This window comes from Lissotriton helveticus, chromosome 8 (assembly GCF_964261635.1).
Source record: "Lissotriton helveticus chromosome 8, aLisHel1.1, whole genome shotgun sequence".
Lineage (NCBI taxonomy): Eukaryota > Metazoa > Chordata > Amphibia > Caudata > Salamandridae > Lissotriton > Lissotriton helveticus.
Window position 1 is genome coordinate 1,354,630,027 of NC_136069.1, and position 72,089 is coordinate 1,354,702,115.

The following is a 72,089-nucleotide window of genomic DNA, read 5'->3' on the forward strand; positions in this document are numbered from 1 at the left end:
GTCCAGCATACCTCCACATATGGAACGTCAAAGCCAACTTTCCTACAAACAGGTGACTCAACATGTGCCTGTCTGTACCATCCGCACATAGCCCTGCACAACAACAACAAACACAACAGACAATCTACAAGTCGTACATACACACCTTCAAGTGAAGTAGCGGTTGATGAGCTGTTGACGCATGTCAACTCCTTCCTCCTCTCCACTGTCCTCATCACTGGACTCATGGTCATGAACAGGTGGGGGTCTTTGTTCCTCATCATCATCCAGGAGCAGGGCATCCCTTGTGAATAGCCAGGTTGTGCAGCATCCAACATGCCACAACGATCTTGCAGACCTTCCCAGGCGAGTATGCCAGTGCTCCTTCTGTCCTGTCAAGGCAGCGGAATCTTGATTTGAGTAGGCCAAAAGTCTGCTCAATGGCACGTCGGATCCTGCCATGTGCCTCATTGTCCCAGATGTCAGCCGGTGTCCTGGGATTCCGTAGTGGGCTTAGCAGCCATGGCCGACTGGGATATGCAGAGTCACCTAGGATAGACAAACACAGATTGCAATGTTGCACAGGCAGAGGGCAGCAGGTCACACACACCGCACACCATACCCCTAGGCATACTCACCCACAATCCAAGCACGCTCGGGTACCAGATTTGCCATCATCCGGGGCACAATGCTGTTCCTCAGGATGTAAGAATCATGGGCAGAGCCGGGGAATCTTGCACACACATCTGATATGGTCATGTCCGCAAGACACACCACCTGCACATTGAGCGAATGATAATGTTTCTGATTTCGGAAAATGTGCTCACTCTCCTGTGGTGGCACCAGACCTACATGGGTGCAATCGATGGCACCAACATGTGGGATGTGCCAAAGGAGATAGAAGTCACCCTTTACACCAGCCAATTCTGCTCCCCTGGGGAAATGTATGTATCCATCCTTAAATAACATCATGGCTGCAAGTACATCCCTCAGCACCATGCTGAACATGGGTTGCGACATCCCTGCAGCGCTGGCCACAGTCTCCTGGAAGGAACCAGTTGCAAAAAAGTGGAGGGCTGCCATCACTTTGTATGTGGGTGTGAATGCTGTTGGGTAGTGGCGACGAGGCTGCAGGTGAGGCTCCAACAGATCACAAAGGGTCTTCAGTGTCGGTCTGTCGAGGTGAAACTTGCGAATGATCGCTATATCCTCCATGTCCTCCAGCACTGTCAGGTGACGTATGAGATTAGGCCTCCTCCTAGTTGAGATGTAAATGGACACATGTCACTGACAACCATCCTGAGATGGACACTGCACATACATGTAAAGGATGTGACGGTAAAGCAAAGACTGCCATGAGATATGTGTGGCACACCATGTCACATGGGTGGACATATAAGACACACCGAGGGCACACCTATCCATTAGCAATACACAAGTGCCACAAACAACACATTGGTCAATATGAATACACACATACACAAACACACATTACACATTAGTACGCCTTGTACCGTAACATCCAACAACGTGTGTAAGATGATCATGACTGTCTCATTCACATCTGCTGTACCTGTCACACATCACTACATGTATGTAACTTAGCACACATCCAAAACACAATGATCACAGTAGCTGTAAAAATGTCCCTAGTGTGCATGAGCTTAAAATGAAAGCACAAGTAAGTGACAACACCTTACAGTGAGACAAGCATTGCTAAGGCCAGCACTGACACATAACACATTGATTCGTAAGACATTATTCACACCAGCATAACACTGTGTAGCATCAGCCACCATCAAATGCCCAAGTGACATGGGAGGGACCACAGACCAATGTGCCTCACACATAACGTGCGTCCACCTGTGTATCATATGTGATAATGCCATTGTGTGCCCTATCATGTGCCCTTAACCAGGTTGCTGCTGTCTACTGATGCAATGTTCACAATGGACATTGCCATAGCATGTGCCCAAATCGCGGTAGTACTGCCTTGCCCCGGTGGTGCGACACCAGCATCTCCCCTTTCACAAGTGCGGTAGCCATTGGCATATTGACATGTGTAGATGGCGGTGGGCATGCTCGGCCGCCCAAATCACGGTAGCTACCGCCTGGCTCAAGCAGTGCGACACCAGCACCACCCCTTTCACAAGTGCGGTAGCCATTGGCATATGGACATGTGTAGATGGCGGGGAGCATGCTCCGCCGCCCAAATCACGGTAGCTACGGCCTGGCCCCAGCGGTGCGACACAAGCACTACCCCTTTCACAAGTGCGGTAGCCATTGGCATATGGACATGTGTAGATGGCGGTGGGCATGCTCCGCCGCCCAAATCGCGGTAGCTACCGCCTGGCCCCGGAGGTGCAACACCAGCACCACTCCTTTCACAAGTGCGGTAGCCATTGGCATATGGACATGTCTATATGGCGGTGGGCATGCTCCGTTGCCCAAATCGCGGTAGCTACCGCCTGGCCCCGGCGGTGCGACACCAGCACCACCCCTTTCACAAGTGCGGTAGCCATTGGCATATGGACATGTGTATAGGGCGGTGGGCATGCTCCGTTGCCCAAATCGCAGTAGCTACCACCTGGCCCCAGCGGTGCGACACCGCCATGGAGCATTGCCTACAGCCAATGGGAGCGACAATCGCGGTGGCATGATGCATTTTTGAAAATCACGGTATGCGTGCTCTGTCACCGCGGAGGCGGTCATTGGATGAATTTGAACGATGCACCATCGCGGTAGCGCACCCCAAGACCCTGCGGTGCATCACCGCCATGGAGCAATGCCTACAGCCAATAGGAGCGACGATCACGGTGGCATGATGCAGTTTTGAAAATCGCGGTATGTGTGCTCCACCACCGCAGAGGCAGTCATTGGATGATTTTGAATGAAGCAGAAATACACAACAAATTGTTGCAGGTTTGCACCTTAGAAACTAGCCCAGGGGGCTATAAATCTGTGGGAGTGAGCCTCACATTTCCACTGCTCACAGACCCTGCTGCCTAGGACCCTCTCCTGCTGCTGCCTGCGACCCTCTCCTGCTGCTGCCTGAAGTGCCTGCTGCCTGGGACCCTCTCCTGCTGCTGCCTGAAGTGCCTGCTGCCTGGGACCCTCTCCTGCTGCTGCCTGGGACCCTCTCCTGCTGTTGCCTGAAGTGCCTGCTGCCTGGGACCCTCACCTGCTGCTGCGTTGGACCCCTCACCACTCACTTCCACCACAGGTGTTCCATGGCCACAGGGATGGCAAGGACAGAGAAGATCCGTGCCAGTCCATTCACAAGCGAGGAGCTGGAGGTCCTGGTGGACGAGGTGCTGGCACAGTACCCAAGGCTGTATGGTGGCCCCAATGTAGTGGTAAGTCGTTGTCGAGGTAGCTGTAGGGCAGGTGGGGTGTCAGACATGTACTTGTGCTGCAGCATGATATGCCTGAGGGTGTGGGGTTGTGTCATACACTGACAAACAAGCTGTCTCCAGGGCGAGGGAGTGTGTGTGTCCCAATGTCACTGTTTTACCTGCCTGCAGTTCTATGTGTGAGTGGTGTGTGTTATATTATCAGTCATCAAGGGCCACAGGATGTTGGACATGTAGGTGCCAGGACAGGAATTGCTTGGGAGGTTGTTTCTCTGTGCCACTGTTGGCTGAATCACTGTGAACACAGAGAGTAGGCCCAGTGCCTGCACACAGTGCTTCAAAACACACACAGGTATAAATGTGATGTATGTAGTGTGCAGACATGCATGGGACTGGTGATGTCTGCAAGCCAACAAGGGTGTTCAGTGCAGTCATCCTGCATGTGTGTGTGATTATCTGTGACCCTATACGCCCTCATGAATGCATGCAATCACAAGGTTTTGGCCCATGCAGAGTGCCCTTGTGAGGTGTCCCCCAGTATGAGATGTTGGGAGTTTCCAAATGGTCATGAGTAGGTGTCTTGCTACTGTTTTGATAGATGTTGGTACATGACACTGTGTGACTGATCATTTCCCCTTCTTCTCTCCCATACCTGCAGCTCAAGGTACACCAGCGTAAGGCCGTATAGGGGCCATTGCAGCAAAGGTGCGAGCCCTGGGTGTCTCCAACAGACGACGCACACACTGCCACAAGAGGTGGGATGACATCAGTCGGCTTGCAAAAACCGTGGCTGAGATGACATTGGGCATGATATCGCACATTGGGCATTTAGCATGGCTCAACATGACTCCACTGATGGGCCGCATATTGGCAGTGACTCATCCTGAGCTGGATGCACATCTGAAGGAGCATCGGTAAGAAGGCAGGGGTGAGTATTTGGTGAGGGTGACTGTGGCTGGGATTGATGCATGTGTACAGGGCCTGTTGCAGCAGGAGACCATGTGATGTTCGTGTGGTGGAGCTGTGCTGTGTCATGTGAGTGTCTGCTGGGATGTGTGCCAGTGTCATGCATTGTGACAAAATGCCCTTGCAAAGGTGACCCTCCCTGATGTTCTTCCTCATTGCCAGATGTGTAAAGATACATATAGTACTTCAGCATTGGTATAGTGTGAGGAATCTATAAAGGTGGGAACAGCAGGGTCTACTATCTGAGTGTGAGTTCATGTATGCATACTTTGCATGCACCATGACCATTGAGGCCCACACATCTGACAACAAGGTGGCCCAGAGTACCAAATGATGCTTGGTATGGCCCATTTGGCATTGTGTCCAGTCATGTCCTAAAGGGGGGGGGTTCCCTCCTGTTCACTGAAGGTATTTCTGTAGTAATGAGTGTTGTACACACATCAGGCCCCTAGGTGTGGCTGGGCCAGTTGTATGTCTAGTACACTTAGGGCCATATGTATCAAGCTAATTAGCATTCGCAAAGGCCGAAATTCTGCGAAATTCAGCCTTTGCGAATGCTAATTAGATAAATGGTATGTATCAAACATGTTTGATGCAAAATAAGGAATTGCAAAATTTGCTATTCCTTATTTTGCGATTGCACTTAAGGAATCGCACATTTTGCGAGTCCTTAAATGCAATGTATCAAACAAAAAATATTCAAAAATTGCCATTAAGGATTCGCAAATTACCACCAACTTCTAGTTGGTGGTAAGTTGCGAATTCTTTTCAAAAAGCTTTTTTAGAAAAAACCAAAGGTGCCATATGATGCCCATACATGCCCTTAGGGCATGTATGTGCGCCATATGCCCCCAAATGTCTTTTTCAAGGGTGCTGCAGGGTGTTCTTGAGACACCCCTGCACCCTTGAAAAAATTCCTAATTTGCGATTAGCAAATTGCTAATCGCAAATTGCACTTTCATTCCTATGGGCCTCCTGGCCCATAGAAATGAATGGGTAATTTGCGATTAGCAATTTGCTAATCGCAAATTAGGAATGGTAAGGAATCGCTATTTAAAAGCGATTTTGTACATACATACCGTTTTGCGAATTCCAAATAGCGATTCCTTAAAATTCGCTATTTGAAATTCGCTAAACGGAAGTATGATACATATGGCCCTAAATCCACAGACAGTTGTGGTGTGTGTCCTCAACATGGCAGAGATTCAGTGTTACAGGCACTGTAGTGGTCTATGTAGTGTGGTGCTGCTATGTGATTGCAGGGTGTGTTGGTCAGCATGTCGATTTGGGCAGCTCCTGTACTGCAGTGATTGGATTGGTTTGTCCTGATAATGACATTAACACAACCCTGTCTCTCGCTCTCATGCAGAATCAACTGTGGACACCGAGGACCGGGACCTGGAAACAAGTGGCGGCGAAAGTAGCACCACAGCTGCACTGGAGGTCAGTGAAACAGAGCTCACCACCGCATCTGAGGGGGACCGTAGTATGCAGGGGGAATCCGTGCCTGAGAGACATAGTACTACATCATCTGATGCCAGCGGTGATGCATCCATGTTGTTAGACACAGGGGATGGTGAGTCAGTGTCATCATCTACCACACACAGGCCAGTGGCCAGCCTCCCATCCACTTCCTCTGGTGCTGCCCATATCCGTGTCCGTAAGAGGGGACGAGTGACAGTCATACATGGCACCACTGAGCCTGCACCTGTTCCCCCTGCTGCCCTCACTGCAGAGTCAGTAGAGCTCCTGCGCCAGCTTTGTGTGGGCCAGACTGCCCTAATCAATGCCTTCAGTGAGCATGACAAGAAATTAGGCGAGGTGGTTGCATACATGGAGGGTATACACTGTGACTTGGGTGGGCTACACCGTACAGTCCAGGCTTTGTCTTCCGCAGTGACATCTTCCCTTCACCAGGCACATGCTCCGATTCCTGCTCAGGTGCCTTTGTCCACCCCCCAGTCAGTGTTCACATCAGATGCAAGTGACCACGGTGCACATGCGTCACAAACACGATACAGCACAAGGAGCACACAGCAAACACAACCCAAACGGTCCCGCCCACAGACACCATCCCCTAGGAAGAGCAGAGCCACCCCAGAATGCATAGACAAGAACCCGACAGGGAAGACCAAGGCCGATAAAGCAATGAGGGTGGCATCAGGCTCCCATGCCTCAGAGGCATCACCAGCAAAGGACTCTACTGTCCCTAAGACCTCATGCATAAGTAGGCATGCTCTGTCTATGCCCACTGAGGAGGTGTTGATTGGCAAGGGTATACCTAGGAAGGGCACAGGGCAACATACCCCCACCACGTCAACTCCTAATCCAAGCCCAGTAAAGCATATGGAAGTGGGCACTGTAGGTGGGATACCTGGCAAGGAGGCAAAGGAGGGCACTGTAGGTGCTACACCTGGCAAACACACAAAGGAGGGCACTGTAGGTGCGACACCTGGCAAACACACAAAGGAGGGCACTGTAGGTGCTACACCTGGCAAACACACAAAGGAGGGCAAAGTAGGTGCTACACCTGGCAAACAAGCAAAGGAGAGCACTGTAGGTGGGACACTGGGCAAACAGGGAAAGGTGGTCCAGAGGCATAGCCAGGCAAAGCATTCCGCAGGATCGAGCACATCACCAGAGGGAGTGCCAGTGTCTACACCTGATGGGAAACTATTGGTGTGTGTGCCTGTTGTGTCTTCATCAGTTCCCATTAACCCCAAAACAGGGAGGCCATGTCATATTCCCAAAAAGTGGAATGGCACCCCTCCAACCTCTCCCACCCACACTGTGTCACAGGTCTTTATGACTCCACCTCCACGTGCCACTATACCACCTGGTCCAAACAGCCCTCCAGCTTGCCAAACCACTGATAGGCCTACATCATCTGTGCCTCGACAACACATCCAGCTCCAAGCCCGCATGACACACAGATGTGAATTGCAGTCCCCCTCATACAAGTTTCTCTCATACAGGTTGGCCATTGTTTGCCACCTGGGGAGGTTGCTGGCCACGGAAGGCTACAGTCACACATACACACTGTGCAGCTTCTCATGTCCTGACTCTTCACTTCTCCCTGGCCACTGGCCTTGTCACTCACTGCTGCTCTTCCCTTGCCTGTGCAGCTTCTCATGTCCTGACTCTGCACTTCTCCCTGGCCACTGGCCTTGTCACTCACTGCTGCTCTGCCCTTGCCTGTGCAGCTTCTCATGTCCTGACTCTGCACTTCTCCCTGGCCACTGGCCTTGTCACTCACTGCTGTTCTGCCCTTGCCTGTGCAGCTTCTCATGTCCTGACTCTGCACTTCTCCCTGGCCACTGGCCTTGTCACTCACTGCTGCTCTGCCCTTGCCTGTGCAGCTTTTCATGTCCTGACTCTGCCCTTCTCCCTGGCCCCTGGGCTTGTCACTCATTGCTGCTATGCCCTTGCCTGTGCAGCTTCTCATGTACTTGTTGTGCGCCCTGTAGTTGACACAGGCCCTGCTGCTCTGCTGTGTTGGGCTCTCACCTGTGCAATGGACACTGGCCCTGTTGCTCTGCTGTGTTGGACACTAACCTGTGCCATGGATACTGGCCCTGCTGCTCTGCTGTGTTGGGCTCCCCCTGTGCCATGGACACTGGCCCTGTTGCTCTGCTGTGTTGGACTCCCCCCTGTGACATGGACACTGGCCCTGTTGCTCTGCTGTGTTGGGCTCTCACCTGTGCAATGGACACTGGCCCTGCTGTGTTGGACTCCCCCTGTGCCATGGACACTGGCCCTGTTGCTCTGCTGTGTTGGACTGTGCCCTGTGCCATGGACACTGGCCCTGTTGCTCCGCTGTGTTGGGCTCTCACCTGTACAATGGACACTGGCCCTGTTGCTCCACTGTGTTGGACACCCCCCAGTGCCATGGACACTGGCCCTGTTGCTCTGTTGTGTTGGGCTCTCACCTGTACAATGGACACTGGACCTGTTGCTCTGCTATGTTGGGCTCTCACCTGTGCCATGGACACTGGCCTTCCTGTTTGTAGTTTGCCTGAGCAGATAGTATTGCATTTGAACAGCATTTTGTGCTTGCTCTGGTCTACTGTTGTTCTCCTGTCACATCTGTGCAATATGTCAACAAAGACAGTTACTGCTGTTGTCTGTTTTGTCAGTGTCCTTGCTGACTAAAGTTATTTTGGGCTGTGCATTTTGTTGCCTGTGCCCCATGCTCTATATGTGACTTCAACTTTACCAAGCTGTTTGCCCACATCACATTTTTAGACAGGGGTAACAGGGTCTTCCGTCCATTCAGTCACTGATACTTGTGTTAACTGTGTTGCATCTTTTGCCTGTCATGCAATTCTCTTTGTAGTGGTTTGCTATTGTTGGCTACGTTGTTGCCATGTTAGCTTGGGGTACAGTGCCCCAAGCTGACATGGGTGTGACGGTGTGCTCATGTTTGCATGCAGGCCGGGTAAGCTCATGATGTATGTGTGTTATTCCTGTATCTGTGCCCAGCTGTGTATGTGTATGGTCATTTTGTGTTGGCCCTCAGTTATGGTCCCCTGGACTACATGTGATGTGTGCTCGTGGGTGGTGATGAGGTGTGCAGTGTGAAGGTTGTGACTTTGTGGTGGATGTGTGTGTTCCCCTGGATTGTGTTGGCCATTCATGTCTCACCCAAGAGGTGTTTTCCTTTTGTTTGTATTGTCCTGCCTTGTGTACATGATTTTATGCAGTTGTGTGAGTTGTCTAGAGTGCACTGTGCAGTGTGTTGGTGTGTCCATGCAGTTCTATGTGACTCTTCCTTGTTGTTTTTTTTCAATTATGTGTGTGAAATGTGTGTGACTTGCACTTCAGTTTTGGGTTTGTTTGATGATCAAGTGTCTTGAGTGTGTTTGTGTAGACTGTGTGGCCCTGCTGCTCCTCACTGGCAGTGTGTTTGTGTTTGTCATGCATTGCAGGCACATGGTGCCTTTTATCCTCCTGCATGGCATGGTGTGTGTGGTGCACTGCCATCACCTATGTGTGCCACTTGTTACCTGGCCATTGTAGGTCTGCACTTCCTCTATTTGTGTAGGGTACAACACTTACATGTCTACTACTGACATCCTAGTCAGCTGACTTGAATGTCAGATATCCCCATGGTTTACATGTGTATGTGCCACCACTTCACTTGTTTGAGGGTCTGTGCCATGTGGTACAATTCTTGGGCCTGGAGTGTTGTTCCACATTGGACTTTGCCCAAATGGTTTCTGTGTGATGTTTTTGTGCTATTTGTCTAGTGAGGATTGTTCATGTGCACTACAGCTGTGTGTGCTGCCCAGAGATCTGGTGAAGATAGTTGTGCTCTTGTGTCCCAGAGTGATGCATCCTGTTGTTGTTGTGTTGGATGTATGTGTGTAGGATGTTGTATTGTTTGACTTCCTGTGTGTGCTGTTGTATTTGTGCTGTACTGATTTGTGCTGTGTGTGTTGAGGTTATATCATTCATGTGTGTGGCTGTTGTGCTTGTTCTGCACTGGCTGCTTGGTGTACATACAGTGGTGTGTGTATGTGGCCTTGGCATTGACTGATGTGCATCCCCTGATGTCCTGGGGTGTTTGTAGTTTTTTGCTTTGCTTTTGTGTGCATGTGTAGTTGGTTTGATGTGGCAGTGTGGGTCTGTGCAGGTGCCCTTCTTGTGTGATTTGTGTTATGTTGTGTGTGGTTTGTTCTTGAGTGATGATGTTGTGCACTCATGTTGTGTTTGTGCTCCCATTGCCCTTCCACAGTTTGGCTATCAGGGTATGTCTGTTTCTGATGTGATTCTGTGTGTGTTCCTGTGGTGTTTGTGTGTTGTCTTTATGCAGGCATCAGTTCAGGCGTCCCTGTTTGTGTGTTCTGTTTGTACCTACTCCCAGGGTGTGTGTTTGTTTGTGTGTGTTTGTGCTGGGATGTGTTGGCAGCCTTTAGTGTGATTGGCACTGGTGTTGTGTTTGCCTTGTCAGTCACTCCTGCAGTGGCTGTCTCCCTGGTTGTTTGTTGTGTGGTGCAGGGTGTGTATTGTGCTTGCTTGTTGCTGTGCTTGTTGCTTGTTGGTGTGCATGGGTGTGCACAGGAGGGGCACCTGGCCTGTGACCTGATGGGGTGTGTTGCTCTGTGGTTGCGGGTGGTGTGTCCCTGTGGTCTTTGCGCCCTGCCCATGCCTTGGAGTGGCCCTGTCTTCTGCTTTGTGTGCATGTGTTGACCGTGGCGTTGACGTGAGCTGGAACGGAAGGTTGCTGCTAGTTGGCGGTCGATGTGTGTCCCAGATGCTGAGGGGTGACTTTGTGCCAGGTGGGTAATGTAAGGGTGCCCTTGTGGATGTGTTGTGACCCCCAGCAGGGTGTTTGTAGTGAATGTGTACCCTGTGTCGGCCTGTGTGTTGTGTGTTGTGTTTGTGTAGTTGTGTACCTGTCCTTCATGGAACGAAGAGCAGGGCGAAAGGAGAGGAACTCCTTATGGTGAGCGGCGGTGGCACGAGCCACGTCCTGAGAAAGAAAAACTCTTTGGCCAAACCATAACATCTGCTTTTTCTGTTTTGCTGCAGACAAAACCATTAACAGAGCAGTATTTCCCAAAAAAGGACAATTATCCCTCTGGAGCAACTGACGGACGATGTGGAGGAGGACCCCCCAAGTTTAGGTCAAATACGGTGCGCACGTTGTAAGTTGAGAGTAGTCCCTTCCTTAAGGCCAACTATTTTAGAAATATGAATTTTAAGAAAGGAAAGCATGTCAGGCCCATCCTTCCCCTCAGGAATACCATAGATTCTAAGATTGTTGCGTCTGTTATGGTTTTCCAAGTCCTCCGTTTGCTGTTTGAGAAGAGCCATTTTTTTAGGCATAGCTTCCACTTAGGGATCACATCCTGAGCGTTACTGATCTTCTGCTCCACTACCAATACCCTTGACTCTAAATTAGACCATTTCTCCTCTAGTCTCAGAAAAGTAGCATTGGTGTCAATAACAAAGGGTTTCATAAGCTTTATCTCCTCCATGAGGTCATCCGTGTTATGGTTAGTGGAGATCTTGTGAAGGCAGCCATTCACCACAGCGTCCCGTGGCAGACAAAATGGCGACCGAAACAGGCACCCTAAGAGGAACACTCCCTCGTCTGTGCTATTAAATGCTCCACTCCATAGTATCCAGAGACAGGTGCTACCACCCCGTGAAAGAAAAGGTCTTGGTTGAAGCTTGGAGCATCAAGGAGTCACGGCCATCTTGTGCCGGCTCAAGCCTACAGTTTTGGTTCTGAATTTGTAAAGTCTGTATTCTTGGGAACTTGATAGGCAGGACCAAGGTGATAGAAAGTCCAAGGTAGGGATTTGGCTGAATAACAGAGAAGTGATTCATGTTTTTGTTTAAGGGGTCATTTGAATGAGAGTACACAAGATTTGTTTCCCAATGACCATGAGCCTGTAGTGCTTCTAGTGCAGAGTTTCAATAAGTAAGCTGAAACTTGTTTTTTTGTGTGTGCCCTGGTCTGAGGACATTTCAAACCATATATACATTGTTTGAGCAGGATATTCAGCTCCCTTTAATTTAAAGCAGTACTTCAAGAATGCCGCTTTAAAAGCTGCTTGGTGGTCTGTGAGGCCAAATTCCAAACGGATTTTGATTTGAGAAGAGTTCTTGGAAAGATTAGATAGTTGCTTATGGATGTTGCATTGCAGGGTGTTGGAGTGTTGGCTGAGCTTTTTTCTTGAAAATTTCGGAGAGTATGTCAATGTTTCAATTAATTTGGTCTTGATGACCGTAATCGGATGAGGGAAGGATTTTGTAAAGTTTTTAACAAAGAGTTGAAAGCAAAACATCAACCCTAGAAGTAGAAACACAAACTAATCCTCAAGACATATTTCAAATTAAAACTTAGAAAATTATTTATATTTATCAATTCAAATTAGTGCTTAACAGACATGGCATACATTTAACATGTTCACAAACATTTGAAATGTTAAACTAATTATAAAATATCTTCCAAAGATCTGTTGTTTCTAAAATACAAAAGCAACAGTAACACTTGCTTTTTAAAGCATGGTTTAGGTACTGAGCATCTGCAAAAGTGGGCAGATGTGCTCATTATATTTCTCGTTCCACTTTGCTGCATCCACTGCTCACTACCCAAATTAAAGTTTACATGAAAAAGTAATATGGGCTTCTGAACATTGATCAAAGCAGGTACACCCCCACTGCAAACTTTGATTTGATATACTCCAAGGCCGCCTCAAAATGTTTCTGATTTCATAATTTCATTCTATAATGTCTTTACCATTGAACAATTAACCCTTCATTGTTTGTCTGGGAGATTTAAGATATTGGCAGAGTTTTCGAAAAATCTAGAGGAACAGATACAAGATTGAACAATATCCTAATTAAATAGAATTTAATAACTTGTCTATTACATACCGTAAAGTGTGGCCCTTACTTTTGAGCTAGCCATAAGCTTTCCATTTCGTGCTCCTTCAGCCGAGCTCTCATTTCAAACTGTGTGAGAATGCAAGCTGACATATATAAGGCAGGTTCTAAAAAAACTTATTGTAACTTCTCACAGTCATCACACAAGGGTCATAGAAAACACTACACCATATGCAGTAAAATGAAAGCCTTTTACTTTTATAGAAATGTTTCAAAGAAGAGGCTTCCATTTCAACCATGCACATGAAAAATGGCTGGAGGCTGCCAGACACTATTTATAGCTTACAAAACTGTCTCCTTATGCCATGAACACTATGGGTTATCGGTAAAAATGTAAAGATATATTTTTTCACCACATTGTTTCTAATATTATATAGGACTGTTAGACCTGCCAGCTTTTGAGTGGTCTTCCCCCAAACCTTTTGCCTTAATCCTCCACTTTTTGTTAATCTGTTTTTTGTTGGCCTTAGGACATTGTGCAAATTAACACTGCTAACCAGTGCGAAAGTGCTTGTGATCTTTCCACTAAGCACAGGAAAATTGCCTGACACCCAATTGCTATATTTAATTTACTAGTAAGCCCCTAGTAAAGTGGTACTAAATGTACCCAGGGTCTGTTAATTATATGCACTAGTGGGACTGCAGCACTTATTGTGCCACCTACTTAAGTAGTCTCAGGCTTACCATTACAGTCCGTGTGTGCAGCTTTAAACTGCCATTTCAAACTGGAAAAATAAATCTTTTGCAAAGAAGAAACCTTTTTTTCAATACATATGTCATCCATAGGGTAGACCCTAAATAGCCCATAGATAAAGCAGCAGTGTATTTAAAAGGTTGGACATGTATTTTTAACTTTTACATGTCCTGGTAGTAAAAAACTCCTCAATTTGTTTTTCAGTATTGCAAGGCCCACCTTTACAATAGGGTAATTTTGTGTTACCTTATTACATGTAATAAGCGATAACTTTCAATTGAGAGCAGATAGGAATGTTGAGTTTGGATTCTAAGGGATTGGAATTTAAGACCCTCTTCAAGGGTAAAGATGGATGATTTTTTTTTCTGCAAGGTCTAGACATTTCTTTTTATTGTTGAAAGACTGCAAGTCCTTATAAAGGACATACGAGGCAATTTTATAGAAAAGGTTCAAAAACTGTAACTCCCAGAATGCAGTGCAGATAGCCCATCAGACATTTATCGGAGGGCTATTTGAGAAGAGTTTGCATGGCAATCGGCGTGTGTAATTACTGAACTTTGCCCTTGATGTTTTAGCATGAGGTTGGGATGCTGATTGTGTGGTCGTGGTCTCCCCTGTAACTAGCAGGAACAAACATGGTTGCAGTACGGGCATAAGAAAAAAAGCCATGTTTTTTAAAGGTTAGGAGGCACCAAGGTGTCTCCAGTTTGTGGATATTGGGATCTCGTCTGTAAGATCCTTTGTGCTGTTTCGAGGAATTCTCATTCTGGATGAGGGGCACTTTCAGTTTCCAGCACACTCAGAGCTATGTAATTGAGTGGCTTGCCTGGATCTGTCTGTATGTTGCTGTTGAAGGTTAAAAGAATTTACTGGTATCCAGGAGATTTTGCAGAAGATTCTACAAGTCAGATAAGTGAGGAACAACTCATTATTTCATGGTATATTTCCCCAGTGAGTCCTTTAAACTGAGTGTTTCATTTGTCTGTGGTGAACTTTCTTTTTTTTTTTGTGGGAATTCTTTTTATGAAAAAGATGCTCAGCAACACATCATAAGAGCACAGAAACATCAAGTTGTGTTCAGCAAAGTTGACAGGTTCATCACTTATGGTTAAATCGGTCTTTCTAAAACATCACAGTTAAAAGGATCCTGAGCCTAATGGCATAATATTACAGTTAAGAGATTATTCCTATCCTCCCTTCCCACAACACTGCTCACTGTTATGATGCTTCAAATCCCTCTATGCTCTTCCCACTTACTCCACACTTTGTCCGACTTTCTTGGGCACCGAGGGCATGGTAAATCACTTTTTCTGCTACACAACACCAGTCCAGGTCTGCCTCTGATTCTGTGACCCTTGGAGAATGTGCCACTACCCATCCCCTTGCGATGTTCCGTTTAACTACGGTAGTGGCTAAAATTAACCATATCTTGGTGATTTCGGCCATGGGGTGTCCCCTATCATGCATTATATATGTAATTGAGCATCTAGTGTGACCTCCTGACCCAACACAGCAGACACCACCCATGCTACCTCACTCCAATATTGCTGAAGCCAGGGGCAGTCCCACAGTATGTGAAAAAAGGTACCCAACCCACCACTCATGCAACTATCAGTATCGCTCCGGCCCATATGGTAGAGCATCTTTCTGGTGGTGTAATATCTGTGTAAGATTTTGGAGTTGTATGAGGTGAAACCGTGCTCTCGAGGTAATGTCCCAGAGGCTCTCTATGTCCTCCATTCAGTTGTCATCTTCCAGTATACCGTCTCTGTCTCCCAAGCCTCCGTAGGGCCCCTAGAGGGTCAGGGGTGTTATTCATTATCTTTTTGTATATGAGGGAGGTGGCCTTTTCTGGAATCGGGTCTAACAGCATCCTGCCCTCGAGAGGCACAAACTCTGGTAGCTGATCTCTAAATGCAATGTGAGTCTTTGATGCGTGTTTTAGTTGCAAGTATTGAAACCATTTCGATTCCGGCATTTGGTATTCCTTCCGTAGACCTGTGAATTCAACCATTTCTTGTCCTCTCTAGGCATCTCCTAAGTGATCGATACCCGATAGCGCCCACGGGAGGAAACTCTGCAGTCCGCCCACCTCACATAGGAGGTTGCTGTCCCACAGGGGTGTCCACTCAGTCAGTCCGCCCTCCCTGCCCAAGAACTTGGTTGCCTCCCTCCATACTTGTACTGTCATTTTTATATGCATTGGCAGTCTGCTCTCCGTCTTTCTATGGTATAGTGCCTTAGGGTACCCCCTCTAGCCCATTGAATAGTGGTCAAACCGATATACAGGCTCATCCATCCCAACAAACACCCAGTCATTAAGTGAAACCAATTGCGCTGCCCAGTAGTTTTTCCCAAAATTGGGAATTGCCAGTCATCCCTCGAACACGCCCCGCTGGAGCTTATGGAGGGCCATACTGGAGCTTCCCCGTCACATAAGAGCTGCCTTAGTTCTGAGTGGATCTTACAAAAAAATTCCAATGGTTTCTTACATTAGGTGTTCTGAAGGAAGCAGAGGAGGCACTGAAGTGCAATAATTTTAAAAAGAGCCGCTCTCCCCATCAGCAAGAGTGGTAACGTCCTCCAATGCAAAACAATCCTACGTAACTTATATAGATGGTAGAGTAAATTGTCTTCCAAAAAATCAGCATCGGACCGAGAGACCATGATGCCCATATATTTAAACTTGTGTTTGATTGAGACAGCTCTACCAGACGCTGGTAGGCTTGGAGTGTCTCCGTTCAATACAAACACAAGAGACGTATCCCAATTTATCTGATAGCCAGAATAACTGCATATAATAGTATGTCATCAGCCTACAATGATATTGTCTCCTCCCAGTCCCCCGCACAGAGATTCCTCTTATCAGTGGGTCTACCCTTACCTACAATTCCAGGGGTTCTAATTTAATGGCAAAGAGCATGGGGTAGAGCAGGCATCCCTGTCTCATGCCCTTGTGGAGCATCACCCAATTCACCCGCACCCTGGCCAGCGGGTTTGTGTAGAGGAGCCAAATCCAAGCACATAACCTAAGACCAAAATGTTCCAGCACCGCAAACAGGTATGGCCATTCCATGCTATTGAATGCCAAACCGGCGTCTAATGACATGCGAACTGCATCATCGTCTGGTCTACTCTTGATAATGTACAATACCCCATACAGGCATTGCAAACTACTCTGTGGAGTCTGGCCGCTAATACCTTGGCCAGCACCTTTGCTTCGGTGTTCAGTAGTGTACTTGGCCTATAGAAAGTACATTTCACCAGGGGTTTGCTCTGCTTTGGAATGGCCACAACCGTAGCTAGTTCCTGGTTCACCAATAGACTTCACCACTCCAACACCTCCTGGAACATACCTAGCATATGTGGAGCCACCAATATTGCTTTTCCCTTATATAGTTCAGCCAACAGACTGTGAGGCCTGCTGCCATGCCTGACTGTAAAGATCTTATCACACTGCTTCTTTCCTCTATGGTGACATCCTTGTCCATCTCCTCCTGATCCTCCAGTGCTAATGTGGGAATGCTAACATCATGTTGGAGTTCTGCGCAATCCACCCGACCTATTCTATTTTGATGTATATAGTTGCTCATAGTGGCTCAAAAACGATGGGGCTATCTCTGTGCGGGGTACTGATCTCTAACATCCAATTCCTCTCTCTGTCTCTTTTTCTCAAGCCATGCCATTAGTTTAGTAGCCTTGTCACCCACTTCATAGATTCTCCTCTGAGTTGCCCTGGCATGCGCCCTGGCTTTCCCTTCTGCAATATCATGCATCTCCTGTTGTTTAAGGCGGATTAGTTGAGTGATCTGTGTGTCTGACACCCTGGGTTGTTTGGCTGGAGTTTCTAACCGGGTGATTTCCCTCTCAAGTACTTTGTATTGAAGCCTCTGCTCTTTCCTTTTCCCTTCTGTCAGGGCCTGAGCATACCCTCTTATTACCGTTTTATAGACCTCCTAAAGCATGCAAGCCAAGGTCACTATTCCCACATTTTATCAGAAGTACGGCTCCATTTGGTCTCTTAACTGGTCCCTAACCTGTTTGTCTTTGAAGAGCCATGGGCCTAAATGACGTGGCAGTGTATATGTTCTAGTGGGCCTCTGCAGCCGCACCTCAACAGGGGAGTGATCAGATATACCTCTAGCTCTTTGGTCACTGACCGAAAGTAGCCCACATCAGTAAAGTGTGTCAGTATGTAATCCAATCGAGAGTACCCCCGATGAGGTGCCAAATGGAAAGTATATTGTTTCGTCGTGGGATTATGCTCTTGCCAAAGAGCAACTAGCCCAAGGGCCACAGTAAACGTTTTCAGGGAGTCTGACTCTACTTCACTCCCCGAGCTCAATTCCATGTCCCACCCAGCACCAGAACACCAAATGGGAGCTCCAGGAGTAATGCACTAAGCGCAAGTAAGGTGTTGGCATGCAACCTGGGTGGCACATACACTGAACACAAATTTAGGTCTTGGCCCTCCCATGCACCTGTAAGTGCCACATATTTGCCCATACAATCATGCCATACCTTATGGGGAACAAGTGAAAGGGCTCTTCTGCCAATATATCCACTCTCCGTGACATTGTTATAAACCCCGCATGTGCCAGTAGTTTGTTCAATGCTTTACAGGTGTTACCTTTCAAATGTGTCTCCTGTAACAGGGCTATGTACAGTGCATGTATTCGGTGATACTATAGCACCATTGTATGTTTGATTTTATTGCAGAGTCTGTTTACGTTCAAGTAATTATTCTCAAATCTCGGTCCCCAGAAGTGGGCATGGGGGACAGCCTCAGAGGGGGCACATCAGAGGTGTTGTTTAGTTCCTATAAATCTATATAGGTCTGTATGTTTAGATAAGATAAACTAAGGATTTTGGTGTCCAGACTGATTCCAGACACCCTCAAAGGGTATGTTAGTCTGTAGACCAGCTATTTCACAGTGCCACTAAATGCCCCACAACCTTACCAAGGAGCGAATAGTTTCTTGCAACTATCGAACATGGCCACCCTGACCCCGTAGGGATCATGGAAACAGCACAGTACTTTTTGTTTAGTCACTCGTGCTCACTTGGTCTCAGAGAGATACACAGAATAAATAGTGGGGACGTTTTTCAATAAGCATTTATTGAATCAGCCTCATTCTAGTACAAAATATGTGTGCTGCAACAACCATTAGACAGAAACAGATTACAAGCACTAACAGAGTAAATAAAAGTTAGAATGCCACCATGGTGCTAAAACAGTGAATATATGCAGGCATAAAGATACATGGCAGCAATCATGATCACTGCTACTATGCAAACCCTAACTAGGTGTACCTAGGTGTAGCTAGCATGTGTGTAGGTGTGAAGCGAAGAATCCCCCTAGGAAAAAACCAGCCCCTTTACCTGATGGTAAAGAGCAAAGGATGACGTCTTGGTCTCAAGTTGGACACCCAGCGAAGGATGGAGCTTCTGCATGCAGGGACTTCAGCGTCTAGTGTCAGCATGGAAGTTTTCTTCTGTGGTTTGCCCAGCAAAGATGTGGTGTTTATATACCCAAAAGGTACCTTCAGGAGTTCTACCTAGATGTTTGATTATACTGTGGGTATGTCGTTCAAGGATGATGATATCAGTGACTTTTGAACAGAGTTATTATACAGAAGATGGTAATCCTGCTGTCCTACTAAGAATCCTCATGCATAATGAATGAGGCTAGTTTTTCGAAGAAAACAACATGTATTTGGCACATAACTAGGCAAAAGGTCAGTGCCAGATTCGTTATGTAGAGCAAGGTAGGACAAATGAAGGTAAAAGGTTGTGCAGCTACCTAGGCCTGTATTGAGGTACAGTGGGGCTCATAACACAGGTAGACGCAGTCATAGGGATCATCTATGGAAAGACCCACTCGGAGCTTGGCTACCCTTGCAGCAATGTATGGAGGTACTCCCTTGTCCCTCCCTGCCTACCCTGCATGGTGGGCAAAAACTCTCCCACCCCAGCATTTGCAGAGCACCTGGCACCCCATAACAGAACTACCAAAAATCAGGTGGGTTTAGGTCAAAAATTAGGAGGATTGATTTGCCAACAACATTATCTTGATAAAAGGCAATCCCACATTCATTTAGGAAGTTAAATGTGTTAAAAGGAAAATGGCATTCTTAGCTGCGTGTCCAGTCTCAGTCTGAGGCTCCACCACTTTGGGCAGTGCCCTCACACTTGGCCCACAGGTCTGTGTGGGTTGCCCGCTGGTGCAATCATATCTGATGTTTCTCCAGGTTACAACTCATTTTCTTTGGGATGTAGGAAAGTCAGCCTGGCTAGGAGGCCTCTCACCATTTTTTATTATTGTGTCCATCACAGACATTCCTGCCATACCGTTGCCTTTGTGTGTGTGTTGCCGTTGTCCCACCATCCTCCAGCCATCCAGCCAGTCCCACTCCTCCTCTGGGGTAGAGAACCTCCACACCTTGCCATTTGCCTTTACTTTGAGTATGGTGGGGAAAAGCATGGAGTACTTGATGTTCTTTACCTGGAGGACCTTCTTCACCTTGAGGAAGGTTCATCGTGCCTGTTGCACCTTTATGGTGAAGTCTGAGGAAAAGGTTATAACAGCATTTTCAAATTTGAGTGGGGGGGCAATCCAGGCGACTTGAAGAAGCACACCCTGGTCGCGAAAATTGAATATTCGAGCTATGATGGGGCACAGCAGAGCCCTCGCCACGGTCATGTGCCCGGGAGCCCTTGGTCCTGCTCCAGATAGAAGAATTTCAACAGTCTCCTGAGATGGAACGATTGCAGTATGTGAAATTTAATGAATAGATCTACTGCTGGCCCCTCCACTCTCTCTGGGACTCCGCTGATGCGAACATTATTGCATCAGGAGTGGCCTTCCTGGTCTTCCAGCTTGGCCTCCAGCACCCTGGTTGTGACAGTGAGGTCTTAAACTTGTTTCTGGAGAGCCTTTGTGTCCATCGCCAAGCCAGCCATGACCCGACCACTTCTTTCACCCGGGCTCCCATGTTACGCAAGTCACCCTTTGCAGCGAGACCTCTGTTGTCACCAAATCAATCCTCTCTGCCAGCTTAGAGTATACTCCCTGTAAAGCTGCCATTATGTCCTGCAGCATATGCTCAGGGACAACAGGGGAAGATGAAGCCCCCTTGTCCGGCCCAGCTTCCAGCATCGCAGGTTTCTGGCCGACTCCTTAAGCAGGGTGTATTTATCTAGTTTTGTTTGCTGAACACTTTGTGGCACTTTGCTGACCGTCATTATGGAGCTTTGCACATTTCCCAGGGCATAACTCCACCATTCAGGAAGGAACGGAAAGCCCTGCAGTGCAGTACTCAATGCCGCCTGCCCAGGTAGGTATCCCTCTCCTCTTGGGTTTCTCACCACCAGAAGTCATGGTCTCCTCAGAAACCATCAGTCCTGGAGGCACTGCAATCAAACTCTGCGACTCTTCAGACAACCTATTACTTTTCCACTGCAGCAACCTTCAATCCGCCCTGGTGTGTGGTAGTATCTCTGCCCTCCGCTTTATCCAATGCGATCTTGGGCGGGGCCGCTCCTCCCCTAGCGTGATCCACCAAAGCCTCCCGTGTTCCATTAAGCCCAAAGTTCTGCCACTTGAGTACAGGGCTTATTGGCCTATGCAGGCCTCGCTGGGTCTTGCACGATTTGCAGGTCCGTATTGTCCCACCAAGGTGTCGTCGGCCGCGCACTCCACTCGGCTCCTCTACTGTGCTGCCTGGCACTGCAACAGATGGTATACTGGATTTATGGTGGTCAGCGAGAATGGCCCGGCAAGCCACACCCCAAAGTCAGATTTTAAGTCACAATTCTGAAAATGCTACTGTTTGCAAGGTAGCATTTTCTTGTCCCATCCATTTGGTGCCTGGAGCTTATATCCTAGGTCACATGACTAGATGTAGCTTGCATTTGGTCTTCTTGACTTGCTCCCAGACAGTAAGAGAAATGGTGAAAATGTTTCTTCAGGATGGGCCTTATCCAACTTGATGAGGGGGAGGAGATATCACCTACCACACTTTCACATCACAAAGGATCTGGCTGAGCACAAAGGGATTGACACTAATTTATTGTGCCTCCAGACAAGCTGGAGCAAGGGCAGGGAGGAAGGATATTCCAAATTTTATTATTCAAAACCTTGTGCCTCAAGTGTAGGCTCAAAGGGTATACAGATTTTGGAGAAATGTGTTCTCTGTAGACACATGCTACTCTAAAATGTGCTTGCAGAGCACAGTAAGACAGTCATTCAACTCAGATCCCACCTGTACCCTCCCACAGAAGAAGGCGACACTTACCTGTGGAAGCGAGTACCCAGGTGTGAAACCCAATGATGATGCCACCCATTCAAAAAACATATTGATGATTACATACACCACCAATGGCACTTATAGGTTGAGGGTTTCGGGCCAACACTTGAGGCACTCCTTTTGATAAATAACAATACATCTATGGGAGCTCTGCATTGCCACATTGCCACATTGCCACACGCTGGGTACTCCATCCCCCATCAGGCAATTATCTTTGAACTCCCAAAAATGATGGAGTCCACTCAGGTGGTATTTACATGCCTGAGTGTGGGCTGCACACCAATGATTGAGCATGTCAAGATTAATACTGGGTAAGGTGCCTGCAACATGTGTCCCATATAGATATCTTAGCACTTAGCTGTATGTACCTATCCACAGAGTCAAACGCTGTTTGGAAATCGACAGAGAAACAACATCATTTTTTATTTAGCCCCACCAATTTCTGAACAAAAGGCAATAGTTTGAATCAGTACTTTCACTGAAGCTTGCGTGTTGGATTAGTAACAAATTATTATTGTCTATCCATTCTTTTAGATGAATAGGAGGATGTTCACAAATACCTTAAATATGGCATCAATCATGCTGATTAAAATACATAATTACTTGGCATGCTACTATCTTCCTCTTTGCAGAATGGCTTGACCATATGTCCTCCCTACACTGTCGTTAATCGTCCTGAATAAACTATCAATTGGAATAAATATGCTCAGATTGCTACTCACTAATCACTCTTAGTTTTAATTGTCACAGATGAAAGGTTGTCAGCACCTATGGCCAAACTCAATTTAAGACAAAAACTAATGTCCATTCTTTTTTCTATTGAGTTGCATCATATAACTACTTTAACTGCCACGTATACTAGATTTTGGAGAAAACATAAAGCAAAATAAAATGGTTGGCCCAATCTTCCTTCATGAGCATACGTAAGAGGGAGGTGGGATTTTAATTACCTGTGCTATTTACTAATTTACAAAAATGTCTGAATTGTATCTGTCATTTTATCTTACTGACTTGTTTAGAAGTTTTTCTATCCATTATCATCCTCTTGTATGCTTTTGTTTGGCCTTTTATTTGATCAGAGTTGATATTTATGGACTCGTTTTTGGATGCATTTTGCCTTGTACGTAAGTAGCTTGGTCCATTTTGATAGTAGGAATAAAGCCAGTTAAATTCCAAGGGTCATAGGGTGTTGTTTTTGGTGCACAGTCCTCGGTTGGAGGCTGAGGGGGGTACCTATGCCCCCCTCTTGATACCTGCACTTTGAGGTGCCTGCCACGAGGTACAGGGATCAACTACACCTTCCAATTTACAATGAGAGCATGCATTACGGCTGGTTTATGGCCGTAATGCATGCTCCCATAGTGAAATGTAGGAATGCGACCGAACAGTGTTCACTCGCTTCCTAATGAGGCAGTCGAGACCGCTGATCGGGTGTCGGTTGGTTCCAGGACCTAGTTGGTGTCGAGTGGTAGGAATTCTGCCCGGCATCGAAATCAGGCCTTTGTCTTTGGACGGAGCCAGTATCAACATTTCTTTTTTCACCCAGAGATCACCTATTTCTGCAAGATCTCTTTGACTGGTCACACTTGGAAGTAAATTATATGTACTTTTGCAAAAAATAAGCAGTAGGTACTTGTCAGAATTTGATTTGAGGTGACATTCCCACAGGATCAAGCCAATATGCTAATCGACTAGCTGTTCCAACCAAAGTACAGGATAATAATACAATGTTTAGGAACCCTGGTAAAAATGACGGAAGGACATAGGGCCATATGTATCAACATACAGTTTTGCGATTCCTAAATAGCGATTTTTAAGGAATCGCTATTTAAAAATCGCAAAATGGTATGTATGTAGGAAATCGCTTCTTTTTAGCGATTCCTTAACATTCCTAAATTGCGATTAACAAATTGCTAATCGCAATTTTCCCATTAATTTCTATGGGCCAGGAGGCCCATAGGAATGAAGGGGAAATTTGCGATTAGCAATTTGCTAATAGCAAATTGCGAATATTTTCAAGGGTGCAGGGGTGTCACAAGAACACCCTGCTGCACCCCTGAAAATGACATGTTTGGGCGTATGGCGCACATACATGCCCTAAGGGCATGTATGAGCGTCATATGGCAGCTTTGGATTTTTAAAAAATTGCTTTTTGAAAAGAATTCGCAACTTACCACCAACTAGAAGTTGGTGGTAATTTGCGAATCCTTATGGGCATTTTTGCATTGATTTTTCTTTGATACATTGCATTTAAGGAATCGCAAAATTTGCGATTCCTTAAGTGCAATCGCAAAATAAGGAATGGCAAATTTTGCGATTCCTTATTTTGATGCAAAAATGTTTCATACATACCATTTATCAAATTAGCATTCGCAAAGGCCGAAATTCTGAGAATTTCGGCCTTTGAGAATGCTAATTTGCTTGATACATATAGCACTAAGACACCATCAAAACGCATGCACCTACCAACAGAAGGAAATATGGTAAAAAAATATATATTTCACATACCTAGACGGATCAGTAAATAATACAAATGAAAGTTCACTTGAGCGAAATCACTTTTTTGAGGGGGAGAGACGGCAGCAATTTATTGCATGGCCTTTCAAAAAAATTAAAATATAAAAAAAGGAACTCAAGTGTGAAGGAGCAACAGAGAAGAAGGTGGAGAAGAGGGTTGAATAAGAAATGGGGAGCAGATGAGGGTTACAAATAAAAAAAGCCGGATGGGGCCATAAAATATCTTTCACACTCCTATAGCTTGCACTGTCTGGTAGGTTAGGCCAGTGCACAAACATCATGTGTACTGATCTTTCACTGCAAGTTCTCAAGTAAAATTACTCTCCACTAGTGATGTGTTATTCAATCTGAGAAAACTGCAAGTATCACATAATTCGTGCTACCTTTGCCTTTTAGCGAGACAAAAGAACATGTACCCATTTACTCATGTTATGCTTAGATTCATAGTATCTGATTAAACCCTGTTTAGTAAAATTGGTGCTATCGAATATGACTATGCAGCATGTTGTGGTTCTATGCAGAAACCAATTAGGAGCAATTAATAACACTTAAAAAGAAACATTGTCTACTGCTGTCATCATGCGGCATCAGTACAATATCTAATTGTTCTTAATTAATCCAAGTGAAGAAATGGAGTCAAAAGTGCTGTCACATCCTGATGTCTAGAGTAAGTCTGATACAAAGAAAGGCAGCAATTAAAACCAGTAATCACATTAAACAAAAAACATTATGTCAACTTCCACCCCACATCGTTCATGCTATGTGACACTGTTTTTAAAATGTTAGATATCTGTAGCTCTGTGCTTGTCATATTAAATAAAGATAGACAAATAAATTACTTTGTAGTTGTTAAATTTGCAGCTTTTAGCTCACAGTGTATTCAAATATTGCTGGCAGTAATTGTTTTGTTTGAAATCATACAATATAATATAATACCGGTCAGCTTTGTGTGTAATATAATGTGACCATTCAGTATGCAGAGTATTTTTTGTTCTGGTGGATCACCAACACCAAAATATTTGTCCACCACAGTAACTGTGAAATTCAATTTATACTCTAGCAATTGTATGACTATATAACCGATGGGTGCATTGCGTGTAACCATACCCTCAGTACAGTAGGCCTGAGTTGGTTATGGCGACAAGCCAATGACAACAGCTATAGATTTGATTGCTTTGCAGAGATATGTTATGCCCAATGCCATAGGTCTGTCACAATTATTATGAAAATATATTATAAAGGCAGTAGGCCTAGCTTGTTTATTGCGAACAACATATGGTTAAGCCAATAGACAAATAACAGTGGACTTGTATCTCTTTATCTTACAGCTGTAGAATAGTGTCTATGGGCAATTTTTGATTATATGTAATCTCATAGATAACCATTATAAGCAAGAGTTTTAGTGTCAGTTGTCCACTCTGACACCCCTGGGAGAAGAATTACACTGAGATAATTCTTATTAGGCAAAATTTAGAGGGCAATTTTGTACCTGTTTGTCATTTTATAAACGTATGCCTTATGCTTGGCAGTTTATGCGCATGCTCCAGAAGGCAACAGATGTATAAAGTGTCAAGCCATTGAAAAAGGCAAGAGGCCATATAAATTCACTGGGATAGTTGTGTCAAATTCCTTAGGTGGGATCTGTTTAAAATGAAAAGTTATGACAAAGCAATTAGGCCTTACTTACTTATTGCTGAGAGCATGTGTTAAAAGTAATAAGCTATCAAGGGTGAATTGTATATCAAGTCAAGTCAAATAACACTTTATTCGATTAATTAAAATCATAAAAGCATATACAATATGCTTCCGTCTGTAGGAAGGTATTGTTACATGTAATCTTGCAGAGTACTGTATTATGAAATGGTTTTGGCTTTTGTCACCCACCTGAACAAACCTTTGGATAGACAATTTGCACTGTGGTAATTCTTACTAGGCCCCATTAGTAAAGACTTAATATTGTTTTGGCATCTGTACTTTGTACAAATATTATATTTTATCACAGTATAGCTGATGGTTGCCTTGTAAATATTATGAACCAATATAGTAGGTCTGAGTGGATTACAGTGATAAGCCAATGATATAGGTTATAGACCTGCTTGCTTATAATGAAAGGTTACAGTAAAGGCAGAAGGTCTTACGCTTTGACTGTTAAAGCATGTGATGAAGTCAGTAGGCTTAGGAGGCATTTTACTTTGACAACTGCAATTTTCTATACTGATGTAATTTAATGACTGTGCGTCTGATGGTTGCCATGTGGAAAAGCTTACACTCATTACAGGAGGCATCCTTTTGTTATGGTGATAAGCCATTGATAATAGCTACAGGCCTGATTGTTTCACCAAGAAAACATATCTCTGTTTCCACAGGTCTGATCTATTTATTAGGAGAAGTAATGCTAAACTCATTAGGCCTGACTATTTGATTGTGAAAAGCATATGCTAAAATCAGTAGGTATTTAAGGGTGGATTGTTACTTCTCTGTATTAAAGCATACAGATAGGTATTTTGTCATATGAAATGTAGATTTCCTTTGCAGGGAATGCTTTTGGTGTTGCTTACTCCTTCTGAAAAAAAACCCTAGGAGGGAGAACATTTGCACTCTAATAGTTCTTGCTAGGATCTCTTCTTAGCTGTCTGCCTAGATCTTGTAAGAATTAAATGTTACATACAGTCATATATGCACATATAACTATATACCCATATCGATACAGACATGGTCTTTTGGTCAGTTCTCTTCAGTCATTAGTCAAACTGGATGTCTTTTACACTATGCTTCCATTCACAACAGCAAATTCCATTGATTAATAGTTCAATTCACATCAGTCATTGGCTCTCCTGCCCTGTGAATGATGGTGTTTTCGGATCATGTGTGTACATCCACCTGAAAATGATCATGCTTTAGTGTCAGGCTGGTTAGCCCATTCTTTAGTATTCAACCTACTCCTTTTATAGTTCCCCTTTCAATTCTTGGGTTCTTCTCTTTTTATTTTAATATTTCTTAATAGGATCCTATAGCCCTCAAGGCAGAGCAAACTGGTCTTTTGCTTGCCGCTCATTTCAGCTGCAGTGCACCACATCCTACACAGTCACTTTCTCATAACAAGGAGAGCATTATGGTACACTGTTCTGCACAGTGTGGCATTGTTTTACAATTACAAGATGGCCAACATGTTGGTCTATATGCTATATGTAGCGGCCATCACAGAACTTCAAAACAACAATTGACTATGCACTATACCTACGCAAGATTAACACCTACTGCTATATTTATGTTTGTTACTGAAATCATATGCCCGCCGTCTTTAGACAGCAAAATATATTCTTTCTTCTACTTGTATTTTTTTTAACTTATCTTGAATATGTTGTGAATTTCTTTGTGTTTTATTGCAATTGTGCATGAAAGAATGAACCACTGGACCGATGATGGATTCATGAGTGCATAGTAGTGTGGCAAACTGCATGTATGATGAGCTAATGAGTGCCTAAATACTTCAATGATACAAAATATCCTTTAATTCATAAGTCAGACCTATTGGCATTGCTATGCTTGTTTATAAATCTATATACTTGCAGATTCATACTGTGGTATATAAATAAATAATACCGGATCTATTTTTGGATGAATGAATGAATAACAGATAGCTCAATAAAATAAGAGTCAAGATTCGAGGTAGTAGGAGTTTCTGCAGGTTTATTACAGCATAAGGACAGGATCAGAACAACCTGCATAGGATGACCCAGCAGGGGAAAAGAGGCCCAGCAGCTGCTGGGGCTTGGTCTGGGATGAGCGCGCTAACTTTTAATAACAATACATTGATTTATATACATAGCGCAAACACATAGCATTACATTGCAGTAGGCGTAGCAGTGGGTGGAGCAGAAGGCATGACGCGTAGCAGTCGCGAAAGATAACAGTAGAAAGAGGTGTAACTGGGCGTATACATAGACATGTGGTGCAGACGAAACAGAATATGTCATGAAATGGGGCGGAAACATTGGAGGGGGCTACCTAAGGAGCCGGGACCTCTAACCTAATGGTGCGCGAAAACTGGCAATGACGTGTTACTAGGAGAAGCTGGGGGCTACGAACTCTGTGCTAGGAGCAGAGACTAGAGTCTGGAGGGTCGGAGCGACATGCACCTAAACCTTATCTGGTATCTAATGTTTAGAGAACATGTTGATATAAACTAGGAGTCATGAGGGGAAAAGCTAACTTGATTCTAAGACTGGACCATGCATTATTCTACATGTAGTGCGTGATGAAGAATATTAAATGACCATTAATACAGTATTTCTCTAACGTGGAGACGAGAAGGCTAGACAATGACGGAAACTATTGATGCAGTTCAGTAGCTTAGGAATGCAGAAGAGGAGGACTGAACTGATAGCTGGAACTATAACATACTTTTGGCAGACTCAGAGGCAGAGCCAAGCTGTACCGGGCACTGCGAGGCAGGAAGTAAGTGAAGGGTCGAGGATACAGGTGGGGGCTGTATCGCTCCTCTGCGAGGCTTTCAGGAGACAGGAGCTGAATCTGTGGTCCGGGCCCTATTGAGGCCTGGAAACGGGGACTTTATAATGGAATAACGTGCACACTGGGAAACGTGGCAACATAACTTTACATAGGCCTGATATTCGTAGTATTCACGAGGACTGGAAACTAACATACCAGAGGTGGACACAACTGGAATTGCGTCATTAATCGGACATGGGGAATAACATATGCATATTGGTCATGCACACATAACATATGATGGATGAAGCGTAGGGACACAGAACATGGCAAAATTTACTTTTCCACATTCCCTCCTTGTCACTACGTTTCCATCAGGAAACATCAATTTTCATGATACCATCTATCATTTCATACAGTATCATTTGCTCGTCTCGAATTGTCTTGGAACGGGATTTAGAACGGGGCTTGGTACTAGGAATACAAGAGGTAGCACACATGCTGCAAATCGCAGGGCCACATTGTATACAGAGGCAGCAGCTAAATATGATTGCTACTGCAATACCTAGAAAGGACAGGACTTTCCATCCCCATGCGGAAATTATATTCCAGAACCAACCGGACCATGTCCAGGTGCCTGGATCTTGGTGTAACAGATGGGCAATTTTATGGAGTCTGGTTATAGCTGAATAAACAGACGGCGCGTTATTTGGAATGAAAATGCAGCAACTAGATCCGATGACTCTACAGGCCCCGCCCCTATCGGCCAGTATGACGTCAAGGACGAGACGATTTTGCAAAACAACAAATCTCATAGCAGATTGTTCTTCGGTTAGGTTGCCTAGAGCAGAGGCAGTCTCATTTACTACAGCTTCAAGGGTTCTTGTTAACCTACGGATCAGTTTACTATTCTGGACAGGTCCTACAAAGAAGAAGAAACCTTTATTGAAATCTGTATACTGTTCTAGAGTAGTTTCAGTATAATCGACAATTGGGGACTCCCTTCTATGTCTAATGTGTACTAGATGTGTGTTTCTGTGATAATCAGATGGGGCTAGGAAAACAGGTGGCAGTAGGAAAGCAATGTAACAGGTTCCCTCCCAATCGAGGGGCAGACGGACATATGCGGTCTGACCACAAATAAAATAAGAATGACGTGAAGCTTTGAAAACAGATTTCCCACTGTCACTATACTTGACAACAGTAGTACATTCACTATGACCTATATGTACAGAACCATAACTACGGACACATAATTCGCCTTTGACTGGTAGTACTGAAATAGCAGGTAAGTCTGGAGTAGTATCAGACTGAACATTCAGGACCATGAAATTCGACGAATAATTACCTAAATTATAAACTTCATTTTCTAGATCTAAACCTGTTCTGTGGGGGAATCCTTGCTTGTCTGAGAAACATGTACTGTTAAGAAAAGACATATCTGTTGAGGATGACGTTAACGTGGACCATGCTCCACACGAACCATTGTGTGAGAATGGATAAGGAAACAGTGGCAGAACTCCCTTCGGTGTCTGAAAAGGGGGGAGTCGACCACACACCCAACAATTAGTGGCATTGCTGGTCTGGTGTGAATAATGTAACATACGGATAAATGTGTTGTTACGCATAGCGAGGCGGTATGAATATTCGTGAGGAGGCAGATCACTAAACGTGTGCTCTACTGTAGTATTAGCAGACATATTTACATGAGGAACTGGACAATACAGATAGAACGCATAGCTGGTGCAGGAAATCATTATGCTGATGAATAATATGAAACTCAGAAAAACGATACATTGAAGTGAACTTTGACTGACTCTCTCACTATGGGGGTCTATTTTATACATGTCAGAAACAGTCTAACCGTTTCACCTAGGGGAGGACTTATACAATCAAACTGACTGACTTATTTTACTAGACCTTAATTTGAGCTTATACTCCTGTTGCGGAGTTTTCTCTAACAAGGGAGGGGTTGTAATAATGTCTTGTGCGGGACAGTCCTTAAGAGCAATATTCGGGCAATCCTTCAAATCCTGGGAAATGTTTTTAGAAACGGATTTCAGTCCTTTAAAAAGTTTAACATGAGAAAGGTGGACCCATCCTTTTCTGCCTTCTAACTTGACGGCAGTACGGGTGGTCAAGAGGACCTGACGTGGCTCTTTCCAACGTGGTTCCAGCGGACTTGATCTGTCGAAATTTCTGATCATCACCAAGGAGCCTGGAACGATCTCGTGCGGTGCCACCTCGGTATTGTCTGGAAAGGCGGCAGCAACCTGTGAACGACATGAGTTGAGGGCAGACATCAAGGAAGCTAGGTAATCTGTCAGCATATTACATGAAACATCGGTAATACTTCGGGGTCTAGGAGTACCCCACATGTTAGGGGGGCGGCCGAATACGACCTCATACGGGGACAGACCTGATCTGGAATGTGCGACCATGCGCATATAAAACAGAGCGACTGGCAGAGCTACTAGCCAGTCCACACCTTTTTCCTTACAAATTTTTGCAATACGGATTTTCAGGGTCTGATTATGTCTCTCTACGAGACCGGCTGCTTCAGGATGGCGTACACAATGGAACTTCCACTGGTACCCTAACAAAAGGGAAACGTGTTTCATGAGTTCGGATGAGAATGGCTGACCGTTGTCAGAATATACGACTCTAGGGAGTCCGTATCTAGGGAAGAATTCACGAACCAACTGCTTGGCAGTGGTCGCGGCTGTGTAATCTGGGACTGGATATGCTTCTGTCCACCTGGACAAAGCGCATACAACTACAAGGACATACTTGAAACCTCGACATCGCTCCATCTGAATATAATCCATCTGGAGGACCTCAAAAGGGTGGTCAGGGGGCTGGAAACCACCTTGTTCCACCGGGACACTTTTACCTGGATTAAACTGACAACATATCATACAGGTGCGGACTTTCTGCTTGGCTGCAGCTCGTAAATGCTTGTTGAACCAAATGTTCTGGATACTGTCTAACATAGCTTTTTCTCCTAAATGTGCTGGACTATGTGCGGTATTGATAATGACTTGAACCATAGAGTCGGGGAGAAACCATGTGGCTCTACCCTTCGTTAACCATCCTTGATCTGTCTGGACCCCTCCTTGTTCAGACCATTTCTTGATTTCAGAGGGAGTAGCATGTAACTGGATATCTATGACATCTTGTGTAGGGTCCTTAACTGTCATGCAGGTAGTCAGATCTGGAGTATGTGTCTGATTAACTGGAATGTCTGGAGTCTGTGCTGTAAGCTTGGCTGTGCGATCTGCTAGATCGTTACCTTGGGAAATAATGTCTGTAACTTTCGTATGTGCTTTATATTTCATGATAGCAATGGATGTCGGTAAATGTATGGCATCTAACAGGGCTTGAATAAGGAGACCATGCTGAATCTTGGTTCCATGAGAAGTCATGAAACCTCTCTCCTGCCAGAGCACTCCGAAGTCGTGTACAACTCCGAATGCATAACGTGAATCTGTGTAAACATTAACTTTCAGGTTCTTGGCATGTATACAGGCTTGTGTCAGAGCGACTAGCTCTGCTGCTTGAGCAGACAGGGTATCAATACGGTGTGTTTCAATAACTTCAGTGTCAGTAGTCACTGCATACGCGGCGACTAGTTCTCCTGTACTAGTTCTCATACATGAACCATCCACATAAAGTGTCAGGTCAGGATCTGGTAACGGAATGTCTGTCAGGTCTTGTCTTGGCTTTGTCGTAATATTAATTACTTCCACACAATCATGTGGGTCTGGATTTGAACTAACTGATGGTAACAGTGTAGCAGGATTCAGAACGTTGCAGCGTCTAATATCTATGTGTGGCTGGAACTGTGTCAATTCATAACCTGTTAAACGTGCAATTGTCAAGTGCTGTGTTTGTGTTCGGTTTAAAAGAACTTCTACTGAATGTGGGACTTGTACTGTCAGGGAGTGTCCTAAAACTATGGAATCACTTTGTCTGATAGCTAGTGCTGTGGCTGCAACTGACTTGAGGCACGCAGGCAACGCCTGGGCGACTGGATCTAATGTGCTCGAAAAATAAGCACAGGGCTTGTATTGTCCTGCTTGATCTTGTGTGAGAACAGATAATGCTGTACCTTCGCGTTCAGTAACGAAAAGTGTAAAAGGCTTACTGTAGTTCGGTGTAGCTAGAACTGGAGCTTGACATAGAGCTTTCTTTAACTCATTGAAACTAAGTGTATGGTCAGATGTCCAAGGGAGGACAGTCGATACGGCTGCCTCCTGTGTCGTTAACTGTATCAGTGGCTTGGCTAGAAATGCATACTGGGGAATCCATTGTCTACAATAAGAAGTAAGGCCGATAAAGGCACGTACCTCCTTCTGGGTTCTGGGCTGGGGAAGACTCGCTATTAACTGGATACGGTCTGGTGTCAACTGCCTACCCCTCTTGGACAGCAAGTGTCCTAAGTATACCACTTGCTGGACACAGAATTGAAGCTTCGAAGGTGACACCTTGTGCCCCATCTCGGCTAGGAAATACAGGACTGTAAGGGATGCTCGCTCGCAGTCACGTTCAGAACGGGCTGTGATCAGTAGATCATCGACATACTGGAGTAGGGCAGTGTCAGTTGGCATGTGAATGTTGTCTAGCTGTCTCTTGAGTGCTTGACTGTAAATACTAGGGCTTTCTGTGAAACCTTGAGGAGCGCGTGTGAACATATAGCTCCTTCCATTTAAACAAAATCCGAAAAGAAACTGGCTGTCTGGATGAATTGGAACACTGAAAAATGCATTCTTGAGGTCAATGACAGTGAAAAACATGGCTTCGGAATCAATAGCAGTTAACAGGGAAGAAATATCTGGGACAACTGGGTACTGAGGAACAATACATTTGTTAAGCTCTCGTAAATCAATCACTAATCGATATACTGGGGGTGCATTTGGATCAGTACGTTTCATGACTGGAATGATCGGAGAATTGCATACATTGGAGTCAGTTTCTACAACTACTCCTTGAGCCATGAGCTCGTCAATAATTTTGGATAAGGCTGCTACAGCCTCAGGTGGCAATCTGTACTGTCTGATTCGGGGTAACACTACACCTGGTTTGAGAGTCACACGATGGGGTGTGATTTGCATGTAACCTACATCAGTTGGACCTTGCGCCCATAGGTGCTGCGGAACATTAGACAATCTTGAATCAAAATCTCGTAATACATAGTGACCCTTAAAGTCACGTAGGAACAGACGTATTCCCTCCGGGGAACAGCAAATAACTGCACCTAATTCTTTCAGTGTCTTAATGCCTAATAGGTTTTCTGGACATGACTTAGTAAGTAATAGATCAGTAGTACGGGACAATGGACCTACTTCTAGAGTGACTGGCTTTGATATTTCATTAACTATTGGCTTTCCTGAAAATCCAAGGGAAATATTTCTTGAGCCTGAGAGCGGAGCCCCTGGAACTTCGGCATGATTAATTGTGGTCCTACTTGCCCCTGTATCGATCAAAAACTTTCTGTCTTTCCCTAATACTTGACTGTGAACATAGGGACCTTCTTGATCTACAGGTATCTCGATGAGAGGCAAGCCTACCTCCCTCTCTAGGCTGTTTCATGAATATGACTGGTACTCTGGATACTCGGACTGTGCATACTGGTACATCTGTGACGTAACATGCTGTGTTGCAGCAATAGGCTGCGGTGCTGTAACTGTCTGTTGTGCATTCTGTGGCTGAGGAATCTGTGAAACTTGTTCTTGTCTAGGCGGACGTGGTCTTTCTTTAGTCTTACCAGTAGCTATGTTATGTTTCAGAACTGCACACTCGTTTATAAAATGACCTGGCTGTTTACAATAATTGCAGTTCCCTTTAACGGGAGCTGCAGGATGACTGGCTTGATTCGGACCCCTCTTCTGACTGTCTTGAGGAACAGATTGTGCAACTAGCACTTTCATTTTCGTGTCTTTCATACGTTTTCTTTCGTGTTCTTGCTCTTCCCTGATTCTATTCTGGTGGTACTGGAGCATCTGGTGCATCTGGGACGGAGTATTAGCTTGCCAGGTGCTTTCGACTTTCAAAACTCGATTTTTAATTTGTGGACTTGAATTCTCGACTAATTTAGTAACGAAAAGATGAGGGTATGACTCACTACTTGTCTTGAGACCACTATTAATACTGAAACATTTCTCAAATCTAGAATAAAAATCACTAATGTCTTCATCTTGTTTCTGTTTACAGGCTGAGATTGCATCCCAGTCTTCTTTCCTCGTTGTCAATAATCTGGGTAAAACTTGAATCAGTAATTCTGGTAATTCTTTACATTTATCTCCAAGACCGGTACCTGGTACTCGTGCCTTGTCTTCAGCTTCTAGAGCTGTCCAATCGATCTTTTTCTCTCCCACCTCCCATTCTTTTTCTTTTAACTTTTCATATACCCCTGCGGGTAACAGGACCTTTAACATTTTAATGATATCTGGGTAAGTGTATTCTCCCATACGGAGCATGTCTTTTAATTCTCTATGGAACCCTGCTGGATCTTTGTCATGACAGGGAATTAATTTCTTCATTTCAAGAAGTTCCATCTTTGATATTGGAGTGTATACAAACACTCGTTGCATTACGCCACCCGCCCCTTGGACTGGGTGGACTTCTCGTAACGGATTCTGTCTGTCTATGTAGAATGGTTTACTTTCTGGGGGTGAGACATGAACAAAATGCGGGTTCAGGAACGTTCTATATTTGTGACGCTGTTCTAGGATGACACTAATTAAATCGGTACCTAGACCTCTCCATCTATACTGGAGTAACTCGTTCAGGATATCATGCAACGGGCCTGGATCAGAATGTTGACCCTCATACAGAGTAATGAGGTGCTGGATCATATACATACCCACCAGCCGTTGCTCGGCTGGGGGCAGTTTCAGAAACATTTGTGCCACTATTTCGTCTGGAAAAGTGGTAGAATCAGTAATCCATCGGACTGCTGATCGGGCTAGTTCTTGTTCATGCATGGTACTTAATTCACTGTAACCGACTCGTGATTTCAGAATGTGATCGGTAGCTTGAAATACTTGTTCTAGAGAACCTTGTTCTGGTGCTGGATGATGAAAAATAGACTTGTGTTCTAGGCGTAAATGGCGATCTGGAAATCTAGATTTTCCTACATACGCTATTCTGGCGGGATTCTCGTCCTCTTCTTCAGGATCAGAGATACTTTCTTTCTCGCTTACTTGTGCTGCTTTACGCTGTTCGTGTAACCTTATTATTTCTTTACGAATTTTCTTGTACATACTCTCCATGGCACCGACGGTCTTGTGCTTACCCTCGGCTATATTATCACTCCACCTTGTCAGGATTCTCATTTCGGCGGGATCTTTAGACGGGTAATCTTGTTCTCTTATTAGACAATTGATCAGGAACTTTAATATCATGAGCTGGATCTCGGCTTTCCTTTGAGACATAGTCTCGCTAATACTTTCTGGATCATCCCCTGTACGGATGAAACGATATATTCTGTCTAGATCTTCTTTCATATTCGGCAAGGTGACTAGATACTCGGTCACTCTCCTTACACGTACGGAATATAAAACCATATTATACTCGCCTGGGACTGGATCATAGACACATTCGCCAAGGGCTTGTCTGATTTCTGTGACAGACTTATTACTTTTAGGAGTACGCTGTGATGCTTGAGCATGTAATTCGAGTGCTGATAAACGCTTGTGTGGCGGCGGGGTTTGAGGGAGACCTCCTCCCGCGGCCCCTAAACTGGAATCGTCGACTGACATTCTTCGTCCTGGCAGAGTCGGTAATTGTAACGTGGGCTGGACTTGTATGGCAGACTGGACCGGGGGAGCTGTTAAGGGCACCCCGGTGTCTGGAGGAGCGGGAAGTACCTGATTTGCAGGGACTGGCGGAGCGCGAACAGGATTTGCATATTCGGGGACTGTGTCGTCCAAATAGGACGAAATAAAAATATCAGCTGCGGTCTGTTTGTGACGTAGCTTGGTCGGAACTAATGGCGGCGGGAAATTACTAGATGCCTCTGGGGTCGCTTTTGGCAAACCTTCGGCAAGGAGAGGATACATACCCTTAATGAGGGCATGCCTCTGTCTGTCTGACTGTTCGGTTTTGACTTGTTCACCTATCTCGATTAATTCTCTTTCTTGGGCTCGTTCCTGGGATTCTCTACTTAACTCTGACTTTCTGACTTCCTTTTCCGTTCTTCTGTGCGCTTCTTTCCGCCATAACTCGATGGCATCTTTCTGTGACTGTCTGGCTTTCTTTTTCCATAATGCTTCTTCTACTCGCATGATACATTCGGCATCCCATGTACCCGATACGGGCCATCTATACTTTTCTTCTAACTGTTTGGTATACTCTACCCATAAATCTAGATACATTATGGCGCTTATGCCATGTTTCTGATACATAAAATGACCTGGACTGTCCCTAGGCGGGACAGGAACTGCTTCCTCTAACAGACCCTTTCTAGTTTTTAACTGACGTAACCTGGAAAATATAGGCATGACTGAACTGTAATCTGGACACAATACAATACACAATAAAAACACGAAATCACATCACACTCATACCACAACATTACAATACATGAAGAACATTATGAAATAACAGTTTGAACAGAATATTACCTGAAAATACTGAAAACAGAAACAGAACAGATTTTCTCGAGAACGGAACAGACTAGAGTTACTGGATGCACTGCTGTAACAGTACGGAACATACCGGTCCCACAAAGGGACGCATCAAGACCCGTATCCACCTAGGTGAACACTTCGTTTGTGAGTCTGGGCACCACCAACCCACGGACCAGGAGTCAATTTAGATTGGTCCTGTCTAGATACTACCCCAGCAATGGTACTCACCGGGCAGCACGGAACGGAAGGCCTCGGACGGGACTGGACTGCTACGACGACGAACTTCGGACTTCAGTTACGGGTGGGCCTCCGGATACCTCGGACCTTGGTCTCTCGGCTTGGGCTCTGGTCGGGACTCGCCGCGTTCCTCCACCGTCTTGTTCGGATGCTGGACCGCCTCCTCCGTCTCCTCCGTGGGCCTGAGGGATACTTGAAGCAGAAATATCTGCACGTGGCCGGTATAGTTCCGTCACGGCTGCAGAGGGTCAGGGGGTCGGCGTGGCTTCACCGACGCGTGGGGAAAGGGCAAGTCCCTGTTCGGGCGCCATTATGTGGTATATAAATAAATAATACCGGATCTATTTTTGGATGAATGAATGAATAACAGATAGCTCAATAAAATAAGAGTCAAGATTCGAGGTAGTAGGAGTTTCTGCAGGTTTATTACAGCATAAGGACAGGATCAGAACAACCTGCATAGGATGACCCAGCAGGGGAAAAGAGGCCCAGCAGCTGCTGGGGCTTGGTCTGGGATGAGCGCGCTAACTTTTAATAACAATACATTGATTTATATACATAGCGCAAACACATAGCATTACATTGCAGTAGGCGTAGCAGTGGGTGGAGCAGAAGGCATGACGCGTAGCAGTCGCGAAAGATAACAGTAGAAAGAGGTGTAACTGGGCGTATACATAGACATGTGGTGCAGACGTAACAGAATATGTCATGAAATGGGGCGGAAACATTGGAGGGGGCTACCTAAGGAGCCGGGACCTCTAACCTAATGGTGCGCGAAAACTGGCAATGACGTGTTACTAGGAGAAGCTGGGGGCTACGAACTCTGTGCTAGGAGCAGAGACTAGAGTCTGGAGGGTCGGAGCGACATGCACCTAAACCTTATCTGGTATCTAATGTTTAGAGAACATGTTGATATAAACTAGGAGTCATGAGGGGAAAAGCTAACTTGATTCTAAGACTGGACCATGCATTATTCTACATGTAGTGCGTGATGAAGAATATTAAATGACCATTAATACAGTATTTCTCTAACGTGGAGACGAGAAGGCTAGACAATGACGGAAACTATTGATGCAGTTCAGTAGCTTAGGAATGCAGAAGAGGAGGACTGAACTGATAGCTGGAACTATAACATACTTTTGGCAGACTCAGAGGCAGAGCCAAGCTGTACCGGGCACTGCGAGGCAGGAAGTAAGTGAAGGGTCGAGGATACAGGTGGGGGCTGTATCGCTCCTCTGCGAGGCTTTCAGGAGACAGGAGCTGAATCTGTGGTCCGGGCCCTATTGAGGCCTGGAAACGGGGACTTTATAATGGAATAACGTGCACACTGGGAAACGTGGCAACATAACTTTACATAGGCCTGATATTCGTAGTATTCACGAGGACTGGAAACTAACATACCAGAGGTGGACACAACTGGAATTGCGTCATTAATCGGACATGGGGAATAACATATGCATATTGGTCATGCACACATAACATATGATGGATGAAGCGTAGGGACACAGAACATGGCAAAATTTACTTTTCCACAATACCACACACTAAAATCCTCAACAGCGTTCATATAATGATAACTTTTTTATTATGTAGTACATCATACCAACCTTCTGTAACTTATAGATGCTGCAATTGATAGGTGTGACTATTACCAATGTAATTGCAATGAATATGCCAACCCTGCAAGAATAGAAGGCTGAGTAGACCATGTCAGTTTTCTAATTTGACACCTGCAAATCTCAACAGATAACAGCAGTATGTGTTTAACTAACTATCCATCTTCCCATCTAACATATGCCCTATGTGATGGCAAGTTAATATATTTGGCTTTAATGTGTGCAATGATGGCAAACACAATCGCACATGGATTGCTTGTGCTGTGTCTCTTGCTATCTCTCTCTGTGCTTCCTAGATTGTGGAGCTGGTGTCACTTAGCACTGCAAGCTGGAAAATAAAAACACCACAAAGACATAGGAGGCACAGAAAAACACATGCTACACAGAGACCCGTCACAAACAGTCTGTGTTCTTTTGTCCTTTCTATACCCATAAATGCCAAACCAATTGTCTTTAATAATGCTCTTGTTTTATTTTGCAAGGGATTGGCAGATCTCCAGAACCCTCTGTCTGGACTCTTACTGGTGGACTCAGTGCACTGCCTCCAGTGTGGGCAATAGAAGCACTGCCCATTTTTAAATAGGCTTTAAATCATTAAAATATGGTAGCCCAATCACCTGCCATATTCATACACACTGACTTAATGTGACTCACACATTATTATGCTGACTTAAGAGGCAGCTTGAGCAGAGAATTGCCACAAATACTAAGGGGTCCATTACGATGTCGGGCGGTTTGCCTCCGCCAGGCTGACGGTGGCCACCGCCAGCCTGGCGGAGGCAAACCGCCCGACATCTCAAGCCCAAATCCCCTCCGCCAGATTAGGATGGCGGAGGGGAAGGGGGCGGTGAAAAATACCGCCCGCCTGTTTTCCGCCCGGTCACCTTGCGGCCGGGGCGGAAAACCTGTAACATGGTGGCGGTGTCTGTAAGACACCCCCCGCCATATTACAATGTGCTGTGAGGCAAGCCTTTCCGTGGCGGCAATTGCCGCCACGGAAAGGCAGGCGGTCTTCACTCTGGGGGCCCCCTGTAGGCCCCCAGAGTGAAGGACAGTAGGGGGGTGCACACGGGGGGGTACCTGTGGAACCCCCCTGCATTTGCATAGTGAAAGCGGCAGGCACCGCGCGGTGCCTGCTGCTTTCATTATGCAAATGGTGAAAAGCATTTTCAGCATTGTGGCGGGCGGTGCAGAGAGCACCGCCCGCGACAATGCTGTAAATACAGGATGTGCCCGCCACTGTGGCGGGCACATCCTAATCTCACCCCTGGGACCCCCGCCCTTATGGCGGGCGGTCCCATTCCCCACTATGGTGACGGGCGGACAAAGTCCGCCCGTCATCATAATGGCCCCCTATGTGTTTATTTGTGCCTGCTTTAGCATATTCATGCAAAACATATTGTCTTTGTCAAATGTTTTATATTTTGAGAGATATAGGTGGATTCCCAAGCAGCTCATCAGGGCCCTTTCTGCCACTGTGCATATATCACATATTATCTGCAAGTAGTGTCAATCTTTTAATGGGCTTTAATACCAGTCCAAGATGTTCTTGAGTGTGCATTTGTAGAAGAGCATTGGTGTTGTTCTTGTTATATTTTTTTTATACCCAATATCATAGTTAAGGGCTTTATTACAAGTATGGCAGTCCATGAACCGCCAGACTCACAGACGCGCAGTGGGAGAGGTCTTCTGATTGCCCCATTATGAAGAGGGCGATCGGGCCACCCTGAGACCACCGCTACCCCCAGGAATCAGAGATCTCAGGCAGTGGCGCTGCAGTATTGAGGCTGCAATATGCTTGGCCGAGCACTGCAGCCTCACCAAGCATATTACGAGTTTCCTCACCACCACACTTTTCATGGTGGTGCGGCAACCATGAAAAGTATGGTGGTGAGGAAACAAAGGGACCACTACAGGGCCCCCTTGTGCCTCACACCATGTGGATTCACACAGGGGGGCACAACATGTGTCTCCTGTGTGCATGCACACCATTCCATGGACTGCAGCACTCAATGTCGTGCAGGTACGAACTTTGACGTTCGCATCACAGTGCCTATTTCATAGGCACTGCCCTGGGAATAGAACAGGACCTCCTACCAGACAGGAGAAAACTCCTACATGTGTTTGGCAGTTTGGGGCACTCCCGCTCCTGCACCGCCAAACTCTTAATAAGGCCCTAAAACTATTTCAAGATAGCCAGACACTTTTTAACAAATTATTACACAAATTAATAAAAGATGGCCATCCATGAATTATAAAATAAGTGCATGCACTGACAGCTACATTTGAATGTTTCTGTTAGATTTTATTATAAATCATTCATAAGAAAAACGCATTAGCAAAGTCAATAGCTTTTTAGCCAAAGCCAGACCTGTTGGCATTGCCAATGACATTGGCAGCTTTCCACAACAACTGCAGTCCATTGATTTGTGTGTAATTGCTTTTTTGTTTTATTATATTGTGTTATATGAGTGTTACCTAAAATAGTACTGAAAGTGAATTTCATAACATATTTATCTAGCTTGCAGACATTGGGATAAAGCTAGACCTAAAGCCATATGTAGCCGTCCATGGGCCTCATTTCAAGTGGCTCTGTGCAGCATCAGTTTATGGTTCCTTGAACTTACCAATACCAGGGGAGCATGTAATACAGAGGTGCAGAGATATATGGTATTACAAGTCGGACCACTAGACTCCCTAAGAAATGATGAAGCAATAGTGGAATTGGCAATTCACTCTTTTAGATGCCCAAAGTTATCACCCACACCTCTTTTTGCAGAATCTGCAATAACGTTAATCATTACAGTTCTGTAGAATATATACCAATGAAGAACTATAAGAAAAGAGATGAATTGAGACCCTCCAATATATTACTCATAGACAGTATTCACAGGAAACTCCAGAGAATGCATAACAGATAATGTCACAAGTTTCCACAGATCAGACTTTGTATCCCACAGCTAAAAACAAGAGTTACAAGTTAAAGCCATTATACCCTACGCAAGATATCCTAAACAGAATCAGAAATCACCATGGTATACACAAGAAAAGAAACTTGAAAGAAGTCTTAGAGAAAGCCGCTTACCAGTTGCCTAAACCACAATTATATACCCTAAAGAAAGAAATGTATACATGTTTAATTGTGCCCAATATAATGGTATTATTAAAATCATATGTAAAAAATCTTCAAGCTGGTTGACAAATTCTAATTCACTCTTTTACAACATGTGACTGAGCGCGTGATGTATATGACAAAATGCACGTGCTAAATAGGATATGTCAGATAGACATCCAGGATTTTCAAAACAGATATTTTAGAACACAAAACCACAATTCAAAATGAGAATGTTAAATCAATGCTGGCTTGACATTGCCTTGAAGCAAATGATTCTAAGTTCAAAACATTCTAAACATGATACATCCTTTTGCAGTCAGTGAGGAGAAAAAATGGGCAACGTTTCAAATTGTGAACAATAATGAGGGAAGTACATAGAGTATGATATGGAAAGTGAACCACACAGTTCTTACTATGTAGGTTAGTGATACTTTAAATTGAAAACGAACTATATTTACCAGTACCAACAACATGAAGCTAGACCACTGATATAGATACAATTAAATGTCTCATTACTAGGTCTACAAGGACAAAAATTCTATGCATTTCTACATGATCACAAATGTCCTACATTACTATTTTTAATCCTGGAAGGGAACTTAATTTGATTCTGTCTGTTATGGCGGCACCTGTTGGCATGCCAACAAATTAATGACTACAGAATTTAAATGGAGTATTTAGAAATGTATTTGTAACAAAAAAGTAAGAGAGTATTTTTAATTTTTTTACCAAAACATAAACTAAAACATTTGAATACATGGTTCACGAAAGCAAAGTGATATAATATATTTGCAAAGATTAAACATTTTAGTTGTAAGGGTTATGGATTGTTCAACTAAGGGCCCGATTACAATGCGGGCTGAAACGGCTCCGACCGTTGGTCAGAGCCTTTCAGCCCGTTTCGTGATAGGCTGGTTGGACTCCTTTCCGACCAACCCATTTTGATGGGGTCGGTCGGAAGGGAATCCAAATTGGATTTTCAGATTCCCTCAGACGGGCTCAGAGAGCCCGTTCGCCATTCAGAAAGCCTTCACTAATCCCTCTGCCAGTTCTTTCTGCCTTAGGGTGTACGATAGCAGATATTCACAGCCTTTCTGTGCCGGCCTTTCTGACACAGAAAGGCTTCAGAAATATGCCTTGGGGGCCCCCAGCAGGGCCTTCATGAGTGCAAAGCCTCCAAATGGTTGATCCCTGCACCTGGAGACAGGCACCTTGAGGTGCCTGCCACCGGGTGCACGGATGAATGGCACCTCTGCTCTCGGAATGCATTCTCCCATTATAAAGTGTAAAATTGCGACCAAACAGGGTTCAGTCTCATCCTACTTGCTGGGCTGGAACCAACGACAGGAGGTCGTTCGGTTCCAGTACCTAAACAATGTTGGAAGGACTCTGGTCCATCTGACATCCTAATCGGGTCCTAAGTTGCAAACTAAAATTGGTGTCAACTCTTGGTTGTTTAAATGTGTCTACATAAAAATCTTCATAGCTCAAAGATTTAAGATATTCATGTCAGCTAAGTCTGTTTGAAGAACCTTGTGATGAACTGTATTCAAGTATGGATTTGAGATTTACATGCTGTTTTTTTGCATTAATGTTTGGATTGCTTAATTATCACTGATTATTCTTTATGAAGGAAGATTTCAAATGAAATTATATTCATTATTTTCTGGTAATTGGCTTTATTAGGAGATTGCCTTTTTAGTGTTTATTATTTTTTATTAATGTGTTCATAATTTGAATTGAATATTTTTATAATTATGTATTTTTATTGATAATTTGTTTATATTAATAATTATTTTAAATGTATTTTAGTTTTCATTCTTTACTAGAGGATGAGGGTTGACGGTTTAAAATTGCAATATATATTAAATTATATAAATTACTTGTTATATCAATTTTTCACATTTTAAATTGGCAAACATTTTATTACTTTTCAAGTTCTTTTTTAAGAAAATACATTTTTGGGGGATGTGAGGTCCATTGGATGTATGCTTAGATTGTGTTTTAGGAAATTATAGCATCATTGTTATTACATTTTCTTATATTATTTTTGTTAACTTTCAGTAAATCATATTTCATTTTAAAATATTGATACCTTTATTATTTAGTTTGCTATTTTTTAATTAGGCTGGCGTGAATAGGTGAATTGGTGGGTAATGCTTTGTAAAAAATAATTATTATTACCACAATAATTTTTAAAATTGCTACATTTTTAAATAATTTACATATTTTAGTAACTATCATAACCATTTCTGTTTTCATTTTGGTGTGTTTTTTGGGAGGTGGAAAGGTTTAATGTTTTTGAAAAATAAATATTTAATCATTTGAAATACTGTTCCATACAATTTGTAAATTTAACATAAATTATTCAATGATTAATTGAAAATGTAGTGCATTTAGTTGAAATGTTATTCTTTTTAGTTGTCATTTAAACATTTCAATTTGTATTGATACTTTTTGGGTTCCTAATGAGCTTATTCATTTTATTATGATTATTAAACTGTATATTTTTTTTTATATTTCTAATTATTACAGCTAACTAATTTATAAATTCACAATTTAATAAAATCACATTTAACTATTTAAGTGAATATTTGTCATTTATGAATAAGACTTTGCATTATTTAAGGTAGTTCATCTAAGTATTTTGCTTGTTAACATTATTCAGAGTGTTTTAAACATATATACACTTTACTAGTTAAAAATTCTGAACATGACCCAACAAATATATGCATGCTCTCCTGTGTTTTTTTACCCAAATTAGGTTATTGAATCCAAGCCCCAAAATATACTAATTTTTTCCGATGTTTGCTTAACTGGAGTAAGAATAACAGAACAAAGGGCTGCCAAAAATATGCACTTTCCAAAAAGTTTGTTGCACTGGACTACAAATAGTGCAAATAGTTAATCTGACCGAATGAGTGTTTTATGAATTGGAGTTAGAATAGTAAATCTTTACTACCCAATGTATGCACTTCCACCAACATTTGATACACTGGATCCAGAATACAAATTTGACCAGCCTAACCACAAGGCAAACATCTGCAAATAAATAATAAAGTAAAAGCAAAAAATAATATTTAAATACATTGAAATATTAATTAAACATAAATGATAAGATAACATGAATATAAATGATTTATAATTATTAACACAAGCTATTTGAAACATTAATATTACTCACAACTATATTTTAAAAACAATTAAATTAAACTAGTTTTCAAAATTAAATCACAAAAATATATATTAAATAAAGTAAAAAAAATGTACATGCATTTTAATTAGACTTGGAAGGCTCTGATTAGCAATTATCTCCAGTGGTGTGCAACTCACGTAGTTCCCTGTGTAATTATGCAAAATCACTGCAAAATTTGCTATAATTATGCGATGGAGCATAATTCAGCATTTAGCTTTTTGTTTGTGCAAAATGCATGTACGCTTGTTGGAGGCAGATTTACTCTTCTTATTTTTTTCATGTTTGTTTTATTGGAGCAAGAATAGTAAATCGGCTTCCTCAACAATATCTGCAATTTCCCAAATGTTTCCTTCAATGGAGTAAGAATAGTTAATCCAACCTCACCCCATTTACCAATATTTGCACTTTCCACAGTGTTTATTGAGATGCAGTAAGAATTTTAATCTGACCTATGACACCCCCCACCCCAAATATTTGCCCTTCAACAATATTTCTTAGACGGAAGCTAAAGTAGTGAATTTGATTCCCCCACAATGTGCACATTTCAGAATGTTTGTTGGACAGGAGTAGTAATACTAAGGGCATTATTACAACTTTGGCAGTCTTCGGCTGTGACCACCGCGGTCCAAGGTAGACAGCTCAGGCCGTGGTGAGCCCGCCCACCAGAATACGACTTTAATCCAGGGTGGACGGTGCTGCGGCGGTCTCACAACAGCGGTATGTTAGGCTCATAGGAGAGCCAAACAAGCTTACTGCCGCTGTGAGAGAGCCTGCAGCACATTCCTGCATGGTGTTGCATACACCATACTGTGCATGTCACACCATGCAGGAAGAGGGGGCAATTCCAGACTGGCACAACATGTGTCTGACTCCCACATGCTCTCAGACCCCAAATCATCCAGGGGCCCTGTTATGGCCCTCTTACCTGCATATCTGCCACCCCTTTCATGGCGATGTCCCCGCCATGAAAAGGGAGGTGAATATGCAGGTCGAAATATGTGCAGCAATGCCGGCATGGGCACTGGCAGTATGTTTAGGACTTTGTCAGACCGCTGAAGCAACAGGATCCTTCATCCCTACGGAGGCGGCAGTCTTGTGGGGGTCCAACTGCCACACTCGCACTAGGGTGGACAGGTGGTGGTGGTCCTCCACCATACTTGTAATAAAGTTCCTAATCTAATCTCTCAAGTGTATTTTATTTCTCCAATGTCTTTTTGACTAGAGTTAGAATACTAAATAAGGCTCCCTACCCAAAATTATGCACTTTCATCAATGTTTGTTGAAAGAATACAGAATCTGAATCCTCAAATATATGCATATTCCTAAATGCTTGTTGAGCTGGAGTTGAAATGTTCTCTCCTAAATGTTTGTTGGACTGGATTTTGAATAGTAAATCTAACCCCCAAATATAAGCACGTTCCCCAGTGTTTGAAGGACTGGAGTTAGAATAGTGTATCTGCACCCTGCCCACCACCCCAACATATACACTTTCCCTAATGTTTGTGGAACTGGAATTAGCATAACATATTTACTCATCACCTGATTGATGCAATTTCCTGGAGTTAGAGTCGTGCATTTATCGTTTTTTTAAAATTCATGCAGATTGAACCTGGTCAGTAGAAAACTGTAATGTAGATATTTTGATCATGTAAAAGTGTGAATGTATATTTCTAGATTTTAGATTATTTTTATCTATTTGTTTAAGTATCAATTTTCATAGTATTTATCATTACTTCAAAATATACATTTTACATTTTGAAACAAATTAGCAATTAGATAATGATTTAAGAATATTTATTTATATTTGAAATGCAAATGATTATTAATTATGTATGTATATATTGCTTATTAACAAATACACTTGTTGCATTTTTAATTCAAAAGCTGTTTCTATAATAAATCAATGCAATGTATATATCAACATCAAAGGTCTTTTAGAAATTGAAAAAATAATTTCATTTATATGTATTTAAAAAATAATCTTTTTGTATTTAATTGTATTTGGAAGAAGCCACCTTCCTGCTTCCCCATTTCATTTTACTATTACTTTCCCCCATGTACCAGAATGAGTCGCGTTGCTATAGAGGAGAAGGCGGGGTAAACCTGAACCAATGGTTAGTGGGTTCCTGTCTCTGACAGTCCTAACAAATGTAAAAGAAAAAAATACAATTTACTGCCTCATGTTATAGTGAAAGATTCAAAAGAAAAAACATAATAGAGAGTGAGAAGAGAAACAACTCATCTTCCCTTATAATTGTACTCAACAAAGAAAAGCAAGCACATTACTATCATTTTTTTTCTGTCTGCTTGAGATGTCCTTGTGATTTAAAACTCTCTGCAGGTTAACAGCCAGTGAGGTATGTTCAATAGTAATAACAATGGGGCAGCATAGATAGACTTAAAGATCCGAGCTCCGCACCTGCCCACTACAAGTCCTGTTTCAATCTCGGCCATTGTGCTATATATTTACTTGCCCTTGCTCGCACAGGGTCTCCAACAGACTCGGTGCCCCCCGCTCCCCTGTACTGGGCCAGATAACAGCTGGAGGTGAGTCAGTGCGGGGGTATGCAGTGGGAGAGACTGTGCTTGCTTGCGGCTGGAGGCCATGCCGTCGTCCGGGAGACAGGCGGAGCCTGTGTTGAACGTAACTGCCCTGGCCCAGAGGAGGAGAGCTGAGGCAGCCGGGGATTGATCTGTGGATTTGCCCTAAGTGACAGCAGAGGCCTGCAAGGTGTAGTATGGCCAAGCTGAGACATGTAAAGTGCTGCGGGTGAGTTGCCCTGGGGGCCTGAGGAGAGGGGCCACAGAGGATGCTGGGAACAGCAGACAGCGGTCCTCTGTTGGCACCCCTTCGCTACATGCCACATCCAGTTATGGATGATATTGCAACCTTGAGGAAAGCAGAGGGATAAGTGGACCAGCATGGTGGGTATGGGCTCCTGCTGCAGAGGGGTACTGAAGGGCCCAAAGGTTGTCTGCTACTTTGACCGCGCTGAGACCTCTGAATGTCTGGGGCCTCCATCACCAGTGGGGAACTGTGAGGCTCGTGAGTAAGTGCATTAGGCTGGGCTCACCCCTGACCTGAGAGGAGATGGCCAGTGTTTGACTAGTGTGTTTGCTTGGGCGGGGGCGCCTACTTACTGGCCCATGTAGACCCATTGGCTTTGCCTGAAACACAGATCTGTACTGAAGCTCTTGTCACCACTCCACCCCACATTCTTAAGGCCTGTACATGTCCTCTGCAGACATGCTTCTGCCCCCGTTGCTTAAGAGACAAAACCAACACCACCATAAGCAGGAGAGTGACCATGCCCAAAACTGTGCTCTGTAGGGCGCTTGAGATTACCCCTTGGTTCTGTTGGTGGCCAATGTACACACCTGGTGCCTCATGGCATGTCTCAAGGAATGATCTCTGCATAGCCCCGAGTGGTTTGAATGGGAGCAGTTAAATTGAGGAGTTCTCCTGGTGAACAACTTCCCTCCTTGATGCAGCATAGATACTGGCAGTGGGAGTAATTGGGGATGCTGAATGAGTCCTGAGAAGTTGAGAGCCTTGTCTGAGGGGTTCCTTCGGTGGTCTGCTGTGAATCGTCCACCCTTCTTTTCCTCTCTGCCGGGCCATGCTGTGGCTCACCTTGAGTCATTGATCTGGTGACAGCCTATGAGAGGCATCCATGGGGAAGCCCAAACCCTCTCACCAGGGGTGACTCACCTGTTCTGTCAGACTGGCGAACCCCCTGCCAAAGTCACCCTCCTATGACTATACATCGGCAAAGTTAGTGAGCGAGTCACTTCTGCGGAGTCGGGATTTCGCAGCTGGATGACATGGTTTCAACCCTCTATAAAGAGGTCACTGAGACTCGTACCGCTGCAAAGGTAGTGACGTGGAGACTCGAATACTCAGAAAATCAAGCCCATCGAAATAATCTCCAGTTTGTGGGGTTCCCAAAGGGAGTCGAGGACTATGACATGGTGCGGTTCATGGATGCTTGGCTCTGCTTCCTTAATCCCTTGATATGCTGGGAGGTAGAGCTCGACCTGGGGAACCCCCAGGACTGTGATTGCAAGATTTCTGAACTTTCCAGACAACAATATGATCCTCACTGAGTGGTGCAAACTGGGGGAAATGAGATATGACAACACCAGAAGCATAATATTTCCAGACTACACCAGGGAAGTACAGTTGCAAAGGTGCAGCTTTGATGAGGCGAAGACGAGACTGTGGGGACTCCAGATTCAGTACATGCTCATTTTCCAGGCCAAACTGAAAGTTTACTTTCAAGGAAAATCCTTCTTTTCCTTGACACCTGAAGATGCCTGGGCCTGGCTGGAGGAGTGCCTTGCCTCTCCGGGACACCGAAGGGAAGGGCACAACCTGCGTCCCAATGTGGCATAGGGAGCCCTTCCCAGAGATAAGCAATCCTCCAGGGGGAGAGGAGGGGTGTGAAATGGCTGCGCAGAGCAGCAGGTACACCATGGTAAAGTGGGGACCCTTCAGAGTGAGGACGGACCTTTTTGGGCTCTAACACCGACTTGGAAGGGGCTCCCTCACTTGAGTCAACAATGGGAGGCTAATGAACATAAATATAGGCTCCCCATCCTTTGGTGGCAGCTATCAATGCCCTAGAAAGAGACCTGAAGGGTTCCCCAGCAGACACACCCAATGTAGACCCAGTGGCCGAACCATAAACAGCACTATGGCACTATATCCAGGCCAGCTAAAGGCCAAACGTTTCGACCTGCATTAGATGCTGTCCCTGTGTGCACGATGTTGACTTTTCTTGGTTACCTTTCAGCTGGTCACTGTTACTAGGGGCAGTTGCAACCAGTGTTTGAACAGTTGTGGGGTGGTTGAAATTGTGTTAGTGGGTGGGGTTGGGGCGCTACAGACCTCTCAAACTTCTCATCGAGTTGTTTTCACATTTGTCATGCGGGCTTTATTTGCAGAGGTTCTAGTGAGGTGGGGTGTGGAGTGGACCTGGGGAATGATTGGGTGTTTTTGGTTTATTTTTTTCATACAGTTTGGGGGGATTCATCATGCTGACAAGCGCTGTGTCATGCCATCGACTGTGATATACCTTTAGCAATTAACTTGTTTCTACATGGGCTGCCTTTTGACCCAAGAAGGCAACCCGTCTGTCATACCTTTCCCAAGCCTTTCGGGAGGCTGTTAACCGGCCCCTGAGGGGTGTCCCCCTTCTAAAGTCTAGTGCAATGAGTACCTCAACAATAGAGACTGGGGAGTTTTTCATTCCTAACCTGGAATGTAAATGTCTTGGGGAAAGAGTCAGATGGGGTCTGGTCTCCCAATATATAAGGTGGGTTAAACTCTCATAGGGTTTTTACCCACTTAGATTATATACTGTCCTCGGTGGGAGAGATGACTGCAGTGCGACAAGCAGACTATGTAGCTAGGGGCTTGACAGACCACTCGCCATTGCTGGTGCAGTGGGTCAGGGTGGAAACTGAACGCCTGGACCTATGGGATTGTAAGGTGGCGATTGGTCCTGGGGTTAATACCAAACTTTACTTTAAGGAGAACATAAACTCTGTCACATCCAAAATAGTACTCTGGGAAGCATACAAAAGGGTACTCCGGGACAGGGCCCAGAAATTAATTATGCAGATAGGAGGAGAGCCTCAAGCTCTATGGAATGCCTGGAAAGATGGCTCTGGGCACTTGAAAAATCTCTTAAACCCGGGGCTGAGCTCTTGGATTACCGACAATTAACGTTTCTGCGGGAAGAATACCGAACTCCTGCACAGGGATCTATGAAGACCCAGATGATGGCCACCCTCCTCTTCATAGATTATATGAGGCTGGTGATAAGGCAGGCAGGATACTTGCCTGGCTGGGAAGAAAGGAATTAGAGGCCAGATAGGTACACTGCATTGTTCTGGCAGATGGAGAGGCTGCTGAATCAAATAGCCAAATTGCGGGCAATTTCGCCAGTTATTACATGGACCTGTACAGGGCTAGACAACTGCAACTCTAGATAGATTGTGTCTTATCTTGACTCAATCACAGTCCCTGTCCTGGAACACCTGGCCTGGGAAGCCCAGGATGCAGAGATCACCTTAGAGGAAGTCAGCGTAGCCGAGACCAAACTCAAACCTAACAAGACCCCAGGCTCCAACGGGATACCAGTGGAATTTTATAAAAGGTATTTGGATATCTTGGGGCCCCATCTCCTGGCTACATTTCTTGAGGCCTATCAGGCAGAGGCTCTCTCTCCTGACCTCTTGCGAGTGACCATCATAGTAATACATAAGGACAGTAAGCCCATGGAACAGTGTGGATTATATTGTACAAACGTCCTGCTGGATATAAAGATCAAGATACTGGCCACAATCGTGGCCTCCAGACTGGTGTCATTCACTTCACCCATGATACATCAGGACCAATCGCGATTTATACCTGGACGATTCACCTGGCATAATCTACGTTGAGCACATAACTGGTTAAATGTAGTACCGGACCGACCTAACCCACATGTCCTGTTAGAACTTGATGCTAAAAAAGCGTTTGACGCAGTGCACTGGCCCTTTTTTAGAATGTACTTTGGAAAGATTTGTTTTCGACCCCCATAATGGAAGTGGGGATGATGAATTCCCGATAGGGAGAGGCACCAACAGGGATGCCCACTCTCCTACTCATATTCGCTATTACCATATAATCACTTGCTTGTAACATTCAAAATCACCCAGTGATCCACGGCTTCCATGTTTCTATTCTGTTCATCTCTGAAGAAAAGATGTCACTGTATGAAGACAATGTTCTCCTCTTCATTACTCGTCCTACACGGTCCCTTTTTCTGATTTTCCGCCCTATACAACTTCTGAAAGCAGTTTACACACCTCTTGGATATGCATCATATACTCCCCTCACCTTATTCAGACACCCACACTCCATGCATTGTGCCCAGTTCTCTGCTGGGCTCGGCTGCTGCTCTCTCGCTCAGCACCGGGAATCCAGAAGCTGAGGGCAGAAGGGCTGCCGGAGCGCAGACGTAATGGCACGCGACACTGCCACATCTGCGAGGGGCGATTTGGCCCCACTAGTCTATCTTCAGTGCTGATGGAATCCTGGGAGGAGAAAGCTGGTACTGTTATCTACCAATAGTTTGTCCATGTTTTTGGTGGCAGGCCAGTATTCACTTTGCCAGACTTGATTTGTTAGCAAAGAAGTGCATCATTGTGATGTTTGTTCATTATGGGGATTAAAACATGTATGTGAGCGTGAGGCGGTACTCTAAATCAGTGACGCTGGAGCTGCATCGGAAACTCATGGGTAGGTAGCACTGCCTTGTCCCCAATATTGCTGCATACATAGCACCCTCCTCTTGTCTTTGACCCAGCAGTGCAGGTAAGACACTTAATGCTCAATAATTTTTCAGTGTCTTTTACGATGTCATGTGTAGGAAAGTAGGATCTGCTTTCATGGTCTCCCCCACTTTTTGCTAGGGTCATTATGTTTTACTGATTAGTCTGACTTGTATCCCGCTAATCAGGACCTCAGTCTCAGTGCTTCTTCCCTAAATTGGACCTGGTGAGTGCTTAAATGCACTCCATATGGGCTACTGGTGTACCCTGATAAGTTCCTAGTATATGGTGCTAAGTTACCCGGGGCATAGGTACAACAGGGGTCTCCAATGGGCTGAAGCATGCATTATGCCACCCATGAGAGATCACTCAAATTGTCACTACGGGGATGCCATTGCAGCCTGTGTAAGCTGGTGCTAGCACCACTTACTATAGATATAGGTTTCAATATATGAGGTCACTGCAATTAAAACCTATTAGTCACCCCTAAGACAGGCCTTTCAATCCTGAGGGCTTGGTGCCCTGTTCTCAGTGTGAGGGTGCCCCTGCATGAGCAGGACACCCCTACAACCTTCAAAGTTCATTCTCCCGGATTGTAAGTGCAACTGCCATTAAGATACATAGAGTGCCATTACGCGATGACCATCTCTAAACTAACTGTAACGAACCCTGTCTCATTTGGTATCAAACATATTAGACTCATATGTAGGGGTGTGAGTACATGCACTGCAAAGCTCTTCCAGGAGGCCCTTAGTGCTCCTGGTACCAGTCTTCTGGACCTGGACAGCAAACTATGGCGCCGACGACCTGTTACAGGGATGTGTGACCACCTCCCAGACGGGACTTAGTGTATTGGGACAGGGTGGGGGTGCTTGCCAGAACCACTCAGACTGCTTGAAGGGTACATTTGGTGCCCTCCTTGCATACTCCAGTGCAAACAAGTTCATGGAGCCGTTGGCTCCCACTCTGGTGCGAAACTGGACATAGGACATGGGAGTATCCTCCCCACTCTCCATCTCCTTCCCTAATTCATTCCAACCCTTTCCTTAGGGCACTTAAGGACTTACCTGTGGGTGGGATCCTAATTTGTCATGGGGAAGGATTCAGATTACTACTTCAACTTCAACCATCTGTGCACTCTGGATCTCGCTATGCTTCGTGTTGGGAACTAAGACTGAACTGGAAAGACTCCTGCTGCTCCTGGTTTCATCGTCCTGCAAGTCTGCTGCAACATGTCAGCATGTGCTCCAGACAGGTTCTTCACAGGACCTATAGACATCCAAGACACCAGAAGGAATCTTCCTTGGGGTGAAGGAGTCTCTCCCCTGCATCTGCAGGCACCGGAACACAGCTGACCAGTTTGCTGATTCTGGGCTCTCACAGACTCTGAAAGGCTCAGCGACACATGTGGTGGTTCTGCAACTCCCTTGAGGCCTGAACTGTCCTCTCACTGAGCTTGAGGCCAGTATGCCTCGTCAGAACCTCTGAAACAGAACCCCTGTGCACCATGTTGACTTACCATTGCCAAGGCTTGTTGACGCTCTCCTCCAGAGATATTTGGGCTCCAAGAAGCTCCAACCTCAAGCATCTCCTGCAGCCTAGATCTTTGCCTGTGTTAGTGAGTGTTAATAATAAATACATATTTTTTATACCTACCCTGTGTGGTTCTTTTTCACTTAACCTATATCATAAGATTAAGTACTGGTAAAACAAGCTGCTTTACACTCCTTCTGCACTAAGACAGAAGACTGCTCTCAACAGTTACCATTTATAAAGCTTTCTAAGGTTGTCTAAGACCACTAAAACCAACATAAGGGTTTCCTGGATTAGTGCAGGGTGCTACAATTACATAAGTGAGCACCATATACTAAGCCAGCCTCTCACATCATGGATCGGTAACGATTAGCATGTGAGAGGGAAAGTAGAGTTCAGACCTCAAGAGCAGATTCATTGTGCTGCTTGTGCCTGACTTATACGAAAAAAACAATACTAATCAAAACTCTTCCTGAGTGGCAAATTCACAGCAGTTGTATTGCACTGTTAAACCACTAGTAAAGTGCCCTGGACTGCTATAAAAGCAGAAAGGGGACATAAAAGTACTTTGCCCTACAACTTGTTGCAAGTTAAATCAGATATCTTGTTGGTGTGTCTTGTGTCCTACTATTGTTTGGTGTTGGGACCTGATACCCTTGCGTCCTCCACATTTTTGTGTACTGCCACTATTGTAAAGCCCTATGGAGGTCAGAGTTTTAAATGAATAAATTGCTGTAGCGTCCTTCTTTACGCTTTCTTTGTGGTGCCTCATAGTAGGACACAAGACACACCAACTAGATATCTGGTTTAATTTGCAATAATTTGTAGGAACAAAGTACAAAGCGCTCCTGGGGAGGCAGAGCATAAAGGGACAAGCAGCGCAGGGCTCGCGGTGAACTCTCAGGTTGGTGGCAGCTCCTGAAGTTCACTGGGGGACTCTGTGCTAGTGTGAGCAATTTATTCTTGGAGCTCGCTATTACCAGCTAAGCTTGTTCAGTCACTACAGAGTGCGTAGGCATGATTTAGATGCTGGCGCCATAATTACTTTTTAAAATTGTCACCCACCACTCTGTACACTATTTTAATCTTTTATACTGCCAAAAGCATTTTTTGTAAATTTTCGCTCCTCCTGTGGCCTCCCTCGCTCCGTTCCGCCGCGGCTGACTGTGCCGTTTGTGTGGAGGGCGGCACCATCTTGGGCTGGGTTTTTCCTGGAGCGAGGCCGGAGTTAGCGGTCTAGTGCTTTTGGGGAGGCAGGGCATAAAGGGCACATGTGTTTTCGGGAGCGCAGCGGACGGGCGCAGCGGGCGCGACGATGGCGCGCCGAAGGTGCGCCCAAGGTAAGCCCGTCTGCGCCCGTCCGCGCTCCGACAGCGCACAGGGCCAGAAATGCTGGCTCTACGTGGGCCGGCTCTGGGGACCCACTGATTGTCTATAGTCGAGAGTCACTACTCTCATTTAATAAAAGTCCCTGCAGTAATAGCACACAATGGGAGGCACTATATTCAATGTTCCGAATCTGCCCTGACTGCCATTTTCAATTCAGGAGGTCATGTCCATCCTCATCCCCTCCGTCCGACATCGACCCTCATTCCAACATTCGTGCAGCCCTCATCAATGCACGCTCTTTGGTTTATGAATTGATCATCGATGAGGCACTTGACCTCTTATTTATAAAAGAGACATGGTTGCCCGAATCCTGCCCTCCGGTGATAGAACTAGCGCCCCCTCGAGGGTATAAGATACCCAGGCTCGACCGCAGTTCCGGCCGAGGTGGGGGCTTAGCAGTGATTCTCAGGGACAAGTGGTCTCTATTAAAGGAGAGTACAGGGGAAATTTCTGAGGGAGAAGCTATGGAGTTCTCCACGCTTTTCCCCCACATTTTACATTGGGAGGAATACTGGTTTACCGCCCCCCTGGCCCCCCAGGTAGGTTTCTTAAATCTCTGGAGGAAGTGGTGACGCAGAGAGCACTGAGCACTGAGGTTCCCCAAATTTCTGATGCTGGGGGATTTCAACATCCATGTAGACACCCCTTCTGCACCTGGAGTGGGGGACCTGTGTGACCTCTGCAATCTTACTCTCCTATCCCAGCAGGTACTTAGTTCCACCCATTCTGGGGGCCATTTTTTAGACCTTGTCTACTCCAACTTCAGTCTGTCACTAGAAGCTCCGCGCCCTGTCATCTGGTCGGACCACTTTTTGTTCTGCCTTACCTGGGACATTGGTAGTCCACGCATATCGGGAAAAGAGCATCTGGGCCCTCCCCCTTAAAATTAGCATCCCCGCCCTGAACACTGCATTGGCGCAATCTTGTCCCGCCATGGCCACTAATTTAGAGGGAGCAGTCGAAAAATGTTCAACATGGTTGAGCTCTAATATTGAATCTCTCCCCCAACCACTAGGAGATCGGCGCTCTAGAAATTCCCCTTCCTCTCCCTGGTATACGGAGCATTTAACATTTTTAAAACTTGGCTGTAAGTCCAAGGAACGGGCCTGGCGACGGGACTATTATCCCTTAGCCAAGATGGAACTCCGAGCAGCACAAAAAGAGTACTGTGCTGCCATCAAGTCTGCCAAAGGTGATTTCTTTGCGGCTAGAATCTCCAAGGCTAAGAATAATAGCAGAGAAATCTTTGCAATAGTACGGAGCTTTACATCCCCAGTGGCAGAAACCACCTCAGCACCTTCTTCTCCTGGCTGGTGTGAAAAGCTGTCCACTTTCTTTATAGAAAAAATTGAAAACATTCAGGTCAGCCTTAAGCGACCCGCCCGGGCTTGGTCTTCTCCCACTCCTGCGGTCCAGGACTGCAATAACCCTTCCCAATTCCTAAACACCTTTGATCCAGTTGCGGCAAAAGATATGCTGGCTATCTTAAAATCATTAAAATCTGGATCCCCTGTGGATCCCTGTCCAGCAAGGGTCTTTAGTGGAGTGGCGGAAGTTATTGCTCGTAAGGTGGCGGCCTTGGTCAACGATTCATTGCAATCAGGTGTGATGCCCCACCAATGGAAACAGGCTAAGCTCCTCCCCTTGATTAAGAAACCTTAGGCTGACCCGCTTCTCCCCTCCAATTACCGTCCTATTTCCTTGCTCCCAGTTCTGGCTAAGGTCTGCGAGAAGGCCGTTTTCAGACAGCTGGAGAAGTTCGTGGAGTCTTCGGGGGCGTTACATCCTGCCCAATCTGGCTTCCGAACTTCGTTTAGGACGGAGACTCCACTTGTGGAAGTTACCGAGGCCATAAGGGTATGTCTGGATGGGGGCAGCAGGGCGGCTCTAATTTTATTGGACCTCTCTGCCACGTTCGACACGGTACCCCACATCCAGCTACTCTCCAGGCTGCCTGATATTGGCATCTCGGGCACGGCTTCATGCTGGGTTAAGTCATTTCTTACGGACCGCTTCCAGCAAGTATGGATGCCTCCTCACCACTCTTCATACGTTTTAGGGGAAACAGGTGTCCCGCAGGGTCGACTTTGAGCCCTCTGCTTTTTATTGTTTACATGACCCCCCTTATTTATCTGGCAGAAGGTTTGAGTGCCAAAATAATGGCCTATGCGAATGACACACAACTTCTCTTCATCTGGGAAGGCAGCGACTTTGGTACGATCGGAGCCCAACAGTGCCTGTCCGCTGTCTTTGCCTGGCTGGCCCAGGCTAGCCTTAAGTGCAACGAGGATAAGTCCGAGATTCTCTTGTACGGACAATTCCCGGTGGACTTTAAGGATTCACTCTGGCCTAAAGATACACCTTGTCCTAAGGGAGATTGCGGGATAGCAAAAAACCTGGGGATGTGGTTTGGTGCGGATCTGTGCTTTCGCGACCAAATCATGAGGTTGGCGGGAACATACTTTGCCACACTGGCGACCCTCAGGAAGTTTTTTCCCCTTCTTCCCCAAGTTGCTAAGGAGGCAGTAGCCAGGGCACTTATTCTCTCACGCCTGGACTATTCAAATTCCCTATACATCGGCGCCCCTGACTTTCTGATACGCAAACTGCAAGTAGTTCAGAACACGGCAGTGAGACTCCTCTTTGATATACCTTGGAGGTTAAGTGTTCGTAAACAGCTGCGTGAGCTTCACTGGCTCCCCGTGGCCCAAAGAGTGCGTTTTAAGGCTCTGGTACTGACTCACAAAACCTTACATGGCCCCTGTCCATCCTACCTGAGGGCCAGATTCATATTCTACCAGCCAACTCGTGAGCTTCGTTCAGCTACCCTCCGACGTATAGTGGTCCCCAGATTCAAGAGGGTGCGCCTTGGGGGTCATTCCCTGGCGGTTAGAGCGGCCACCATGTGGAATGATTTACCTGACCTACTCAGATACACTACGAACTTGAATAGTTTCAAAAAATTACTCAAAACGCCTCTTTTCCAACAAGCGGCCTAGCTACCTTGTCTGTCTTACACGCATGTTGTTCCCCTACGCGCCAGGACAGTCTTGACTAACAGTGCGCGATACAAATCTAAATATAACATACCATAACATAACTTGTAAACATATGTTCTATATGTGTAATGTAGAAAGACATGTCTCTTTGTATATGGATTGTTTATGTGTAAGTTATGTTGCCATACATTGACACTCAATGTTCTAATCTGCAATCAACACTAATTATTTGTATTTTGTCACAGTGAAGTATGTTAAATTTTTGTTTTAGTTAAGTATGCAAGTCTTCTATATGTACATGTGAAAGTATGATACGGAATCTTTGGGAAAAAAAACTAAAAGATTCAAACATCGAATTAGACAAAGGCTCGGTAAGAGTATTTATTGAAAAAGTTGAGTTGAACTCAGAAATCTGGACATGGGGAACTCCACCTTTTGTGAAAATAACACTAGAGTAAGAAAAGTTCTATTTTGAACCAGAGTAGGGAGACTCATGTAGATCCCTACATAAGAACTAACTGTAATTCATGTTTAAAATGGTGTCACTGCACAAACAACTCTGTTTTCCAACACACAAACTATCCGAACCTGCAGGAGATATTTACTATGACCCTGCTGTGGCGTGGCAGGCACCCCAGAGTGACCCTATCGACTCTCCAAAGAAATCAATACAATGGTGGCATCACACTACTGGACATACATGCTTATTATTGGGCATCCTACCTCATCGATATCAACTATTTGATTTACTCCTCCTAGGATCACCACACCTTTTATTCAGAACGCTTCCAGTGGGTGATGAAATTCTATCTTTCTTATTTATATGAGAGTCGCAGAATTTGCCAGCTACTCCTGGCAAAGCAAGTGGAGAATTGCAGCTTAGGTCAAGGCTACGAGGCCATGGGGTGGCAAGGTAAACCCTATTGACAGACACCACTGTGGGAGGGAAGATGGCTAGCTGAATTCAGCAAGTTGAAAGGCTTTCTAGCTTGGGACTTGATTGGAATTTCTAAACTAGGGGACCTTATTGAACATGGTGATATCGTACCATTCTCCTCGCTTCAGCTGGACTATGCCATGCACAAAACTCAATTTCTTAAATATGCTCAGGTCAGATAAGCATGGAGAGCAGAAGGGCTCCTGGGGGAAGTTATCCCCGACTTCGCACCACTGGAAGGGAGGCTATTGATGAAAGATCTGGGAAGAGGTGCAATTTAATCTACCATAGAACCCTTATTAACAATAAACCTGATAACATGCAGAGCTTGAGATGATTGTGGGAGGCCGCTGTGGGAAGCATGAAGGATATTGATTGGGATTGATTCACACTAGTGAGGTGGCAATTAAGATGCAGCTCTGGCTTCTCCAGTTTAAAATCCTTTACTGCGTCTACTATGATAGGCGATGTCTCTAAACTAAGTGGAGGACCCACAGCCCGCACTGCCTGAGATGTGAAATACTACTTTGGAGTTGTCCCCATATTAAAACCTACTAGTGTGCTATCATGAGTGAACCTTGTGCCATATTCTCACTGTCTCTACCCTTGGACTGCAAGTTATTTACATTGGGTATCCCCGATAATGTTGACTTGCCCGTGCCAAATTGCTGTTCTGCAACCTCAGTCTTGCAGTGGCAAAGAGAGATGTGGGTTGACACTTGGGATCGCAGAAATGTCCTACACTACAAGAATGGAAAAGGGGATGGATATATATATGGTGGCAGAGAAGGTCACATACTCTAGTAGAGGCTGCCCACGCAACTTCCAGAAATTTTGGGGCAAGTGGATATCATACTAATCTTTGAAATAGGTACTGGAAGAAGAAACACTGATGGAAAGGGGGCAGAGTGACAGAGATTGGGTTTCAATCTGCTAGTATTATTGTCTGCTCTTCGATGTGTTTGTCTATCACTATGCTACTGCTAGGCATTTTTGGATGTTGAGGGGAAGGGAGGGGGTTGGCATGGTTGGGGTTGGGGTTGTGCATTGTCATTGTTTCAGACTTGCATTTCACAGGAATTTCCTGCACCTCTGTGTTCTAATATTCGTCCATGTGATATGTTTCATGTAATCAAAAATATTTAAAAAAAATAGTAATAACCATGGACAAAGAATAAAAGTGGTGGTGGATGTCCTCTGAGAAGGCAATGAACTCTCACATCCTCAGATTCGGTCGACATGTTACAGCCATAATGTCTGAAAGCCCAAAGGGTCAGTGTGGCTTTCTGCAGGAAATGTATTGTGTACGCACTAAGGCATGTGATAATTTCACAGCTTGTACCTTACTGTTGTCTGTATTTAATCCATTTGAGTCTCTGTATTAAATATAAGAAATGAGAAAGACATTATTTGTTAAACATTCAAGAGAGCATAGCATGCTTAGGCCATGCATAAAGTTCCAAGCATCAAGGAACCTCCATGTCACTGAAATAAATCGCAGTGGACTGCTAATTTTGCTCTGCATTGAAAATCATGCGGGTAAATAGAAGATGCGGGCACGTTTCTGCATAGTATTGCTGTACATGTTGTCTGTGCACCGCATTGTGGATTTGCGTTGCCATATCTATGACGTCTTCCAAAGACGAACATAGTGGCTTGCGTGGCCATCAAGATATGATTTGTGTTGACGGAGAGGCACAAAAAGTGACGCTTTAGTGGTGCAGGTGGCTAGTAATATGTCCCCAAAACATCCCTAAACTTGTTTATGCAGATCTTCAATTACCAAGGAATGGGTTGGTAGCAGCAAGAAGTGCAGGTCTATAATCATCAACTCTATAAAGTGGCTTTCTGTCACAATCTATGACCTAACAAAACACATGCATAGTTAAATAGATAAAATATATTACAATATGGTACTAACAACTTATTAATTTATATGTATTTGTGTAGGACCTGTCTCACTAAGAACTGGAGTACTTAGTTTACATTATAACAGTAGGAATTCATTGTAATCGATATGTGGAATAAAATGAAACATAAAATTTAGACTAACCCAGTAAGCAGCATGAAAAGGTTTTGAGTGAGGAAACAATTGAACGTAGGAGTTTTTGTGCCCATTCTGCAAAACAGGTAGTGGAGAGTTAATTTTTTTTAATATAGCATAAGATGGTCTTATAACATAGTAGAAAGACTTTGTAGATTTTCTTTCTTACCTGTTCCTACTATATTCAAAATACTGTGTTTTGTTCTAATCGCGTTTTGGGGTAGCCAATGTATTGTGCAGATGTGCAGGCTCATGGCGATGGTTTTGCATATGATGTTGTGGTAAATAAATAAATAATACCTCTCTTTTTGACTAGACATATATCATAACAGATAGCTCAATAAATAAGAGTCAAGATTCGAGGTAGTAGGAGTTTTGCAGGTTTATTACAGCATAAGGACAGGAACAGGACAACCTGCATAGGAATAGGATGACAGGGCCCAGCAGCTGCTGGGGCTGGATCTGGGATGAGCGCGCTGACTTTTAATAACAATACATGAGCATATATACATAACGCAAACACATAGCATTACATTGCAGTAGGCGTAGCAGTGGGTGGAGCAGTAGGTGTGACGCGTAGCAGTCGCGAAAGATAAGGGCGAAAGTAGGTGTAACTGGGCGTATACATAGACATGTGGTGCAAACGTAACAGGATATGTCATGAATGGGGCGGAAACCATGGAGGGGGCTACCTAAGGAGCCGGGACCTCTAACCTGGTGGCGCGCGCAAACTAGCAATGACGTATCACTAGGAGAAGCTGGGGGCTATGAACTCTGTGCTAGGAGCAGAGACTGAAGTCTGGAAAGTCGGAGCGACATGTACCTAAACCCTATCTAGTATCTGATGTTTAGGGAACATGTTGATAGGAACTAGAAGTTAGGAGGGGAAAGGCTAACTTGATTCTGAGACTGGACCATGCATTATTCTACATGTAGTGCGTGATGAAGAATATGAAATGACCATTAAATACAGTATTTCTCTAACGTGGAGACGTGAAGGCTAGACAATGACGGAAACTATTGATGCAGTTCAGTAGCTTAGGAATGCAGGGAAGGAGGACTGAACTGATAACTGGAATCATAACATATTCTTGGCAGACTCAGAGACTGAGCCAGGCTGGGCCGGGCACTGCGAGGCAGGAAGTAAGTGAAGGGTCGAGGATACAGGTGGGGGCTGTATCGCTCCTCAGCGAGGCTTCAGGAGACAGGAGCTGAATCTGGTGTCCAGGCCCTTTTGAGGCCTAGAAACGGGGACTTTATAATAGAATAACGTGCACACTGAGAAACGTGGCAACGTAGCTTTACATAGGCCTGATATTCGTAGTATTCACGAGAACTGGGAACTGGCATACTAGAGGTGGACACAACTGTAATTGCGTCTTTAATCAAACATGGGGAATAACATATGCATATTAATCATGCACACATAACATATGATGGATGACACGTAGGGACACAGAACATGGCAAAATTTACTTTTCCACATTCCCTCCTTGTCACTACGTTTCCATCAGGAAACATCAATATTCATGATACCATCTATCATTTCATACAGTATCATTTGCTCGTCTCGAATCCTCTTGGAACGGGATTTAGAACGGGGCTTGGGACTAGGAATACAAGAGGTAGCACAAATGCCGCAAATCGCAGGGCCACATTGTATACAGAGGCAGCAGCTGAATATGATCGCTACTGCAATACCTAGAAAGGACAAGACTTTCCATCCCCAGGCGGAAAATATATTCCAGAACCAGCCGGACCATGTCCAGGTGCCTGGATCTTGGTGTATCAGATGGGCAATTTTATGGAGTCTGGTTATAGCTGAATAAACAGACGGCGCGTTATTTGGAATGAAAATGCAGCAACTAGATCCGATGACTCTACAAGCCCCGCCCCTATCGGCCAGTATGACGTCAAGGACGAGACGATTCTGTAAAACGACAAATCTCATAGCAGATTGCTCTTCGGTTAAGTTACCTAGAGCAAAGGCAGTCTCATTTACTACAGCTTCAAGGGTTCTGGTTAATCTACGGATTAACTTACTATTCTGGACAGGGCCTATAAAGAAGAAGAAACCTTTATTGAAATCGGTATATTGTTCTAGAGTAGTTTCAGTATAATCGACAATTGGGGACTCCCTTCTATGTCTAACGTGTACTAGATGTGTGTTTCTATGATAATCAGGTGGGGCTAGGAAAACTGGTGGCAGTAGGAAGGCAATGTAACAGGTTCCCTCCCAATCGAGGGGCAGACGAACATATGCGGTCTGACCACAAATAAAATAAGAATGACGTGAAGCTTTAAAAATAGATTTCCCACTGTCACTATACTTGACAATAGTAGTACAATCACTATGTCCTACATGTACGGAACCATTATTTCGGACACATAATTCACCTTTGACTGGTAATACTGAAATAGCAGGTAAGTCTGGAGTAGTATCAGACTGAACATTCAGGACCATAAAATTCGACGAATAGTTACCTAAATTATACACTTCATTTTCTAGATCTAAACCTGTTCGGTGGGGGAGACCTTGCTTGTCTGGGAAACATGTACTGTTAAGAAAAGACATATCTGTTGAGGATGACGTTAACGTGGACCATGCTCCACACGAACCATTATGTGAAAAAGGATAAGGAAAGAGTGGCAGAACTCCCTTCGGCGTCTGGAAAGGGGGGAGTCGACCACATACCCAACAATTAGTGGCATTGCTGGTCTGGTGTGAGTAATGTAACATGCGGATAAAGGAGTTATTACGCATAGCGAGGCGGTAAGAGAGTTCATGAGGAGGCAGATCACTAAACGTGTGCTCTGCTGTAACATTGGAAGACTTATTTACATGTGAAACTGGGAAACATAGGTAAAATGCGTAACTGGTGCAGGAAATCATAAGGCTGGAAAACAATATGAAACATAGAAAAACGATACATCGGATTGAGTTTTGACTAACTCTCTCACTATGGGGGTCTATTTTATACATGTCAGAAACAGTCTAACCGTTTCACCTAGGGGAGGACTTAGACAATCAAACTGGCTGACTTATTTTACTAGACCGTAGTTTCTGTTTATACTCCTGCTGCGGAGTTTTCTCTAACAGGGGAGGTTTTGAATCAATGTCATTTGCGGGACAGTCCTTGAGAACAATGCTTTGGCAATCCTTCAAATCCTGGGAAATGTTCTTTAAGACGGGTTTCAGTCCATTAAAAAGTTTAATATGAGAAAGGTGCACCCAGCCTTTGCGTCCTTCCAACTTCACGGCTGTACGGGTGGTGAGGAGGACCTGTCGGGGCTCCTTCCAGCGGGGCTCCAGCGGACTTGATCTGTCAAAGTTGCGGACCATCACCATGGATCCTGGAACGATTTCATGCGGTGCCACCTCGGTATTGTCTGGAAATGCGGCGGCAACCTGTGAACGACATGAGTTGAGGGCAGACATCAAGGAAGCTAGGTAATCTGTCAGCATATTACTTGAAACATCGGTAATACTTCGGGGTCTAGGAGTACCCCACATATTAGGGGGGCGGCCGAATACGACCTCGTACGGGGACAGACCTGATCTGGAATGTGCGACCATGCGCATGTAAAATAGAGCAACTGGCAGAGCTACTAGCCAGTCCACACCTTTTTCCTGACAGACTTTGGCGATGCGGATTTTCAAGGTCTGATTATGTCTCTCAACGAGACCGGCTGCTTCAGGATGGCGTACACAATGGAACTTCCACTGGTACCCTAACAGAAGGGAAACGTGCTTCATTAATTCTGAGGAGAATGGCTGGCCGTTGTCAGAATATACGACTCTAGGGAGTCCATAACGAGGGAAGAACTCACGAACCAACTGCTTGGCAGTGGTCGCGGCTGTGTAATCTGGGACTGGATATGCTTCTGTCCACCTGGACAAAGCGCATACAACTACAAGGACATACTTGAAACCTCGACATCGCTCCATCTGAATATAATCCATCTGGAGGACTTCAAAAGGGTGGTCAGGGGGCTGGAAACCACCTTGTTCCACCGGGACACTTTTACCTGGATTAAACTGACAACATATCATACAGGTACGGACTTTCTGCTTGGCTGCAGCTCGTAAATGCTTGTTGAACCAAATGTTCTGGATACTGTCGAACATAGCTTTTTCTCCTAAATGTGCTGGACTATGTGCGGTATTAATAATGACTTGAACCATAGAGTCGGGGAGAAACCATGCGGTTCTACCCTTCGTTACCCATCCTTGATCTGTCTGGACCCCTCCTTGTTCGGACCATTTCTTGATTTCATCGGGAGTAGCATGTAACTGGATATCTATGACATCTTGAGTAGGGTCCTTAACTGTCATACATGTAGTCGGATCTGGAGTATGTGTCTGTGTCGGATTAACTTGAATGTCTGGAGTCTGTGCTGTAAGCTTGGCTGTGCGATCTGCTAGATCGTTACCCTGGGAAATAATGTCAGTGACTTTCGTGTGTGCCTTGCACTTCATGATAGCAATGGATGTCGGTAAATGTATTGCATCTAATAGAGCTTGAATAAGGAGACCATGCTGAATCTTGGTTCCATGAGAAGTCATGAAACCTCTCTCCTGCCAGAGCACTCCAAAGTCGTGTACGACTCCAAATGCGTAGCGTGAATCTGTGTAAATATTAACTTTCAGGTTCTTGGCGTGTATACAGGCTTGTGTCAGAGCAACTAGCTCTGCTGCTTGAGCGGACAGAGTGTCAATACGGTGTGTTTCAATAACTTCAGTGTCAGTAGTCACTGCATACGCGGCGACTAGATCTCCTGTACTTGTTCTCATGCATGAACCATCCACATAAAGTGTCAGGTCGGGATCTGGTAACGGAATATCTGTCAGATCTTGTCTTGGCTTTGTCGTAATGTTAACTACTTCCACACAGTCATGTGTGGCAGAATTTGAATTAGCTGATGGTAACAGTGTAGCAGGATTCAGGATGTTGCAGCGTCTGATTTCTATGTGTGGCTGGAACAGTGTCAATTCATAACCTGTTAAACGTGCAATTGTCAAGTGCTGAGTTTGTGTTCGATTTAGAAGAACTTCTACTGAGTGTGGAACCTGTACTGTCAGGGAGTGTCCTAAAACTATGGAATCACTTTGCCTAATAGCTAGTGCTGTGGCTGCAACTGACTTGAGGCACGCAGGCAAAGCCTGGGCGACTGGATCTAATGTGCTAGAAAAATAAGCACATGGCTTGTATTGTCCTGCTTGATCTTGTGTGAGAACAGATAATGCTGTACCTTCACGTTCAGTAACGAAAAGTGTAAAAGGCTTACTGTAGTTCGGTGTGGCTAGAACTGGAGCTTGGCATAGGGCTTTCTTTAACTCATTGAAACTAAGTGTATGTTCAGATGTCCAAGGGAGGACAGTCGATACGGCTGCCTCCTGTGTCGTTAACTGTATCAGTGGCTTGGCTAGAAATGCATACTGAGGAATCCATTGTCGGCAATAAGAAGTAAGGCCGATAAAGGCACGTACCTCCTTCTGGGTCTTGGGCTGAGGAAGACTCGCTATTAACTGGATACGATCTGGTGTCAACTGCCTACCCCTCTTGGACAGTAAGTGTCCTAAGTATACCACTTGCTGGACACAGAATTGAAGCTTCGAAGGGGACACCTTGTGCCCCATCTCGGCTAGGAAATACAGAACTGTAAGGGATGCTCGCTCGCAAGCACGTTCAGAACGGGCTGTGATCAGTAGATCATCGACATACTGGAGCAGGGCAGTGTCAGTTGGCATGTGAATGTTATCTAGTTGTCTCTTGAGTGCTTGACTGTAAATACTAGGACTGTCTGTGAAACCTTGAGGAGCGCGTGTGAACATATAGCTCCTTCCATTTAAACAGAATCCGAAAAGGAACTGGCTGTCTGGATGAATTGGAACACTAAAAAATGCGTTCTTGAGGTCTATGACAGTGAAGAACGTGGCTTCGGAATCAATGGCTGTCAATAGGGAAGCGATGTCTGGGACAACTGGGTACTGAGGAATAATACATTTATTAAGTTCTCGTAGGTCGATCACTAATCGATATACTGGGGGTGCATTTGGATCAGTACGTTTCATGACTGGAATGATCGGAGAATTGCATACGTTGGAGTCAGTTTCTACAACTACTCCTTGAGCGATGAGCTCGTCAATAATTTTGGATAAGGCTGCTACAGCCTCAGGTGGCAATCTGTACTGTCTGATTCGTGGTAACACTACACCTGGTTTGAGAGTCACACGATAGGGTGTGATTTGCATGTAACCTACATCAGTTGGACCTTGCGCACATAAGTGCTGCGGAACATTAGACAATCTTGGATCAAAATCTCGTAATACATAGTGACCCTTAAAGTCACGTAGGAACAATCGTATTCCCTCTGGGGAACAACATATAACTGCACCTAACTCTTTCAGTGTTTTAATGCCTAATAGATTTTCTGGACATGACTTAGTAAGTAACAGATCAGTAGTGCGGGACAATGGACCTACTTCTAGAGTAACTGGCTTTGAAATCTCATTTACGATAGGTTTTCCTGAAAATCCAAGGGAAACATTTCTTGAGCCTGAGAGCGGAGCCCCTGGAACTTCGGCATGACTAATTGTGGTCCTACTTGCCCCTGTATCAATCAAAAACTTTCTGTCTTTCCCTAATACTTGACTGTGAACATAGGGACCTTCTTGATCTACAGGTATCTTGATGAGAGGCAAGCCTACCTCCCTCTCTAGGCTGTTTCATGAATACTGCTGGTACTCTGGATACTCAGACTGTGCATACTGGTACATCTGCGATGTAACGTGCTGTGTTGCAGCGATAGGCTGCGGTACGGTAACTGTCTGTTGTGCATTCTGTGACTGAGGAGTCTGTGAAACTTGTTCTTGTCTAGGCGGACGTGGTCTTTCTTTAGTCTTACCAGTAGCTATGTTGTGTTTCAGAACTGCACACTCGTTTATAAAATGACCTGGCTGTTTACAATAGTTGCAGTTCCCTTTAACGGGAGCTGCAGGATGACTGACTTGATTCGGACCCCTCTTCTGACTGTCTTGAGGAACGGATTGTGCAACTAGTACTTTCATTTTCGTGTCTTTCATACGTTTTCTCTCGTGTTCTTGCTCTTCCCTGATTCTATTCTGGTGGTATTGAAGCATCTGGAGCATCTGGGACGGAGTATTAGCTTGCCAGGTACTTTCGACTTTCAAAACTCGATTTTTAATTTGTGGACTTGAATTCTCGACTAATTTAGTAACAAAAAGGTGAGGGTATGACTCGCTACTTGTCTTGAGGCCACTATTGATGCTAAAGCATTTTTCAAACCTAGAATAAAAATCACTAATGTCTTCTTCTTGTTTCTGTTTACAGGCTGAGATTGCATCCCAGTCTTCCTTTTTCGTTGTTAATAATCTGGGTAAAACTTGAATCAATAATTCTGGTAATTCTTTACATTTCTCTCCTAGACCGGTACCTGGTACACGTGACTTATCTTCAGCTTCTAGAACTGCCCAATCTATCTTTTTCTCTCCCACCTCCCATTCTTTTTCCTTTAGCTTTTCATACACCCCTGCGGGCAACAGGACCTTTAACATTTTAATAATATCTGGGTAAGTGTATTCTCCCATACGGAGCATGTCTTTTAATTCTCTATGGAACCCTGCTGGATCTTTGTCATGACAGGGAATTCATTTCTTCATCTCGAGGAGTTCCATCTTTGTAATCGGGGTGTAAACAAACACTCGTTGCATTTCACCGTCCTCTGTCTTAACTGGATGCACTTCTCGTAACGGGTTCTGTCTTTCCATGTAAAATGGTTTACTTTCTGGGGGTGAGACATGAACAAAATGCGGATTCAGAAACGTTCTATATTTGTGGCGCTGTTCTAGAATGACACTAATTAAATCGGTACCTAGACCTCTCCATCTATACTGGAGTAACTCGTTCAGGATATCGTGTAACGGACCTGGATCAGAGTGCTGACCCTCATACAAAGTAATGAGGTGCTGGATCATATACATACCCACCAGTCGCTGCTCGGCTGGGGGCAATTTCAGAAACATTTGTGCCACTATTTCGTCTGGAAAAGTGGTAGAATCAGTAATCCATCGGACTGCTGATCGGGCTAGTTCCTGTTCATGCATGGTACTTAACTCACTGTAACCAATTCGTGATTTTAGAATGTGATCGGTAGCTTGGAACACTTGTTCTAGGGAACCTTGTTCTGGTGCTGAATGATGGAAAATTGACTTGTGTTCTAGGCGTAAATGGCGATCTGGAAATCTAGATTTTCCTACATACGCTATTCTGGCGGGATTCTCGTCCTCTACCTCTTCAGTATCAGAGTTACTTTCTTTCTCGCTTACTTGTGCTGCTTTACGTTGTTCGTGTATCTTTATTATTTCTCTACGGATTTTCTTGTACATACTCTCCATGGCACTAATGGTATTGTGCTTACCCTCGGCTATATTATCACTCCACTTTGTCAGGGTTTTCATTTCGGCCTGATCTTTAGACGGGTAATCTTGTTCTCTTATTAGACAGTTAATTAAAAACTTTAATATCATACGCTGGATCTCAGCTTTCCTTTGAGACATGGCATCACTAATACTTTCTGGATCATCCCCTGTATGGATGAAACGATATATTCTGTCTAGATCTTCTTTCATATTGGGTAGGGTGACTAGATACTCGGTCACCCTCCTTACGCGTACTGAATATAAAACCATATTATTCTCGCCTGGGACTGGGTCATAGGCACATTCGCCAAGGGCTTGCCTGATTTCTGCAACAGACTTATTACTCTTGGGAGTACGCTGTGATGCTTGAGCATGTAATTCGAGTGCTGATAAACGCTTGCGTGGTGGCGGGGTTTGAGGAGGACCTCCTCCTGCGGCCCCTAGACTAGAATCATCGACTGATATTCTTCGTGGCGGAGCGGGAAATTGAAATGCTGGCTGGACCGGGGGTACCGTAGCAGGTACTCCGGTGTCTGGAGAAGCGGGAAGTGCCTGATTTACAGGGACTGGCGGAGCGCGAACAGGATTTGCATATTCAGGGACTGTGTCGTCCAGATAGGACGAAATAAAAATATCAGCTGCGGTCGGTTTGTAACGTAGCTTGGTCGGAACTAATGGTGGCGGGAAATTACTGGATGCCTCTGGGGTCGCTTTTGGCAAACCCTCGGCAAGAAGAGGATACATACCCTTAATAAGGGCATTCCTCTGTCTGTCTCTCTGTTCAGTTTTGACTTGTTCACCTATCTCGATTAATTCTTTTTCTTGAGCTCGCTCTTGGGATTCTCTACTTAATTCTGACTTTCTGATTTCTTTTTCGGTTCTTTTATGAGCTTCTTTGCGCCATAACTCAATGGCATCTTTCTGTGATTGTCTGGCTTTCTTTTTCCATAATGCCTCTTCTACTCGCATGATGCATTCGGCATCCCATGTACCTGATACGGGCCATCTATACTTTTCTTCTAACTGTTTGGTATACTCTACCCATAAATCTAGATACAATATGGCACTTATGCCATGTTTCTGATACATAAAGTGACCTGGACCGTCCCTGGGCGGGACGGGAACTGCTGCTTCCAGCAGACCCTTTCTAGTTTTTAACTGACGTAACTTGGAAAATATGGGCATGACTGAACTGTAATCTAGACACAATACAATACACAATGAACACGATACTTATTCCCCATTTATACCACGACATTAAAATACATGAAAAACATTTAAAAATAACAGTTCGAACAGAATACTACCTGGAAATACTGAGAACAGAACACATACATTTTCTCGAGAACAGAAACTGACTAGAACAGAAACTAGATGCACTGCTGAAACAGTACGAAACTTACCGGTCTCATAAAGAGACACGTCAGGACCCGCATCCACCGAAGTGGACACTTCGTTTGTGGGACTGTGTACCACCAACCCACAGACCAGAGTCAATTTAAATTGACCCTGTCTAGATACCACCCCAGTAACGGTACTCACCGGGCAGCAAGAACGGAAGGCCTCAGACTGGACTGGACTGCTACGACGACGGACGACGAACTTCGGACTTCGGACTTCAGTTACGGGTGGACCTCCAGATACCTCGGACCTTGGACTCTTGGCTTGGGCTCTGGTCGGGACTCGCCGCGTTCCTCCACCGTCTCGTCTGGATGCTGGACCGCCTCCTCCGTCTCCTCCGTGGGCCTGAGGGATACTTGAGCAGAAATATCTGCCACTGCGCAGAAGAGTTCCGTCACGACTGCAGAGGGTCAGGGGGTCGGCGTGGCTTCACCGACGCGTGGGGAAAGGGCAAGTCCCTGTTCGGGCGCCATTATGTGGTAAATAAATAAATAATACCTCTCTTTTTGACTAGACATATATCATAACAGATAGCTCAATAAATAAGAGTCAA